This window comes from Plasmodium brasilianum, chromosome 10 (assembly GCF_023973825.1).
Source record: "Plasmodium brasilianum strain Bolivian I chromosome 10, whole genome shotgun sequence".
Taxonomy (NCBI): Eukaryota; Apicomplexa; class Aconoidasida; order Haemosporida; family Plasmodiidae; genus Plasmodium; species Plasmodium brasilianum.
Genome location: NC_090123.1, coordinates 1 through 58,265, shown reverse-complemented (window position 1 = coordinate 58,265; position 58,265 = coordinate 1). Strand labels below are relative to the sequence as shown.

Sequence of the window (58,265 nt, the reverse complement as noted above, 5' to 3'; positions counted from 1 at the left end):
TTTTCATTAACTTAATTGTAGTATATAACCGTAAATAATATTTTATTAATAGCTAACACATTTATATTACATCAAGTTATTTTATTACATATATTCTTTACCCTAACCACAAATTAACAAAACATTGTATTAATGTTAATATAAAATATATAAATAAAAAATAAAATTTTTGAAATAAATTATTTAAAGATGATCTGGTTGTAATTATTTTATAATAAATATATGTCTTTTAATTATTTTTCTACAAGCTATTATATTCATTTTATTTTAATTAATAAATTTGGATGAAAAATTACTTAATATTTTAGTTTAATAAATTTTTTCCCTTTTTACATTTTAATATATGATACATTTATCATTAAATAACGAAAGCTAAACATTTTAAAATTATAAAATGACAGAAAACTGTGAAGGAAAATTATAATAAATATTCCATTCAATATTACCAAGAAAACGATATTACTAAAAACTATATTATTACAAAAGATTTAGAATTCATAAAACAATTCTACAAGATGTTACAAAAAATAAATAATTTTTCATTAAAATATTCGCATTTTCTCTTTAATATTGTTATGTTAGCATTCCTATGAGGTATGATTATTATTATATTCAATAATTTTTATACGTTTTATGTAATTTTTTTTTTCATATTAATATGAATGTTTTATTATTATGAAAGTGCGGATAATTTTTTAAATATTATATGTTTACCATAATGTTTAGTCAACTACCTTTGAAAAAACATAGTGTGGGAAAGTAAACCTAAATAATAAATTAGATGTAGGTGTAAGAAGGTTATTATATGAAGAAAGAAATATAAATTCCCAAAGTATGGGCTTAACTTCAAAAGAAAATCCTCAAGGGAAATTTTAAAAACCATCTGTTTCATTAAAAAATGATGATTATCATAAATGAATATTTGGTAAATTAAAAAAAAATTCGTTTCAAAAGGGAAAAAATATCCCAGCAAAAAAAAATATATTATCATACATATTTGAACCTTTAAATAAATTATATGCAATATACGAAGGAGAAGTAATAATATTATTTGTTTCTATATATAAAGGATTAACGAATTTTAAGGGTACACATAAAGAAAAATTTCTAAGTTTCCTTTCGATCTTTAATCTAATTATAACTTGTATTTTTAGTGCATATATTTTTGGAATTCTATGTTATATCATCACCCTGAAAGATGATGATTTATATGCATAAATTTTGCCATTTTTTCTAATATTTATATTAACAGTATTTTTTATTTTCTATAAATTATGGAATAATAGGAAGATGAGTAATCAAACAGTTAAAATAAGTAAAAAGAAATTTATGAACTCTTATTAGATTAATACGAAAAAAGTATTCTTGGAAATCTTTAAATTGATTTCTGATTTTTTAATACACAACATATTTTGTATATTTAAAAATATTTGTGCATACCAATTCACTTTATGCATGTGATGCATACACTATTTTCTTTTCAAATTTTATAGTAATAAATTTTTATACTGTAGTTCTTATTTTCAACAATGTAAATAGATAATTTTTGTTTTTGTTATCAATATAATTATATTTTTTTTTTCTATGAGAATATCTACATTTTTATATTATTTATTTTTTTTATTTATATATGTAGAAAAACCACTAAAGACCTGTGTTTTAATTATAATAGGATAGTTATATAATGTCTTTTTGTTTTAATGAGTTAGTAATTTATCCAATTGTTTTTCATTTTTTCATTCGTATTTCAATATATATGTAAATTTATAAATATATATTATTACGAAGTTTTATAATTTTCCTTTTAATGTAAATATATTTAGTGGATATTTATAGTTGTTCATTATATTTTAATTAGAACATTATTATTTGAAAGAAATAATAGCTTAACAACTGAAGTGTTTAAATTAAACATAAATCAACTTCGTAATATTTTTTTTACTAAAAAGAACTGCTATTAATATGTAAAGTTTTATTGTTTCAAATGATGTAATTTCATTATGTTAAAAATGAATATATTACAGAATTACTTCTTTTATACTATGAAAAAAATCCGTTCTTAACGTTTATTTATTCTGCAGATATATTTAAATGAAGTTAATAGTTATTTTATTTTTACTTTCTATATTGTGCAACTAAAGTAGTAATTTGTTGTTTTTTATATTTTGTTATATATGAATGTTTATGTTACATATTTTTTATATGTTCCACTCAATACATAATACTAATATAGTGCAAATTAATTGAACAAATTATATAAATTTTGCGTATAATATTTTTCTTTTTATTCTTGTTAATATTAACCCAATTTTTCTATTATAAGTCAAAATCTATTAGCAGGTTATTTATTTTATAATAGTTAAAAGAAAATATAAAGTGTCTATAACAATTTTGATAAATAAATTATGTTCACGTTTATATAATGCATAGAAATTTCTCTCAACTTTTTCATTATGAATATAGACATTGTCAGCATAACTATTTGTATGCGAAAATATAGTACACAAAAAAGACATATTCATAATGTATACCATTACCTTTATTAAGTTTTACATAATAATGTACAAAATAAATTATTAAAAATTTCTTACAAAAGTTAAAAGGAAGAAAAAATACTATGTTTTTCCATATAATTAAGTGTATAGTAAAATAATATGAATGCAAAAAATTATAACAATCATTAAGAATAATTCTTTAAAAGTTGTACTTAACAGAATATAATATTGACTCCAATATCAAAATATAATTTTATTAGGGGAAAATTTTAATTTACAGACGATTATATTAAAAATATAATACATCTAATAAATAAAGGTAAATAATAAATATAACATAAAAATTATTATACAAAAGAGTTATTTTATTATAATGCTTGATGATTCATTTTTTTTTTCTAAATAAGTAATATAAATTCTATTAATTTATTAAATATTATGTTAATATATGGTTTTGAATCCTTTATATATGTATTTTCTTATGAAGTAAAATAAGATAATACATTCTCATTATAATACATAATTAATGCGAATTGATTATATAAGTACCATTTTGTTAGTAATATTAAAATTATATATTTCTTTTCTTATAATAATTATTTTATTTTTTTAGATTTTTAATTAATAATTTTTTTAAAAAATATAAAATATAATATCCTCACAAACTGAAAAACTTTTTATGTTAATATACGTTTTCTATATACTATCTTAATGCATCTTAGTTAATAAAAATAACTACATTTTGTATATTAATTATTTTCCTTGATTTTTTAGTATAATAAAAAAAAGGAGTAATATATCATATGGTATTGTATAATACTTAATGCACAACAATTTTTATTATAAAAAGAATTATGAATCTTTATTTATTGTTAAGATGAATAAAAGTATTTAATGAACTTTATTAATTATATTTTCTCTTTTTGCATTTCGTGTAGACCAAAAGATAAAAAAAAAAGTCTTTGTATTAAGAATATCAAATACACAATTTTCGCTTAATATGTAATGAATATTAATAGAAGGAATTTAGTTTTACATGTAATTCCATATATAATGTTATAAAATATATGTATACATATTATCTTAATGTGAAATATGTAACATTACTGTTATGTTTAAATTAATATCATTTAAACCTATTGGATTATGCATGATTTTTCTCTGTATAATCTATTTAACATCAAATTTCGTTGTTCTAGTACTTATATTTCAAAAAAATGAGTTCCATAATTCATTGTGTTTCTGAAAATTTATTTATCATAGAATAAAAATCATTATTAATGTAATAAAACTACATTAATATATGTAATATCTTTATTGAAACAAGTTTTTGGGAAATATAAAGAAAACTCTATTTTTGCAGTATAAATAATGGTAGTTTTATGGAAAATTATTTTTCGAGTTATCCTCATAATGCATAATATGTATTTATTTTTCTTAATAAATTATATATACCCTAAATAATAATTGAATAACAATACTAATATTAATTATTCAATTAATGTGAAAGTAGTTTTGTATCTTCTCTATCTATTCTTTTTAACATATAAAATTTCATAGAATATTTATCTTTTAATTTCATATTATTTCTTTACCTTATTAAAATACTTCAGGTGTGGCTTTATATAAGAAATTTTTATAGTTCTGTTAGAATCGTATTCATATACTTTTAATTTTGCATTATTATCATTAAAATAATATATTCTGAAAACTTTTTTTGGATTTTTTTTAAAATATTTCAAATAAATTGTTTAGGAATTTATATTATATGTAGAATTATTATTATTATTATTGAAAATATATAAGTTATAATTTTGTATGCTATGTAATGCATTCATTCTGCCGAATATATACGACAAATTTAAAAATTATTTGGTGATATTTGTTCATTTTGTTTATTTAAATATGTCAATATATTTTTATTTATTCTTATTGAAGGTATTAGGGTAGTACAAATGAAGTAAAGTTGTATTATTAAAAATTACATATATTTAATTGCTATCCTATAACAGCAGTGATTTTTTGTAATAGATTAAAGTAGATGAAAAATGATATCTTAACTTTTAGCTGGAATTATTTATGGTTTTAAGGAAGAGAAAAAACATGAAAAATAATAGATTTAGTGTTAATATAATAATTGGAAAATAAGAAATAATTTCTTAACTAGTAGTAACGGCTTGAGATTCTTCTTGAGTGTATGACTGTTGAAGGGAAAAATACGCTGGAACTGTTATTATTTTTTTTTTAGTACATACACTTAAAATATTGAAAAATTTTAAGAATGGTACAATTATGCACTTAATAATATAATTTTTATGAATACCTTATTAATTTTTAAAATTTTATACTTGGATAAAAACATTATATCTTATTTGTATAATACATCTATTTATATGGTTAATATATAAACCCTAATATTTTTAAGGATGCATGTTAGGAATACATTTATTATTTGAGGTATTGAATCTTTTTAGACTTAGTAGAATACATAATTTTTATTTAAATTTATAAAACAGAAAACATTTAAAACAATTTTATTTTATATAAATGAAAAAACTAACGCTTCTCTACGTGAATTATGATGAAACCAATAAACAATGTATCAAATTCGATAATTATTGAACATTTAAATGATATTATATTATTTGTACGTATTGTATTATATATCTAGTACAGGAATGCAAATAATATGTTAAAATTTTATATTATTATATATTTAACTTGTTTATTTGTATGTATAAAACATTAATTGAATTAATTATTAAATGTAAAAAAGATATAATATGAAAACTACGCTAATTTTATTGAGTAATATATATATATAATATAACAATACACCCATGATATACATAATTAATAAGGAGAAAAATAAATATTTTACAAGAAAATTGTACTATTGGTATATAATTTCTTAACTTAAGACAGGTATGAATAATATGGAAAAATAAAGATTTATTTTTTAAGAAGACTCAGAAACACGTTTAGAAATCATCAATATATATAAAACAGAAAAATACTACTTTTAAGTAATTTCATGAAGGAATGTAGCTATATACTATCCTTATTTTTCGAAATTCATTATATAATATATAGATATGGATTATTATATATTTTCAAAATGGATTAAATTATATTACATAAAGAGATATTAAATGAGAATAAAGAAGTGAGACAATAAAATTGAGCAAAAACCTAAAAGAAACTAAATAAAAGAATTAATTAGTGTGGTTAAGATAATAATATATACACCAAATCAATAAACATAAAATAACGTTAATTGTTGTAATTTAAAAATAGCGTTTTAATTTTAGGTAATTTTTTCTATCTTTTAATTATTAAATTATTATATTGCAGGTTAAAACTTTTTAATAAGAATAATATAAAATTATATATTAGATTATTAAAATAAATTTTTATGAAAATGATATTTTTATAAGTATCTTCTTCTCTTTAGCTCTTAAGAAAATAATCTATTTGTGAAAAATGGGCTTTTTCCATTAAAAGTATTTTTTAAAAAATGTTATATTTTTATATATGCATATTGTTTTATTAAGATATACCTCTAAAATGCATTTCAAGCATTACGTATTTTAAATGAATAAACAAAAAATAATAAATTTATTTGAAAATTGTAAATTGAAAAATTATTAAACCACACTTTTTAGTAAATTACATTTTTGTGCTTTATCATTTGTTACAAGTCACTTGTGCTCTGCATATTATTTGTAAATTTATTTCTTATGATATATTTCTAAATTGATCAAATTATTTTTACTGTATCTGTGCTAATTATACATTTAATATCCTTTCTCTTTTTTATATTTTTTGACTATATAATTATTTCTACTAAATGTATACAGTTAATTAAAAAAAAAAAAAATTATGTAGTTCATTATAAATATTCGTCATTTAGAAATAATGGTATATATTAAATTTAATTAAACCTATATCTTTCAAAAAATTTCGCAAAAAAAGAAAAATTAGGTCTTACATAAGGTTATATATTTTTTCAGAGATTAGATATTTCGATAATATTATATTCTTTATGCATAGTATAGACTAAAAAAGTTTGTATGTTCTTTATACGTAAATAAAACATGTCGACATATTAATATATAACAAAATATTCCATAAAACATAGTTATCTTCATTTATTATTACTATTATTATTTTCTTATAATTAACACTTTTTTAGAAAGAAGTTCTTCCAAAATATCATACTGATAAAATTATAATACTTAATGACATTATATTCTTTAGTTATCCTTTTGGAATATGCAGCATTGTATTTTATATATATACTATACGTTCCATATGGTGTATAAACTCCATATTTCCTTATAATATGAAAACATTATTTTTTTCATAGTTTATTTTTAAAAAAATTAATAAAAAAATTATTTAATTAGTGGATTACATTGAATAATTAAATTACATATTTCGAATATTTTTGCATGAATTAAAATTATTTTATTTAATTGAAAGTTATTTTTTTTAATAAACACTATTACGTTAAAGATCATATAATACCTTTTTAATATTATTTTCGTATATCAGTGTTATATTCTGTATTTATATAAATTCTATTAAGTACGTATCAAAAAAAAAAAAATTAATTTTAAATAAATATCATATCGTTTGTCTTTAGAAGGATATTGCATAGCTGTTAATATATTTTTTACTAAATATATTAATATATTAAAAAAACATACCATGGAAAAAAGCATTATGATTTTCTTATTTATTAAAATAGTTGTATTTAACTTTTTAACGTGGATACCCCTTTTAAGCAATAATGTAGTACGATAAAATTATTAAAGAATATTTGTATAATTCATATTTTTCGTTTTATATTTTAATGAATCATGTTTTCACAATTGTATTATTTATTCTTTTAATAATAATTATTTATTTTGGGTATTTAGAGTATGTTTAGCAAATACCAAAATAAGCACTACAACATTGGTAGAAAATTAGATTCCAGTACTTATGGATTACTAGAAAAATATAAGCAGGATAAGGATTCAAATGTTGCAATGTTAAGAGATGGTATATATAATAATGGAGTGAACAAAAAAAAGGATATATATAATAATGAAAAGGAATGCACTGAAAAAAAGAAACAATTATATAGAGGTTCATTAAATAATTATGATGGCCATAAACAAGATATGGACAATAAATGTTCTACATTTGAAACAAAAAAGTACTCTCGCCTTGAAAAAAAAATATTCAAAGAACTTGATTATATAGATTTTCTTAAAGGCAACAAGAATATTAGTGATAAGACTTACAAAAAAATAATGCTTGAAAAATTATCATTAAGATTAGCTTTGCCTATATTATTTTTTTTGTTGTTATCAACTGTACTTATAGTAGATATATCTCTGCGTTTACCATCTGACGGAAAAGGATTTTGGAATCTATCAGGATTGGGAACGATTTTAAAAGAATATGAGGACAAATTAAAGCCTTATCTTGAATGGTTAACGAAACCCTTATGGACTTCGGCAGGGAGCTCTTCCGCTAGTGTACTAGGAGCATTATTTAGTGTTATATTATATGTTATACCCTTTTTAATATTAGGTGTCACACTTATATCGTACATTTTTTATTATCATAGAAAAGCTAAAAAATTTGAAAAAATTAAGTTCAGTAAAAAGTGAAATGAATAATAAAAAATATGTACGTTTTAGGTCGCAAATCTTTCAATTTGACGTGATATCTATAATATCATTAGTCATATGTATAATAAACATATATTTAATTGAAGAATCTTTATGCAAGGAATTACACATTAATGCCTTTTCTAATTCCTAAAAATAATAATATATGTTCTTAGTTATTTTATGAATGTGAACGTTTTATTTTTTTTAAATTTGTATTTTAAATTAATATGTAAACTTAATTATATATTAATGCATATAACATAAATTTGTACATTTAAATATATTCTTTTGAAGGATATTTTCATGTGCTTTAAAATGAAAACATAAAAGTATAATTTACATAATTTTTTAGAGTATTTTGTTTAATTATATTTGAAATAATAAAAAATTTGCTTACTATTTTTTACCCTTTCCTAAACGAATATTACTATTTGTTTAAATAATTAGAAATTATCAGATTAGTTTTAATTTAGCAATAAATGTGTCTTTTTTTGTATTTAATGAAAAGAAGTATATATTATTGCACTGATAAGTATACATATATTTACTAAAGGAAAAACTTAATATATATTTTGTAAAATATCTCTGTTGAGATATGTACTATACATATTTGCTGTAAAAATTTACTAAAACACATTTACTTTTATTTTTTGAAAGATATAAAATGGGGAATTATTAATATATAACAAGGCGAAGTTCATTTTATATAAAGATTATTTATAATAGTTCACTAATTTAGGAATTCTAAATTCTTACAGTTTAATGAGAAGTTAAGAATATTTATAATTTTATTATTCTACATAATTGCAGTGTTATTTCGTTTATGAAAAAATTAATTAAAACTAATTACATTGCATATTTATAGATAAATGTAATGTATAGGACTCTTATTTTGTTATCATTCAAACATTTAATTAACGAATTAAATTTAATCACATATTAATAGATAATATGTACAAAGGATATTTATTCTTCCCAGAAATATATGTAATATTCTATAAATGTTTTATATGTCTAAAAAAACATAAATTATCATTTCATTAATTAAAATTAATATGTATTTTCTACAACCATTTCATTATCTGTAAGAATTTATTTTTATATTTATCCAATTTTTTATGGTAATACACAGATAAATTATGTAAATATTAATATTATTTTATGGTTTTATGCACATATATAGTTTACTTTTACCATAAATAATATGCGAATATTTATAACTGTTATTTTTTTAATAAGGTAAGGTAACAATATCGAATTATATTTTTTTTCATATAATTCATTAATATAGATTTGGAATTCAGGCTATATCTAAAATATAGTCTAGGTTTATTAATGGAATTTTAGTTTTAGTAGAAACTGCATGTAAGGGATTATTAGATTTATGCGAATTATAATGTTCCAGAAAATCAAAGTATTTCTGCATTTATTATTTAATTATTTCAATTAAGTAATTGTTGATTTAGTTATGTTTTAAATATATTACATAAAAATTTTTGATATAATAAATTTGCACATTATTATTATTATCATTTTTAAATAAGTAAAAGGAAAAAATAAAAAAAATCATGATAAATAAATATACCAATGAATTTTTGAGGGTGTAAAAAAAATTAAAGTATTCTCTTAATTGTATTAAATGGAACTTACATTTTATTATAATTTATTTGATAGTACAATTTTTCTACTGTTTACTTTATCAGTTTTTATGCTTTAACTTATTTATACGTAAAAAATTCTTTTTAATTAGGTAACATTTTTGCTGTTGAAATGATAAATGTTTGTAAGAAATACAAGAGGTTGTCATTAAGAATGTAAACATATGAACATATACATTAGTGGAATAAAAATATATTTATTTCATTATACGAAAATTGATTTAGCAATTCAAAAAAACCATTTTAATTGTAATAATTTACTTTTTGTTTTTTTTTTTTAAGTAATTATAATTTTTTGCTTATAATGGATTTTTAATTTTTAATTGTGTAAAAATTTAGAAAGTGTAACAATAACACGTTACAGAATAATTTTCTTGTCATAAGAAATTTTTATGTTATGTAAAAATATTAATTGTTTATGTTTCTCCTTAAGAATATGTTTTCAATAGTATTTATTTAAACAGAATAGTATATTATGAATTCATTTATAATTTTTCCAATAGGAAAAATAGTATATTATTCGTACTCTAAAATTTTCTTTTAACAAACTTTTATATAACTTAAATTTGTATTTAACATGGCTATATTTATTTATAATATTATATGATTATTTTTATTTGCACATATTATTATTTAGTATCATAGAATATAATATTCTTTTTATTTATTATATTAAAAAGAAGTAAATGTAATTAATATACATAATGCACTTATTTTTTATTATCTATGATTCATAAAAATAATACACAAAAATTATGTATTAATTTAAGGCTATTTTTAATCTATAATAATACTATATTTTAAAGGAAAATTATACTTGGAAATATAAAGAATAAAAGGGTAATTTATGAAATAAATAAAAAATGTAATAAAAAATTAAAAAACACGGGGAAATGTATTTACAATTTTTATTTTTGGAAAGCAAAAATATATATTATTGTACAAAAAAAAAATAATAATAAAAACTTAATATACATATATGGTATAAATGCAAATGAATATTTTTTTATTTAACATTTCACTCAATTACATTATATTTTTATTTAATATTATAATATAAAAATATATTTCGTTTTTTTTATAATTATGAATGTTTATTGTGTTCTCAATTAATAGCGTTAATATATTCTAAGCTCAGAAGCTAAAAGAAGAACAACTATTACTAATATACATTTATGCAAATTTAAAAATTTATTTCAGAGTTTACAAAACAAATATAATATATGTTGCTATATATTTTTAATTTTTATATATTTATATTCAAATTTTTTTTTACTTTATTTAATAAATATATATTAAAACTTAATGGGTAAATAATATAAATATGAATGTTTATATATCATTTTATTATGATAATTGTTATTAATACAGCTTTATAAAAATTTTATTCTTATGAAGGTGTATTATATTATTACTTAATATAAAAAATTAGACATCAATTTATATTGTAATCACTCTTAGAAAAGTATTTTAAATTATTTGAATTCATATAAACATATAGCGGATACCATATAGAGAATAATGTTAACGATTTTGATAACTTATTAAGATTGTTGTTTTGGGGATGAATGATACTTTAATAAACTATATAAAATGATTACAAAAATTTTAAGGAAATACATAATACGAATAATAAAGATCATAAATATACTTATTTTCCTTTAAAAATAATATTGAATTCATGAAAATGAAGAATATAATTATATATAATTGAAAAATCATTTAATATATGTTTTCATAATTATTAAGAATTTACGTAATTTTGAAATAACTGTTACATATATATTTATATTATATAATATATATTATCAAGATTATGCACTTATTTACATCTGAAATTGTATCTTTTTATTTTGAAAATATATATTAGTCATTGTATTTTGTTTTTAAAATGAACTTATTTAGCTTTTATTTATGTAATTCTTTACTCAGTATAATTCATAATATCATTGTACAATCGTATATATATTGATATAAATTGTGCAAATAAATAATATTATGTAAATACAATTGTAATATACAACAACGTAATATTTTAAGTTTCCAATATTTAAAAGAAGTAAAACGATGTGTGTAATTTTATAATTATAGTGTATAACAATCCTTTCAGGTATTTTAGATATAATTAATAAAATTATTCCCTAAGAAGCACTTTATATATAATTTAAATCATTTATTAAATATACATTTATTAAAGAATAATATTTTTTCTCGATATATTAAAATTTTTATATTTGTATAAAAAGTTAGCTTAATATTATAAGGAGATTATGCATTAGAATAACCTACTAACTTGGATAAATACGTTAGTTAGTATATTAATTTTCATCCTGAAATGTAATCAGTGTTTGTAAAAAATATTTATTATTTAAAGAAACAAAATACCAATGTATAACAATTTCTTTAATATGTAATATAAAATTGCTAGGAATATATTGCTATAAAAACAAGTATTTATGTTTATGCAATCGTAATATTAACTTCTTTATTATACATTAACACATAATCTTATAACATTTATAAATATCAATATTGTACAAAACAATAATATATTATAGTATAATTTATTCGATAATTATTCACCTAAGAATTTTTTTATTTTTTCAAAATTAAATTGTCGCATTTATATGACATATATAACAGTTTTATATATAATATCCATATATATATCAAAAAGGAGTTATTACTAATAAATATAAATTCATTTTTTAAAATAAATATAAAGTTATACGTATTATAATAAAAGATTATGTGCTATTGTTTTTTATATATAGAAAGTTATATTAATTAACAATGTCATTTTAGTAAGTTCAGATAAGCTATAATAAAATGCAATCTATAATGGAGGTCATATGACACATACGCGGTTTATAGTAAATGAAAATATTGAAATATTATTATTTTAATAATCCATTTCTTTAGAAGAACAATGAATTTTTGTTTATAGAAAATATTTTAGCACTTATATAACTCATATTTTTTCCTTTATTTTTAGAATGATCTTAAAAGAGATTTACCGGAATTTAAATTGTAAGAAATATTTAATAATGAAACGACTTTTTATTGTTTTGATGAAGAATGTAAAGAATTTCAAAAATTTAAGGGGAAATATCAAGGAATTAGTGAACTCTGTATTAAAATTGAGAGAAATTTTAAGAACTATTCTACAATACTTAACTCAGAGTACAGTAATAATCGTTGGTCATAATTCACGTACGTGTAATATTATGAAATATGAAAAATGTTTTATAAATATCCAAAAAAGTATTATGATTCATATTTTAGTAAAATTTGCTATGTTAAAAATAAATATTACTATGAATCTAAAAGTTATTTTCACATCCATTACGATCCAAATGACATTTTGAACGAATGAAAAGAAAAAAATGTATTTGTATAATTATTTTAAAAATCATAGCACTGCTAATTCTTGTGTTAATAGTTATGATGATTTTATATATATCTAATATGATAAATACTTTAGTTAAATTAAATCGCTATATAAAATTTACAGAGTGGATTGTTATAATGCATTTGGAAAGGATACTTGTTAAGATTATTTTACATTCGAAGAAGGTTATAATCCCAATTATTTATTACATATGTTTTAATTTAACTGAGGAAAAGGAGATTTCATATTCTCAAAATATGCTGTTAAATATAAATCAAATGGTAGATAAAAGGAAAATGCGTATTCTCAAGCAGAAAAAACGATCACTTTTAGATTAATTAGATGTTGTCAGGTGAGTAATCCTCATGGTAAGACAGTATGGTTATATAAAAGCATCCCTACAACACTAGAAGCTTCTAAAAAATATGTAGATGAGAAAATATTTAATGATAGCTTAAATTACATGTTTCTGAATTTTCACATAAGTGTTAGTGCTTAGTGGTGAAAAGGGAGAAGTAAATATTGGAAGTGATATCTCAGATAGACAAAGTAATGTGTAGAAACCTGAAAGGAAGTGAGTATCTAAAAGATCCTCATCAAATAATAGATAGAAAGTTTATTCCTTTTCGTCAAAAAATGTTGTATTATAAGTTTTACTTAATTCCCCCTGTCCAGTACAAGGCTGAGAATTAAGAAAAATGGATGCCCAATAAGCGAGATCTAATAAATTAAGGTCGAATTATATATAATAAGTATCAAAAGTTAATATACTTTTGCGTACTATTGTTTATAATGCTAGTGCATAAGTGTGTTTATATAATACTTCTGATTCTCTTTTGTTCTGTCTAGGATTATTTGTTGCTCTATAATCACAGTAATTATAATTTTTTTTTTTTTTTTTACAAAGTACATACGCATTTTACATTAAAATATATATATTTTATATTACTGTTTATAATTAAATGTACTTTAAAATTTACAACAATAATATAATACTATATTATATTTTTTTTATATTTTACATTTTTATGTTAGTTCACTTCCCTTTTGTCATAGTTATATAAGCAGACAAAAAAAAGAAACGTGAAGGGTTGTTTATACAGCAATATAGGGAAATAATAATATATTTATATTTCAAGTCGTCAGAGTAGAAATACTAAAAGATATTGAGTACTTACTATTTATGTTTGTAGTTAATTTTCCCTTTATTGTATCAACTTGGATAACGAACTAGAATAAACATATTTAAAATATAATAAATTATAATCTATATGTAATACTATTTAATAAGGACAAGATAATAGAAGAAAAAATAAAAGTTGAAATTAAAAGAATAAGGATACTAGTTTAAATAGAAGACAACCACTAAAATATGAAAGATATAATGAATTATTCAAATAGCGACGTTATAATGAAATTAAAAAATCCTTAAATAAGAAAATAAACAAACATAAAAAATTTATATGAAATTATAAACTATATAACATAAAACTGTATTAAATGTGTTATCCTTAAATGTATAATACAAAATGATACATATTTTATGTATGATAAGGTTAACAATAAATTGTTATGAACAATTATCTAGCACGATATTGATAACTAATAGATATATAGTAAAAACATTAGAAGTTTTAACATATTCTGTTATAAATATAATTACAAAACTAAAGGAAAGTAGAAATATTTTTTTATTATTTGTATTCTAAGGAATTATATATAATGTACTTAATCTAAAATGTGATAAAAAGGCTTTGAAAGGAATCATATAAAAAAAATCGAATAACCCAATATTATGTACAATAATATATTTGTTTAACAAAATTGCGTGTTAGAATAACTATAAATGAACTTAAATAATAAGAAAAATATTATTATAATATTTAGACATATAATTTATACAATTGGTTTTTTTAATTCTGTAAAATAATAGTTCGTATTTATTTATATTTTTTGGTCGCATTCTTTCTTTATTTTTATTTTTTTGTGGTGCCCTTTATTTAATATATTATTATATTTAATGTGTTGTATTTTTATACAACATGAAATGAAAAACTTTTGTAAAAATTCAATAGACTTTATGATTATATTTAATTTTTATAAAATTCTTTAATGTAAAAGAATTCATAACAATATACTGATCATATTTTTATTAACATATAAAATATACTAATAATACAAGAAATTTTTTTATTTTTATATAGCGCTCGTAATTATTAAGGAAAATTAAATAAAAATAAAATTTATAACAGAATTTACAATAAATAATATATGGAAAATAGTAAATGAATTTATATAAACATTTAATATTTGATTTTATAAGATTTAGTAACCTATTAAATAGATTATAAAATAAATATAATTACGACTATGCTATAAATATAGATATATATTGAATGCAGGTGAGTATTTTTCTGCGCGTGTCATATTTTTTCATAATATTTTTATTTATTCTGAGAGTATTAAGTAATTAGTTTTTATAATTATATTAAAAAAAAATAAATAAATATATAGATATATATATAATAAAATGCATTTTTTACTTTATATAAATTATATATTCAAAAAGAAAATATTTGACAAGCAACTTCTAATTGTATTGGAATGCAATTATGAAAATTTTGTATTATTATTAAAATACAAAATATTTGCTTGTTATAAAAAATGATATAATAATATTTATTTTATTATTATTATTTTTTTTTTTTGCGTATTTTAACAACAAACTATGTAAAAATGAAATATTGCAATATTATTTTTTGTACATTTTTTTACGTATATCATTATATAAACCATACTTTTTTTAGAAATAAATATAATAAAGTTTTACTCTTATTTTTATTGTGTGTGTGAAAATTTGTATAATTCTTCAATAATTTCAGAAAACATGTCATATATTATGCATGAAATTAAAAAAGAAGAAAATTATACTTAAATATAAGTTTATATTTACTGTTGAAGAAATCAAGGAGCAAAGATTTCATAAGATAAGCATAAATAAGAAAAAAATGTAAGCGTCTAATAAAATAAAGCTCCTATTAAGTAAATGATTAATGAATGAAATTTTTTACAGATATGATATTAAGTTTTAGGATATTTTTATTCCTATTAATGTAATTATATCCATAACGCGGTTAGCTACTAGTCATTAATTTTTTTAAAATAAATTATTTTTTTATAAATTAAGCATTTTTAAGAATATTTACATTTATGTGAAAATTATTTATTCTTTTTTATAACTATGGATTAAAAGTAATAAAAAACCTAAGTAAAATTATAATAGAAAAGAGGAATCTATATACTTATATAAAAATGTTTAAAAAACTGAATAAAATATAATTATACGTGTTTAGAGATTTATCATAGAGATACATAATAATAAAATGGATTTCTAAATATTTATTTAAAAATATTAACTTTATGGATAACTAATTATTTTAGTGATGAATTATGAAAATATTGTCTACTTAATCTAATATGTATATAAAAAATAAAATCACAAAATATAAAACTAATAAAAAATAAGATATTAATGTTTCCAAAAAATAATATATTCATTTCAATACAAATGTTAGTCAAAATTATTGCAGTGCTCCTTTTTTAGTAGTACGATACAAAACATAAAGAACTATTTAATGAATATATTAATAACTCCATAAATTTAATAATGTCAAAAAGCAGTAATAAAAACTCTTCATAATAAAAGGAGATAATAATTTGGTAATATATTGTTAATAAAAATGTATTTAAGGAATTTATTTTATTGTGTGCTTTTTCTTGAGAAATACGAACTATGCAAAACAAATTTTAGCCTCATTTTAAGTTAAACATTTTTTATCAATTTATTTAAATGTAATATAATAATGAAGAGTTAAGGCTAATATAAATAAATATATATTAAAATAATAAATTATATGTAAAACAGGTTATCATTTTCATCAAATTGATAAATATATTTATAATATTATAATCTCTGTTATTTATTGTATCTATATAAAAATATTAATAAATAACCTTTAATATAAATAATAATATGATTGTATATATATTAATATTTTTAGTTAAAAATATGCAAAGAAAATTTGAAGCATTAAATTTTACAAGTAATAAAAATATAATATTAATATAATGTAATATATAGAGATATTCAAGATAAATTGTATATATCAGAGAATTAAATATTTATATATTGAGTTAAATGCACATTAGATAACTTTATATTAATTTTTGCTACTAATTTATTGAAATTTTTATTATTATCTATTCTAATAATATTTAAATGAATAGAACGTTCTGAAAAATATAATGTGAATTTTCAATTAATTCATATATTCCTAATTTAAAAATTTACAATGAACTTAAATGTAATTAAAATATAGGAATGCATCACTAAGAAAATGCAATTATATATATGTGTACATAGCTGTTGTATATGTTAGATAATAATTTCTTATATTAACAATGAAAAAAAAAATTAACCAAAAAAATATTTTTAAGAATATTAAATGATAAAATTGTTTTCATACCTGCATGTAATATCGCAGGTATAGGTATATTCGAAGAAACCTTAAATTTATGATAAGTAGTTATAATTTTTAACATTTGAATATGTGACAAAATTTTAAAATAATATTATAACTTTTTTATTTGTGTATGATATTATGTATTGTTCTGGTTATATTATATATTTAAATGTTACATTTACATAAGTATAATTTCATTATTATAATTTATACCTTATAAATATTTGAAAACAATTCCTGGTAGATAATATATTTTTTCATTTTTATATGTTTAATAAAATTTATGAAAATTACGAATACATTGTGTATTCTTATATATAATATATAAATGCATTTTAAAAATGTTTTTTATTCTCCTATTTCGAATGTTCTAAGATTCAAGACATACAAAAATGCCCGGTATCCTGCAGGTTCATATCATCTTAAATTGTAATTTATATATATTCATTGGAATATTCTTTTTCTTATGAACTACATTAATAAAATAATTCTGAAGATTTGGCTTTTCTATATACATAAATTTTTTTTTTTTTTTTTTATTTTATTAACTCTAAGGAAAGTTTTATACAATCACTACCATCTAAAATTTATTATAGAAAAAAATTTGAGTCAACTTATAATTATTGCTTTGCGTTTGAAGATAATAGTGAATTTCCAGAAAAAAAGGCTCAATTAAATAATTATGAAAAAATTAAAAGTGTTCAAGATAAGCTTTTAAGTGCTTTATGTTATGTAGCTCTTACTTTAGATGACAAGGATTGTAAAGGACAGTGTCATAATTTGTACTATTGGTTAGGCAATGAATTATTATTAAGTAAATTAGAGGAGGATTCATTTTCTAAAGTTATTGGAATACTTAATGATATTTCAAATATTCTTTATGAGCGTGGTAAATGCAAATGTACTTTTTTTAAAGATACTAATAAGGAGACGTTTGAAAAAATGAAGATTGCTTATGATTATTGCAAAGATCACGTTTCCATTAAGAGTACACTGGAAAAACATAATAATATGTGTAACAATAAATTTAGTGCCTATCTTGTTAATGCTGATAATACTTATAATGAACTGTATGACTGTGCAAAAACAAGATTTGATCCGTATATTATGCAACTAAAAAATCATATTCCCAGTTGTTTTAATGAAAAGTTATCTCGTTTGACATGCATAATTAATGAAGTTTCCGCAGAAAAACAAGTTTCAAGTCCATATAATACTGCTCATATTGACCAAGAATTTGTAATTAATCCATCAACCTTTGGTTCTTCTCAAATTCTTCCGTACATTGTTATACCTTTTATTGTAATATTCTTCCTTGGCTTCCTCTTGTATAAAGTAACTATTAATATAATTTATAAATTTAAATATTCTAATTTACTGCTATATATATTGTTTAATAGATAAATAAATAAAAAGTAAATATGAAATAATTATTATATAACCATATTATATTTATCATTTGAATAATAGTTTACTCCAATTTGGTCGTGGATGCATACTCGAATATTAAAGAAAAAATCAAGTAGACGTAATTTGGAAGATACAGATACACTAGAATTAACAGAATACATGTATGAACAAAGAAAATCAAATTTGGATAGAAGACAGTTAAATGTAGCGTATTATGCTACATGAGTAATCTTTTAAGAAAGGGAAAGAAAATATTGAATTTATACTATGAATAATAATTTTAACAAGAATATTTTTCAATATAATCATCTAATGAAAAAGTAAAAAATAAAAAAAAAAAGAAAACAAATACATAAATTAGAACATATATACCAGTAGACAGTAAACTCTGATATAGCAAACGATATATTAATTTATCTTATTTAAGAATGCTTTATTGATATATTATCTTTGTAAAAAAGATTAACAATTAAAATATATAGAGAATTACAAGAAATCAAAAGTATGGAGTGTTAGATCAGAAAATTCCATATATTTTGTTTTTCTAGTGTATATATAATTACACTAAATGATATTAAAAATGTATTAAAATATTTGCATTTATTGAGTTTACTAAAATTAAATATTTTATATATATAATAGCACGCACATAACTCATAATTTAAAGTAGTACAAAGAATAAAAAAGATATTTTATTCTTTGCAACAGTGCATTGTAAATAATTGTTATTATAAGATAAGAAATGTGCACGTGTGAAACAGTTTATATATTATACACTAATAGTAGAACGTATAATAAACAATAAAATAAGTTTTTATATATATTATAAATTCTACTATATAAAGGCGTATATTGGAAATAGCACATGTTATTAAATTAAATGAAACAACTTTTTATATAAATATGTAAATATAAATTTTTCACTATCTCTTAATATATATAACAAAAAGTTACAGGGGAAAAATGACAAATGTAATTTTAGTTTTTGACATGAATACTTCTATACATACATACTACATCTACATTGTATTCTTTAAGTTTTTGTGTTAAAGAAAAATGTTATATAAACATAGAAGTAATCAAGTAATTAAAAAAAATTTGAATAGACACCGTAGAAAAATGAGATTTTAGTATTTTCTATGATAAATAAGTTTATGGTAATTATTATGCTATAAAAAATCTAATGCATATAATTAGCTGTAATAGGTGAATTTTTATTTTTATAGGAAATATAAAAGTAATGTTGCACAAAAATCAAACTCATATTAAATAAAAAAGATTAAAAATTAAGTATTGTTCTTGTAATTTTACATTATATATTATTTTTTAAAAACATATAATATGCAGTCAAAATATAAATAAAATAAATTATGTTTAATATAAATACTGTAGTAAAAATAGTATGAAAATGTTACAAGAGAAATAAAAATATAGAAATGAAAAAAAAAAATACAATATCTGAACATCTTTGACCTACCATTTTTTTTTCTTTTTAATTATTTATTTTTTATAAAAGTAATTTTCTTAGGAAAACTTCTGTAAATTATTATTATATAATTAAAATGATATATTTAATATATAATATTTTTATAATTACCCCTGGCGCTAAATGCAACAAAGAGTATGGGATAAAAACGTACACGTATAAATATTTCTGCTCTGACAGTTATATTTTATAAAACATCAAATTTATTTCATTTATATTAGTTGTATAAGAGTTACAATTTAATATATTATTTCGGAGTATTTATGTATAAATCGTAAAAGCCTTATATTAATGTAAACATTTTAAAGAAAAATATCCATAGAAAAAATAATTTCCTAAGTTTTACTAAATTTTTTGTTCAATAAATTTTGTTTTTTTGAACTATATTATTTTTTATTGTAAGTTATTCTATATGAAATTATGTATTTATTAATGCTATTAACTCCAGTATATTCTAATTAAAATATTATATTGTATTTTGGGTAGAGGATTCAATTATGTGAGTATAATATATATTATTTTTGATTAAATTTATATACGAGCCTTTTAGATGATACTTTATTTTCTTAAAAGTGCTATCTTGTAAACTAAAATTGACATGCAAAATTAATTTTAATATTATTTTTCTAATTGTACTATATGCATATATAAGAGTGCATTGCTTAGAATATAAAATAGCATATATATATTTTATTTTTTTTTTTGCAAAAATATAGTTCTATCTAGAAATATTAAGGTAAATATATGGAAAAATGTATGTAAAAAACTTCACTACTTTGCAAAGAAACATTTTAATATATTCCTTAATACTTTTTCATTTTTTTTGGTATTATTAAATGTTATAATACTTTACGTAATTTATATTCCTTTCCGTAAATGTTATACATGTGCGTATAAAATAATTTTATTTTATGCTTCAAAATATTCGTAAAAAATTTCAGATATATTAGCCTATAGATAATATTTAGTAATAATATATGTAAGAGATCATTAATTTTGTCTAATAAAATATATCACAAATAAATTACATGTTGCCTATATTAATGATAATATTAGTGAAGTTAAGCAATTGTTGATTTAGTTTACTTTTATAAAAATGTTTTGAATTTTTATAAAAAAAAAATTAAGAAGAAAAAGGATTTTTATTTTTATTCAAGATAGGGTTAAAAAAATGCACTACTGAAACAAAATTATTCTGATTTTTACACAATTTATGTGGGTATTATACCATGTTTTTTTTTCTTACATTTTTTATAAATATATTTGTTTAATTAAAAAAATAAAATAATTCGTAAGTATAAAAATATGTTATTTACAAATAAGCATATAAACAAAACAAAAAATAATAATTTTCAATGATTATTATACAAAAATAAAAAAAATTTATAATTCCTTTTTTAAATGTATATATCTTAATATATTATGAATTGTATAACAAATATGACTTTTTAAAGATATTATGAACCATAAAAAAAAGCACGCGTTATAATCAGTAAAATACGGAAATTTTCACAAAATCTAGATATTTTGAACTTATTGTTACTTTTGCTTCATTGTTGTAAAAACTAATACTTTTTTTATCATTATTAACTACTTTTTCCGAAATATAATATTTATAAGATTAGAATATTTAGTAGAAAAGCTTAAAAATAATAATTATTCTAGAAATATCTAGAACAGTAGTATATACCTATATTATATACATTGTATATTGTAAATAAATTCAATAATTTCTAATAATTAAAAATCACAAAAAGAAATAGTTTAATCACTGTAATATGTAATTAAGTTATATTTTGTGAATATATGCGAATGAATTGAAGTTAAATAATTTTGTTTAAAGTTAATTTTTTATAAATAATATTAATTATAAAATTTTTTAGCATCCTTTTTTTGGTATTTTTTTTTTAGATTAAGTAATGAAATATGCTCTATATGTTAATTTTTTAAAAAAAAGCATTAAAATAAAAGATTTATTTTTTTATTGTTGGAAGTGTATAACTTGATGTTAAATTTTTTTTTTTATTGCATATATTTCAATATAAGTCATCTATAGCATGGAACAAAATATTATGTTTATTTTTTTTATCAAAATTTTTTTGTTTATCCTCTTAATTTGGATGTGTCATTTTTACAGTTACATGGTATGGTAAAATTTTTTGAGGGCATTTGTATTATTTATAATTTTACTGTTTATTTTTATTAATTATTTATTTTTAAATGGGAATATTTATCCATTCATATATGAAATATTTACGTTTTTTTTTAGAGCAGGTTTAACAAAATTTTGGATGAGAATTATGGTTCTGATAAAAAATTAGATACTCGAATTTATCGATTATTAGGAAATTGTGTAAAAGGTATTTTTGCAAATGTTGGTGATTTAGAATTAAAGATATCATATAATAAAAAAAAAAATAAAAAACAATTATTTACAACTGATAATGAAAAATGGAACAAAGAAAATAAAGAAAAATTATATAGAAGTGCATTAATTAAGGAAAAATTGATTAAGCAACTTATGAAAAATAAATCAACCATGTTGCATAAATCATATAATTATTATGAAAAAAAAATAATGAATGGACTTAATGATAAAGCTTTTTTTAAAAAAATGATGTTAATTAATGATAAGAATTACAAAAAATTAAAGCGTAAAAAATACGGATTACGACTTTTTTTACTTTTACTATTATTCGTGGTGGTGTTAATGATACCTATATTAGATTTATCATTAAGTAATTCTAATAATTCAATTTATTTATTGACATTATTATGTCAGATATTAGGATATAGTTCTACGTCTGATTCTCAGTCTCTTCAAGCTGGCTCTGGAGGCGTAGATACCCCTTCATTGAGCTCTTTTTGTTCAAAGAATTCAACTACAGCATTAAAAGTATCTAGTATTCTAATATATTGTGTACCTATTTTAATATTGGCTATTATGCTTATTCTAGGAATTTTTTGTTATTATAGAAAAATCATAAAACATAAACAAATTAAGTCCTTGGAAACGTTCTATGAGTGGTAAAGTATATGTTTATTTAAATAAGGAAACGTGTAATGGTATATACTGCATGTAATATCTTTATTGACATATTAAATATAGGAACAATTGCATATATTTTATATACGATGCTACATATATGCAGTAGTATTTGTATGCAAATTAAAAAAAAATATGTTTTTATTTTTTTTGTAAATATGAATGTTTGAATGTTTTTTATATGTAATATAATTTTATTCTTTCACCTGAATTAATTATTATAGCTTAATATATATATTTCTGTTTATATAAAATTTTCAATGAAAAATATATATTTATGCATTAAAATTAATATGTAACATTACAATTAATGATATTTTATTGAATTCATTTGTTAATTTATATTTTAACTGTAAATATTGCTGCTTTATATTTTTTACTATTTTCTAGTATAATATTACTATTTATTCCGGTCATTAGGAAAGTGATTTATTATTTTAAAATTTATGATAAACTTGCCTTATTTTATACATAATGAAAGGAAGGGAAGATTTTTATTGTATGTGTATATTTATTTATTTTTTGAACTTTAAAATGCTATTTTAATTTTCATGGTTTTTCTTTGTTCTTAATTTTTTAATTTATTCGCTGGAAAATTAATATTTATTTAAAAGAAAAATAAAATAAATTTTTATTTAGGATTTTTTCAGAAATATTTTTGGAATACCATGATTTTATGATTATCATTATCTTCTCAACATCAATTATGTAGCAGTAATAATTGAATAAATCATTTTTGTGGTTATAAATATTATTAAAAAGAAGCATTTTTATTTAATTGTATTTATTGTTTAATATTTATGTGTATTATTATTTTTCTGGCAATATATGTTTGTAAGTGGTGAAACAAAAACTACTCTAATAGCTCTAAATTTATCAGGATAATAGTTAAAAATATATATTGGTAAATAATATGGTTAAACGTCCTTATTTCTAATGTACATATAGTAACTTGTATATTAATCTCATAAATAAATTTTAAAAATTTGGTATATTTTAAAATTATGATAGTTCTCTGAAGCATTCAACTGCTAATTTTAGAGTGTCCTTTTTTTTTTTTTTTTTTTTTTCTAATGTATTAATATTCTTCATATATATATATTGGTGAAAATGTAAAAATATTAAGGAAATTCATTTAAAACATTTCCATTTAGAATTTATGCTACATATTAAATTAAATTATAAATTAAGCGTTCTAAAATATAACATAAATATGAAAAATAAGTATTTATTTACATCTTAAATATATATATTTTTTTATAGATTTAATAAAACATTATAAATTGAATTTTGTAAATATATTGTAAACCTTGACCTAAAGTACCTGTTTATGTAGCAAGTAAAAAATGTGTTATACTTCACAAAACAAAAAAAGTTGTATAAATTATTGACTACTTCATTAATTATTAGAATTATTGTATAATTGTAATAACTAATATTTTATAAAATAGATAACATGTTATTTCAAAGTGTAATAACATAAGAAATAGAATTAACAATGGGAAAACGTCAATAAAATTAGAAATTATTTTCCTAATATGTAAAATGTTGCAAATAGATCTATATTCTATACGTTTTATGCTGTAAATGAAATAATCATTTATAAACATTATTATATCATATATATTTTTACTTTGAAAAGATACTATAAGAAAATTTTCTAATTGTTGGACTATATTAAATATCAAACTTATATATTTTGAATAATTATGAATGAATTAAAATTATAGTATTTTATTTAAAATTATTTTGTTATTCATAACATAAATATTAAAATTTTATAATATATTATATGGTATTTTATTCTGCTGCGTATTGCAAAATGCATTGTAGATATACATATGTAATTATATATGTATCAAGAAATAATAAACAAAAATTGAAAATATATATGTAGTATTATTTTTGATTGAATATATAATACATTATCATATATATAATTCTTTTTAAATATATTAAAACTTTAGATATATATATGATGGAACAAAAAATTACGTTACTGTTTATTAAAATTTCAACGTTTATACTTTTAATTTGGATATGTCATTTTTACAATGACACGGTATGTTAACACTATTCATATACATTTGCATTACTTATATTGTTATTGTTTGTTTTTCTTAATGTTTTTTGTAGGATGAGAATATTTTTGCATTTGAATAAGAAATATTTACTTTTTTCTTTTTTTTTAGAGCCTTTTTATTAAAAGTTTGGATGAAAAATGTAATATTCATCGAATATTAAATAAAGAAAATTATCGATTATTAGGAGAATATAAACGGAATAAGGGTTCATGTCTTGCATATATTAACGAAGAAATACCAAATAATGTAGTGAGAAAAAAAAAATATATATCTAAAAATAAAAAAGGAACAAAGGGAAAACGCAAACAATTATTTAGGAGTTCGTTATATATGGAGGAATTAGGTAAAACTGTTAAGAAGAATAAATGTGTTATACCTAAAACAAAAAAATATTTTGATTTTGAAAAAAAAATATTTAAAAAACTTGAATATAAAGATTACATTAAAAACATAAATCCATTTGAAAATAAGGAATATAAAAAATTAGCACGTAAAAAACGCAGAATAAGAATTGCTTTACTTTTGTTATTTTTCTTGGTATTGATTGTGCCCGTATTAGATATTTCATTAGAGACATTTACAGGTGGTGGTTTGTTGGGTTTATTAAGCCTGGTATACCCAAAGACAATTACAGGAGGTCAAAGTGATCAGGTAGAGGGAATTTTGGCTACATTTTTAAGAACAGGTGGATGGAGTTCAATAGAAATAATATTTAAATCACCTATTTTGATTTATTGCGTACCCTTCCTTATATTTGTTGTTGTATTTATATTAGGGATGGTTTATTACTATAATAAAGTTATAAAATATGAGAACATTAAGTTCATAAAAAGATTAAATAAGAGGTAATATGTGTTTTTCTGTAAGGATGAACATAACATATATAGTCATATAGTCAGTGATATACTAAACAACCATAAAAATACTACTTATATTTAATAAGTACAGCTAAATATATCGGGTTTTTATTGAGAAGCAATAAATAATTATTTTCTTAGTTTTTGTGTTAATTTTAACTTTTGACTGTTTGAATATTCTTCAATTTTTATTTTAAGGAACGACTTAAGCTTAATCAAATATCTTGTCTCCATATACACATCTATGTGTCAAAATAGATTTCGTGAATAATATCTATATATTTGCGTTAAAATTAATATATAATAGAATAATTCATGTAATTTAATTGGAATGTAACACATTTTATTTGACTAATTTTTATTTTTTTCTGATCAATACTAAAAAGATTATTTGTTTAGGTTCTTTAAAAAAAAGTATTATTATAGTAATGTTAGCAATAAATGTGATGTTTTTGCATTCATTGTGTGTATATAAATGATCTGGATTATATTAATACATATAAAAAAATTTTTTTACCCAAAAAGAATGTTAATATTTATTCTATTAAATATATTTTATGTGTAATATTTTATATAATTTACCAAATGTAAAAGTCTTTTTAAAGGACGTAATTTTTTGCATAGTCTAAATATGTAATTATAGATATATCATGAATTATTGTACTTTTTAATTATGGATTATTTATAAATGCTTACAAACTTTGAGATTCTAAATCAGTACAATTAAAGGAAATTTTTAAGCTAACTATTAAATTATTTGTTTACATAATAGTATTGCTTACTCAATGTTTCACAATTTACATGAGTATATATTATATTGAAAATTCATTTAAATAATCTATATATTTTATATATTATTTATATCATTAAAAGATTATATTATTGTGCATAAATTAAGTAAATATTAATGTATAATTTGTTGGATTTTTTTCTAAATAAAATTTATTTTGGATTAAATAATGGAATGTTTATATATCCTTTCCTGATAAGATAAGTGCTATTATTTTCGTATTTTACTAATATTTACATTAGATATAATGAATTATTTAAATCATGGATTTTGACAAAATTATCGAATTGAAAACACTAGAAGTCTTATTTTATGAATTATATATATTACTTGTTTTGTTTTATACAATTTTTTTTATTATAAATTTGGGTTCTACTACTTTATAACCTAATTATAATAGTTGTTGGACACTTACTTTATTATATAATAAACAAAGATATTAGCTAATAGGAATTAAAAGAAATATTTAAATGTGATTATTAATTTAACTATTTTTAAGATGTTTTAATTTTTTATTAATTTTTATTTATATGCTAAATTTTTATATGTCCTGATACTATATATTAAATGAATTAGCTAATTGATAACTATCTTGGAATATTTTCCTTCGTTTAATTATAATTTCGTTTATTTTGTAATATAATGAATGCGAAACTTGATATATGAATATATTTTAAATGTAATTAGTATTAGGATAAATATTTAGTGAAATATTTTTGGATGACTATTACTGGCTATATATACTTTTAAAGTATTAGTAGAAACATATGTATATTAAGGATATTCTAGAAAATAATATATTAATAAATGTTATATAGTGATAGATTTTATGCTTTATGTTTATACAGTATGTATCTGTACAAATTAATTTATTTTAACACAGCTAATAATTATAATATGCTAGCTTTATTATTATGATTATAATGTGTAAAAATATATATTAAACCTCTAATGAGGGACTTACAATATCACAATAACTAACAGAATACTATAGAAAATATATTTTGTGATATAGGATTATAATGACTATATAAATATAATATATTTATTAAAAGGTGTTAAATCTTTATGTTTCAATGTTATTTTATTTGTTTATCTATTCAACTAATTAAAAGCATGTGATCATAATTTCATGTTCACATCTATTGAATTATATAGTATAATTTTAACAATAAGTGTTGTATTTAATTATTTTCAACATATCAATATATATAGACAAGTAGGTTATACAAAGAATAAATATATATTTAGAAAGAGGAATGGAACTGTTTTATGTGATAAATATATTTCTTTAATAAATTTCACTTATTTCATTAATAAAATTTTTACATGAAACACATTTTAGCATTTATTTAACACATAAATAACTTTTAATTTTTATATATTTTTTAAATTAATATTCCATGAATATACATTCAAACATTATAATTATATATTTAATTATTTATTAAATATAAACGTTATTAAAAATATTACATATAAATTTGTTATTCTTATAAAGAATATCTCATTATATATACTTAAAATAAAAAAAGTCTATTTAATTAATATAGATATCTATTTCTATTATATATATAATTTTTAAAGTAATTAAACTATCAGTAATATTATATTATGTGTTATCAAATTTTATCGACACTTTCGAAAATATTATAAATTTTTGGATTTTTTATAGTTATAGTTTTCATATAGTATATTACAGCTTATTATATAAAAAAATGTAATTTGATTACTAAATATAAAAAGAATATATTTTAAAAATAATCCAAAATATTACAACTTTCATTGAAAAAATAAAATTTTTTTTTATCATTGTCCCCTGGAGCTTACTCCCAATTGGAACATGCAAGACATTGTATAAAGAACATTTTTTAACTAGTATATATTAATAAATTAATTAGTTTAGGGAGAATAATTTATTTATGTATAACACGTTTTACTTAATAAATACAAATATATGAATATTATAAAAAACATTATATATGTAATAATAGTTATATTATGTATCTGAATAATGATTATTAGTAGTATACGTTACATAACAAAGGTTATAAATTTCCTATATTCTAAAAAAAATAGTCTAAAATGTTTCGCGAAAAAATTTTTAAAATAAAACTTAAGGAGAATATCTAACAGTTAAAATAAATAAAATATTTTATTAACATGATGTGACGTTAAAAATATTATTATTCGTTAATTCTGAATAAGTTTATGAATAACTTTACTAAGCAGATTAATCAGAAGAATTGTTAAAAACCCTGTTTAAATTAAATATTTAAGATAAATAAATAAATAAATAAATATATGTAAATTAAATGAAATTCTATTTATAAAAAATATTTAAAATTATTATTTTTTTTCGAGGTACAATTTTATAATTATAATTATATATTTATATTTATTGCAATTTCGTTAAAAAGGGAAAATTAATTTATACATGTATATACTATGAAGGAAATCTATAATAGATAATAAAAAATAAAAATATTACATTTTCGCGGTAAATAAAAGATTAATTTATGTAAAAATAAAATGAGAAAAAAATAAATTAAAATAAAAAAAAGTAAAATATTTCTTTTTAATTTCGAATATTTCAGAATGAAAAGAAAACTGCTTTGTATATATATGAACTATAATAATTATTTATTTATTTTAATGCGTTATATTTTTATTTAACTTGATATTAGCATGCTAAAATTTTCATATTTAATAGAAAGAATTTTTATAATGTTATATTGCAAAGAAACATACTCAAAAACGTAAAAAAATAATCTTTAACATTTTCTTTATTTATAATATAAATTATATTTTAGTACATTTATCATTAAAAAGAAAAAAATTCATGGGAAATTTTAAAGAAAACCTGTTAATTATGTAATATGGTGAGGTTAATTTCATCATTACTTTAGTAACTATATAATATTAAATAGATATTGAAAGATATTTTTCCATATTTAACATTTATTATTCAGATTAATTTAATTTTTTGTTCAGTTAAATATGAAATAATAATTTCATTATAATTAAAAAATTAGAATATTTTTGTCCTTATATTTAAGAAAATTAACAGATATTTTTTTTAATTAGAAATTATTTTAAAAATAATTCATCTCATTGTTTTATTTAAATGTTAATACTTTAGCGTGTGAGAAGAAATGCAGAATGGAAACAGTGAAATGAAAAAAAAAATTAAAATTTGATTTTTTACCTAATATAGACTCTAAAGAAATCAAAAAAATTTTAGTTTTTTACATAGTATACCTACAGAAAAAATAAATTATAATTAAAATAAATATATGCATTTTATATTAATAAATTAAAAATAATTTTTTTTATTTGTTTCCTTTTTTTATTTTTGTAATATTACACTTTCATTAATATATATTTAATAATTTAATATACATTTGGTTAAGGATAATAATGCATGTATGATTTCATTTATCTAACTATAATAAAAGATATAGTTTCAGTGGAAATAGTTTATTCTTGGTAATGGAATAATTACTATAACAAAAAAAAAAAACATTTTGTAATTTCGTTAGATAATTATAGTAGGCTGCAAAAAATTATTTAAAAGTACAAAAGTGCTTGAACAGAAATAAAATAATTCCCCGTTAAATTTTTATATTAAACAAATTATTTCCTACTAAAGAAATATGTTAATTTTAATTTAATATATATATAATGAAGTTGTTTTACATCGCATATTAATTATTTTTCACCACTTATTGTTACATTGCGTCAACACTTAATTTATTTAGGTTCAATTAATTATAATAATGTAATAAAAACGATAAAATTATAATTTACATTATAAAATAAATTAGGTGACATATTTAATTAAGAAATATTGAGATAGATAAAAATACTAAAAAAAGAAAAAAGAGCACTAAACACTTCATTATAATATATATTGTGTTATTTATACATACATTATTATATATGTATAATTTAAATTTTTTAATTTAGGACATCGTAAAATTGAAAGAGAATCATAGAAATGGAAAAAACTACTTATGTATAACTTCATTTTTCATAGAAATAATAATTTTCGCTACTTAATTTATATTCTACTTTTAGCGTAGAAGAATGTGAATATATTCATTCTTTATAATAATTATTTAAGTTATTTGTATAATTAATTTTTCTAAATTCAATTTTCAGGATGAAATATTACAGAAGTTACCTTCAAATGATATATATATAAAATTAATATCTGAGAACAATAAATTAAATAATAATTTCAATTATAATATATTTGATTCGGTAAGAACTAAATATAAAGGTAATTATATTAATCGTGAAAATGTTGCAAGAAATTTAAAAAAAATACCTGAAAAAAATAAATTATGGAACTATAATTGGCGTTGTTTATATTATATATACTGTGTATATGAAGAAATAAGCAAATTCTTTGAAAACAATTCATCAAATACTGATGTAACAGATGTTGTTACTAACATTTTTAATACTCAAACTTCTGTTATCGAGGATTATAGGATATTAAATTGTAGTTATAATTTTGATGACGAAATTTTAAAGGAATTGTATAATAGAAAAAGTGAGAGATATTTGTATGAATATTTTGCATATTATGAGAGTATTAAAAGTAAACATTTTTGTATTTCTGGTGTGATTGATAAATATAAGAAATACTTTAATGCTATTAAAAGTTTCTATAATGGAAAAAGGAGGGAATATTGTGAGAAAAATATATCAAAGTTTCCTAATTATTTTTTGAACTGTGGTAATGAGTTTGATCTAGGAAAAATATTATCTAAATTCGATTTTGAAAATAAGCAAGGTTGTAATGGACTAAAAAGTATTATATATAAAACGACTGAAGATAATCCTGATTCTACGCCAATAAATGAAGAATTCTTGAAGTCAATTTATTTAACTGCATGTTCTACTGTGAGTAATGGGGCATCTTCACCAAATAATGATGGTATGTCATGTAATTTATTCGGAGAAAATGTCAAACAAAGTTTTAGTACGACTGCAGCTGGAAGTGCTGCACTACAAGATATCCATGGAAATGTTTCTTCAGATGTTCAAGTAGCAATATCCAGTACGTATTTAGCAGAAGTTCTATCTGAAAAAAATAGGAAAGAAGTGGGTGATAATAATCAAGGAGAAAAAAATAAAATATCATTTGACGAAATCAAATATAATGAATTTAGATGGAATTTTGGAAGCGGAGCAATGTATTGTCTACGTAACACACGAGAGAATGATAAGAACGGAAAATGTGTATGTTTAGAAGAATTGATAGACGATGGTTTTTTTATAAAAGAAAAAGTTTATACAGGTTACAAATTTACAGCAGGTAAAAAATGTGATCTCCAATATTTAGCAAGAGCAGTTAACACGAAAATAGAATGGAAATCACTGAAATCAATGTCACCAATATTTAAAGATTCAAGAAATTTCCAAGTTGTATATCCTAATAAAGCTACGAATACAGATATTTGTAATACATATGGACAGATATTTTCTAGAAAAGATGAAGAATATAATACATTAAACAACACATTTTTTCGTATGTCTATAGTAGTTGTTTTAGTAATGGGATTAATTTTTGTGTTTTTCCTTTATTACAAAGTAAATAACAAATTGCATTATGTAAAATGAATAAATTATATGTTATCATTTATAAAATATTTTTCTAAAAGTGTGATAAATAAAAAATAATCATATTATAAATGTTTTACGTTTTTCTTTTGTAAATTAGTTTACTCCTTTTGGATCATATGTGGGTAAAATTAGAAAAAGGAAAAAAAGAGATTGAATTAATTACTCTAAATTAAATACGAAAGGATTATCTAGGAGATTCATTAAATATACCTATATTCATTCTGGCGGGAGGCGATTTGCAGGGTAAATCCAGTATATGGAGCTTCATTTAATTAGTGTTATACAGATTATCAAATGATTTAGATTAAAGAAATTAAAAAGCATGCAAAATTGCGATAAATGTACATTTCTATTAAATAGCCATAATTAAGACAAAAAGAAATAATGCGACATAATTAAATTATAGTCATTTTCCTTTTTAACTTTTAATACTTGTTTTTATTTATTTTTTTTATATTTTTTAACAGTATTATTAGATGAATTTATTTATAATTATTTTTTTTTTTAAATTACTATAGTTTTAGCTGACATTGTTATTATTTCTCATATGTAAAAAAATATGTTTTATTTTGTTATTTAGTAATAATTTAAGGCTCTATTATACCATGAATTGTAGTATTATATTTGTAAAATATTTTTATTTATTTTAATTTTACTCATGATATAGTCGAATAAGTTCATTCAATAGTATGTTAAAGCTTCAAATATAAGAAACGTATTGAATTTATATTTAATATAAATATAAATTTGAATTAATAGATATAATGAATAAATTTAGAACAAGTAAATTAGAAAATAAAATAGTACACTTATAAAAATCTCAATATGTAAGCTTGACGTATCTCTTAAAATGATAATTCTTAGATTAATTCATACTTATAAAAAAGGATAAATAGAAGGTTAAAATTAAAGATTAAATTTTCATCCATGTACAAATGCTTTGAATGTCTAACAATATTTATGTATACTTATTTTGTATTATTCTTTTAAGTAAAATAATATTCCATATGGTGAACATTGTTTTTATATATAAAAGATAAAGTTAACGAACATGCTGAACTCTATAAGAAACAAGAATTTTATTAAATATATCCTTAATTAAAGTTGAATATTAAAGATGTTCAAGAAAGGATTAACATTATATATATTAAATATTATATTAATATATTATAAATATAAATAGCAAAATGAACTAAAAAAACTGCTTTATTAAAAATGTTACTATGATTAGTTGTATCAAAAAAAAAAAAAAAAGCAACAAGTAATAAGTATTTTATGTGAAAATTAAATCAAGTATTCTAAAAATTTATATATTACTACTGTTCGTTGCTACCATTGTAAACAGAAATTTAATTAAATTTCCATTGTAAAATATTATATAAATACATTTTTATTATTAAAAAGAAAACTTAATTATATTTTTACATAAAAAATATATATGAAATAAAAAGCCGCGAAAAATAAATATTCCATAGAACGTTTGAGAATTTGAGGGAAATAACATATTATTTTCATTGCAAAATATATAACGTACACTTTTATAATTTATTTCATAATAAAAGTTGTATTCTGCTTTCTTTTGCACATGTTACGTATTAAAATTTTTTTCATGTAAAAAGGTTTGTATAACTCTTTAAAATATATATGCATTAAATATTAAATGCGTTCAAAAAATAATGAACAAATGTTTTTTATAATGTTAACATTTGTACAAAAGTTAAGTGAAAGGATAGTGTACGTATATCACTATTCTCTATTTGATTATATAATTCAAAAGAAATATATTAAATATAATAATTATATATATTTTCATTTTTTTTATAAATTGATTAATTTCTCTCAATTATGAACATATTTAATCAGACGTACGATGATTTACAGTTTTTTTTTTTTTTCTTTTTTTTGATTAGTAATAGCATTTTTATGAGTACTATAAATATGTAATTATTGTCCCCTGTATTACTTATTAATAAAGAGTAAAATCAATAGAATATGAAATAAATTTCTTGCTATAAGTATTTTTTATATTATATGATAATAATTACTATATATATTTAATCCTAAATATACGATTTTATTAGTTTGCGTTTGTATATTATAGTGCATTATGAATATTTTGTAAATTCTTTAATCAGAAAAATTAGTAAATCTTCTATATTTCTAAATTTTTATTACCATCCTTTTATATTTTACATATATGTTCCGTTTTATACTTTTATTTGTACTATTATATAACTATTAATATTTCAGGAAATTTAAGATTCCATTCAACGGTTTTGTGCTTAATTTTTTTTTGCCTTTGCTTTTTGAATTATATTAATATTTCTTAAACTTATGTATTTTTGTCTTTTTAAAAGAAACAAAAATATGGAAATTAAAAGATTTAATACTTTTTATTAAATAACAGTAAATACTGTTTGAATTTATATAAAAGTTATAATATTTTAAAAAATATTGCGCACAAATGCAGTGCTTATTTTAGAAAATCTTTAAAAATATACATAATCTTAGATTTTTTCTAACCATGAATTTTATTAATTTATAACAGTTTATAAAAGTTGTTTTTTTTTTTTAGATATACGCTAATTTACATTATATATGATAAAAAAAATTTTTTTATAGCTATATATCCTTTATAATTTGTTTTTACTTTGATAATAATTAATGCTAACCGTAAAGAGAAACTATGAAAAAAATATCAAAAAAATTATAATTATTATTTGAAACAAATTGAAAGTCTGTATCTAGCTTCTACATATATATTAATATGAATTTTTTAATTTTTAAGATTTCTTTTAGATAAATGAACAAATTTTATTGCTTATAAAATAGATTTTGATTTGATTTAATCCTATGTTATCTTGTTATTCATATAAGCTTTTTCTTTTTCTTTATTTTGAAAACTATTAATAAAAAAGAAAAAGTGACATACCTTTTTTATTAAATAAAGATTTTAAATGTTTTAAACATTTGTATTTTAGTTTTATTCTTATTTTTTTTATATAATAAACCTATTTAGTAATATACTAAGTAAATTTTATGCTTAATTTGAACTTTTAAAAATTTATATGATCTATATTTATAAAAAATCATTTTATCATATTTAATATAAATATATATATCACTACTAGTTATAAAAAGGATTCTATATACATATTTCATATTATAAAATATAGTTAATATTTTTATTAACTAATAAACAACACAATTAAGTATTTATAAAATGAAAGAGAATTTTATGTATCTCGTTAACATTAAAATCCTTGCATTTACCTTTTTAATTTTTATATATATCTATAAAAACAATCTAGTATTATAATAATATTTTAGGTTTTTTTCATTTCTTTTTTTTTTAATATCTTATTTTTAAATATTATATTTTTTTAGTGTTGAAATATATTTCATTGTATATAAAATTTTTTTATAATTTTTTTTTAGGTTAACACTGGTAAAACTTTTTGTAAAAATGATAATATGCATGGATATATACCTTAAAGATCTCATCAATCACTAGAAGAAAAGATAATGGATATTAATTCTACTGAATATATATCAGATAACTGGTGAAATAATAAATTACTATATGAACAGGAAGATATATGTAAAAGTGGCAAAAAAACAGTATCTCAAAAAGAGAAGAATTAAAAGACACTTTATTAAATATGAAGGGAGTGAATAATGGACTTAAGAAAAAGTTCCCTTTTCTTAAAAGAATAGATAAATTCTGTGAAAAACAAATATTCGATTAATTATATTCCATAAATATAATTACGAATTACATAAAAAATAGTAAAAGTAATGCATTTAGAACATGAAGAAAAGTATTTGCAACTTTTACTACACTAATTATAGTTTTATTTACAGAAATATAAGCAGTTTTTATATTATTTGATGTATCTACCTCGGGCGCAGTATTGTGCATCTTAGGTACACATTCTCTTCGAGGACTAATTTCAAAATTAGGAACTGAAAATACAAATAATTTATCAGAGTTAAAAAATGCAACTTTAGGTTCAATATCTGAACCAGCAATAAAAATATGTTCATTATTTTTATTTTTTTGGTCATCATAATTGTATTAGTTATTATTTATACTTTAATGAAAATTGCAAAATATAAAATAATAAAGGAAAATAATTCAAAAATTTATTTTAATTTGTTAATTACTTTTTTAAGAATGACCTTTTATATGTAATAAGGAATTATGTAGTATCTTTAAAATATTATTTGTATAACAAATATACATACTATTAACTAATTCATAAATATCATATTACATATAAACAGTTATTCTGATAAAAAATATAAAAATATTCATGCTATGTCATTAGTTAAATTAATTGTTTTATTTTTAATATTTGTATTTTAATAAATGGTTTGAACATAATGTGATATATTGGTATGATATATATATTCCTTTTAAAATATATTTGTGCGTAAAATATATATCTATTTTATAAAATTCATAATAAAATGTGAAGTTAGTATTAGTTCGTTAATTTAATTAGAAAATAGATGTCATTAATATAAAAAAGTGAACAGATGTTATTTTTATTTAATTTATATCTTTTGTTATATATTTACATACTTATTTTCTTTTTCTTATTCAACCTTATCATTTGAATAATAGAGGAAGTATATATAGAAGAATTCGAATCGTAATAATTTATAATTTATTTATTGTTGAAAAAAAAATTATATATTTTTCAAATATGTGTAATAATAGCAATTGAAAAAGAATACACATTTTAACTTTTGTGTATTATTCCTGTATATTATAATTTTTTAAAATTAATAAATTTTTTTTTTTCTGGAATCATATATTTTTTATGAACGTAATTAATTTTTCAAAAAAGAAAAAATTATGATAAAGATATATTCTTGTGAATATTTAAATTTTATGATGCATTATTTGCCATGAAGTAATTACTTTTGACTGATATTAAAAAAACGAGACATTTGAAATAATAGCTATTATCATTAACTTTTTTGTAATCTTGTTGATACAATAAAAGTAATTAAAAATAAATATAAATTTTTTTAAAGAAATACTTCGTACTATTAATTATAAAATTAATATTTTTTTTAATATTAAGAATAAAAGAAAATTAATAAATGTTGTAAATATCTAAAAATATTAATAATATAATGTGATTACAAGCAGATAATTAATGTACTATCAATATTTTTAATATAAAATGGAACATAATATTAAGATAAGGATATATTAAGTTAAACATCATATAAAAATATTCCGTAAAATTCATGATAATGTTATCATAATAGATTTTAAGAAAAAGAAACGGAAATATTAATGCCAATAAAATTACTTTCAATAAAGACTATTATGATTTTACTAATTAACCTTAAAGGAATTCAAAACACCCTCTGTAATATATATAGAATTAACATATATATATGAATGCTCAATTTAAATATATTTAAGCTCTTTTGTATGATATAATTTATTTAAATATATGCGCGCTTTAAGAAATATTTCATTATGACTTTAATTTATATATTATATCCATCTCTCTAAAGCTTATGTAATTAAAAAAAAAAAATGCTACTTAAAGAGAATATAAATAATAAATTATTTTAAAGTATAATTAAGTAAATTTCATGTTAGAACTTAGAATTCGACAAATATTATAACTAAATTAATAGTTAAAATTCGGATCTACCGTACAATCAAAGATCATACATATTCATGTGGAATAATTAAAATAAGTTTATATTCTGAAATTTCGATTTAACAAATTAGAAAAGAAACTGAAAGTTTTACATGAAAAAAAATGTGAGCTACCATTTCTAGAATAGCATATGCATAAAAAGGTTTATATTTTGTGTTTTATAGTGACTATAAAGAAAAATTATATCAGAATTTGAAGAAAAGTATTATCGTTCAATATTTATAATTCTTTACATATTATTATGCTTCTTGCTATTCCATTTATCGGAATATTTTCATAATATTCCTTTTATATAAAGTAAATAAAAATGAAATATAAAAATGTAAATACTATTTTTTAGTCTTATAATTTATATTATTGAAAAATTTATAATTATATAGTAATTTCATGTGTTCTTTATCTGTCGTATATAGATTTGTTTATCCCCTTTGGATATTGTGTATACAAATAAGTATTAAAAGAGAAAAAATAATTAACAATAGTGTTTGAAAAGAGAATATTCATGAATTATTAAATAATGCTTAGAAATTTTTCCATTTCAATTGTAGGAACAGTAAAATTTATTTTACTTATTTTCGTATATAAATATCCTAAGTACATTGTCACCTAAAATAATTTCCACATAAAGACAACAATGTTAAAGTTGTTGTGTATTAGGTTATATTTTACATTCTATTTATTTAAATGAAAAAAAATAGTAAAAACAATTTTAAATAATATTAGTTATAAAGGAATAAAAAAATATATTTTTTTTTTAAGAAAATTGGTTTTATTTTAAGTTAATTTTTTTTTTACTTATATTGTAATAATAATGACATTATTTTCAATATGTTTATCTTTATATTAACTTTATTTTTTAATAATTAGGTACAAAAGTTACTTCATATTATTGCGCAAGAAAATCAATTGTTACTTCATAATCTTGTATTATATATTTTAGTTTCTTAATTATTTGTTTTGCGTTCTAAAGGAACTCTTATATACAATCGTATTTCTTATATATATAAATATAGTATAAAACTAAATAATACCAACATGAATGATAAAAGTGAATCTATTATTATAGATAAGACTCTGATATTTATTTTTTTTATTTGGATTTGTTTTTGTATCAACAATAGGATACTATGTTGGCATACAAGAAAATTTGCAATATATAATTTGCTACTTCGTGTTATGTATATATGTAATAGTGATAAGTGTGTTAATGAATAAATAATTATATCATATAAAAAATAATTAAATTATATTTTTTCCTTTTTAGGGTCCTTTGATAAATCATTAGATAATAGGAACAGTAAATGTAGAATTTAGGATTGAAGAACTGATATATTATTATCAGAAAATGATAATGAAATAATAAATATAGTATAGGAAAATATGTTTTCTCCAAAGAGAATTGATTATTCACATGGTGGTGAGAATAATTATGAAAGAGAATATAATAAAAAAGGAGAATCTAAAGGAAAAAATAATTCAAGAGCTGCAGCGTAAAAATTATCCAAAAAATACACATTTGTTATACATAATCCATTTACAGTAATAGATAATGTCTTTGAAAAATCATTATATAGGAGATTTAATACTATAAAAAAATACAAAAAATTAGAAGATCGTGCCCAGAAAAATGTTTAAAACATTAAGTATATAAGAGTGTTGCTTCACTATTTGCTCTATTGGTAATAATTTTTTTATGAGGATTTCTAATATATGTTTTTGCAAAATTCTGTGAATAATGTTGGATAGGACTTTGAAATAAAGATGAATTATTACAAAAGCTTAATAAAAAATTTATTTTATTATTATTAATCGTATTAAGTATTTCAGTGGTTATTTATATATTCATAATTCTTAAAGTAAGGAACTTCTCTAGGAAGAAAATAATTTAAAGCATACTTATAAATAATATATTAAATTAAGAAAAAAATTTTCTATGTACCTAAGGAAAAAATATTTTATTTGTAGTAAATTGTTATGATTAAAAAGATATTTTGTAGTATATTTATTTTATTGTGCAACCTAGATTATATACAAATATATATTGATAAAAAAGAGTAAAAAATAAGAAAAAAATATATTAGATATTTATATCATTTTACTTGTTTCTATATTTGTTTTCAAATAATAATGTGCTGTTTAGGGGTAATTTTGTATCCACTTTGCGCATATATATATATGCATTTATATATTTTGTGTTTCATAAAAATGTGTAATAGTCATTGCTTTATATTCAGAATTAACATATATGCGTTATATGAAAAAATGAAATACGTAAACTTTTAATGAAAATTTATGTTGTAATTGATATATTCTTACTTAAGTTATATAATAACAACTAATAGTTCAATTAGATAGTGATGTAATTTATATTTTTATTCAACATACTTTCTATTTGTTTTTATTTTCGACGTTTATAAGTAATCATTTGTAATATTTTTTAAAATAGTTTATTACATATTAGTTTTTATATTAATATATCGTGTTTTTCCTTATTTAATATAACGAGACACGTGTTATTTTATTTTATTTTTTTTTGTTCCTACCTATTTTTTATTAAGTTGTATTCTTAACAATTCATGTTTAAAAAAAAAATATTTTATGAAAATTATATTCCGAAATGTATTTAATATAAAAAAATTTTCCATTAATTTTTGGATTTCATGAATATTTCATATACGAAATTATTCATATTTAATAATATAATTTGCATATTAACAATAAATTATTATTAGAAACTTGAAAATTTTAGAATTCATAAGGCTTTATAAATGGATGATTTTTTTAACGTTTATTTATAGTTTTATATTTTATTTTATATAGTAACTGGATATTGAGCGGTTTTATTAAAATTAATTATAGTTCTACGAAAAAAAAATATAAATAATAAAAAAAATTAACATACTTGTTTGTTTTTTACAATATTAGGAGAACACATATGTGAATCAGTATTAGTCTGATAATAGGGAGGTCTTGTAAAAAAATTACTCATTTTATTTTATCTTTAAGAATTACTAATTATTAAAAATGCATAATTTATATATGATATAATTACAACTATAATATAGAATGTATATATATTTTAGGAATTAATATATTTTTTCTATAAATTTACATATAAAATATAATTTATACATTTAAGCTATATTAAATTTTTGCTCTCGACATCAGCTTTCCAAAAAATTAATAGAATTTTAAATGAGCAAAATTATAAAGACGCTATATTAATATCTAGGCATTTTCTTTCAGAAGTGTTATACCCATTTTAAGCGTATAAATATAGAACATATTACATGTTATACATATGAGTTAGTTAATACAAACATTATTATTCTTTAATAATATTATCTTTATTATATTTAAAATAAATTATTAAATTATATTTCGCTTAAAAAATTTATTTATATAAAAATATAATATACGATTTTTGGAGAAATTTAATTACAAGTTTTTCAGATGATTAAACTCTAAATTTTTTTAGAAAATATTATTCTAAGTTTAAATTTAATTCCAACATTAAGATTATTATTTGATTCATTAATAACAAGGTATATATATTCTGAAATATATTCCTTATCCCTTGAAATCTATCAAGTACTTTTTTCGATAAACAATATAACTGGAACTAAATATCTTGAGTTTAATGTTTGGAAATATGTACATAAAAAAAAGTAACCTCATTACTAATAATTTTTTTGCTTTTTAATTTTGTTATTTTCTTTTATTAATGCTAATAGTCATAGTATTTATGAAATAACATTTTTTCAGGTATATAATATACATATATATGTGGCACTTTGGGCTTGGTGTTCGGATAATTCGTAGGATAAAATCAAAAATTTAATAGAAGATATTATTTTTTTTTATAAGATATCTATTCATTAAATTATTAATTTGACTATTACTATGTTTTACAAATAAATGAAAGATTAGTTACATTTATTTTTTTAATATTATATTTGTTTAATTATAATTTTATTTGTTTGTTATAAAAATTAAATATTTATGATAAAATAGATTGATATAAAACAAAATATAAATGTTTTCATTCGTTGGGTAATTAAACAAATAGATTATTAAAGGAAGATTATTTGGATATTATTGTGTTTTACTCAAGAAATACTATATATATTTTCCCTTTTATTTTTTTATTAATTATTTTTAAAAATATATATATAATTAAAAAATATAATAATAATAAAATATTTAGTAAAAATTGCAAATTTTTAATTTAGAAGTAATAGTTTAAATTACAAATAATTATAAATTATAACATTTATAAATAATATAACAAAAATAGCACTTTATACTTTATTCTTAAAATAAATAATTTTTGATTTGTTATGTTATATAATATAAATTGTATTATTTATGAATAACATAAATAATAAAAATAAGAAAGTTTTATTGTTAATAAATCAAAGTTAAATTGTACAAAATTCTGTAATTTTTATTTATTAGTACTCTTCCTACAATGTTAGGATAGTAAACATTTTATTGTCAATAATCTGTTTTTGCAAAATATTAATTTTTTAAAATGAAATTATTAGTAGTTATATATAAATGAATTTAATAATAATTCTTTTAATATAAAAAAGAATGTATTACCTGTATTCTCTACTTTCTATTTTTTATATAAACTGAATATTCAGAAAAATTACAAAATCGTATATATTTTCTTTTTTCTTTTTTATTCTGAAAAGATTTAAAGAAAGAAATGTCTAATTACTCTGGTACATTAAATTATGTATTTTTATTATATATGAAGTAGTTCAATTTATTTTACTTTAATGAAAAGTAATTTACTATGATTTAAATTAAGATACAAAATTCATAATATATTTATAATATTATTTATCTATGCCAATTTTATGTAAATAGTTATGTATGTCTTAATATTTTCTTATGAAAAACTAAAAAATAATAAGAAAAACTATATATGAAATAATTATATCATATTATATATTTAGAGGAATATTATGTTATTGTTAATTTTGTCTTATCTGAATATATTATAATATTGAATATTTATATAATGAAACAAAACATTAAGTTACTCTTATTTATTAAAATTATTACATTTATCCTTTTAAGTTGGATATGTCATTTTTGCAATGTTTTAGTACGATATTTCTGTTTATCAACATGTTCTTTATTTATATTGTTCGTGTTTCATCTATATTAGTGCTGTTTTTTAGCCTTAGATTATTAACAAGATTAAATGATAACTGTTTTTATGTTTTCTCAGCGTACGCACAACAACTATTTTGTTAAATGCTACAATAATCTACGAAAATTATATACAAGAAACTATCGTATATTGTCAAAATATAAGCAGCATATGAATTCAAATGTTGTATGTTTAAAGGACATTCCGATTGTATTGAAGGATAAAAAGGATATATCTAATAATGCAAAATGGACTGTAACAAAAAAGGAACAATCAAATGGAAGTTTACTAAGAAATGCTAGAAGCCATAAAAAAGATATGAAAAATAAAACTTGCATATATGAAACAAAAGTCTACTCTCATTTAGAAAAGAGAATATTCAAAGAACTAGATTATGTAGATTTTCTTAATAAAGACATAGCAATTACTGATAAGCTTTACAAGAAAATAATACGTAAAAAATACGCATTAAGGTTGTTTTTTCCTGTGATATTATTGTTGTTGTTAACCATAGCATTCCTAGTAGAATTTTTTTTTGGTTATGGAGTTGTAAACGTGCTATATAATAATAGTATATTGTATGAAATCCTTAATTTGAAGATGTTAAAGTCATTACAGAGTAGTTTTCAGGTTACCAATTCAGGGAAATTATTTTGTATAGCTGTTGAAGCAACTAAAGAGGAAAACAAAGCTGGAATTATTAAAAATTTTTATGGTAGTCTAATATATATTTTACCTTTTTTTATATTAGGCATTGCAATTATATTAGGAATATTTTATTACCATAAAAAAGTTAAAAAGTTTAATAAAATTAAATTCGGCAAAAGGTAAAATATATAATATGGAATATAACTTTTGTTTAAGGAAGCCATTATAATAAAATAATATATTTAATATACTTAGTCATATGTTTAATATACATATACATAATTTTACAAAAACAATTATATATACTTTCTCCTTTTTGATATACGATAGTATAAATATACTTGTAGGTTTTTTGGAAAATTTATATATTTTAATGATGTCTTATTAGAATTTAAAAATTTTTTTTCAGAATAAAAGTTATGACTTAATATATATTTATATATGTTATTATTTCTGTTATTTGTTATGTATAATATATTTTTATTTGTTAAATTTAATGTATCATAGGAAAATTAATATAATTTTTTTCAAGTTATGTATTAATATATATTTAAAAAATATAAGTGATATATAATATTTTTTTTGTTTTACCATTATAAAATTATTATTTGTAATGCGAATAAAAATATTACTGATTAGTTCTGAATAAAAGATTATTATATATTGTTTTGTGTCTAATAAAACAAAGTGAATAGTTTTAGTTTAATATATATGTATATATATATTCTATATAATAGTAGATTAATCTTTATTCTATAAAATAAATATTATGAAAAACGTGATATAAAACATATTGATTGTAAATATATTTTTAACAAAAGTTCAGTTGTTATTATTTGGTTTACCGTGTAAAATACGGATATACAATAAAATATTATCTTTATAAATTATTGGTTATTTACAATTGTTTAAAAACATAGGAATTATAACATTTTCATAATTAAAAGATGAACTAAAGAAATTTCTTGTAAATGTTTGTGCTTAATTTTTTTGTTATCTCAATTTTGCAAAATAACTTAAAAAATATGTTATATTGAAAACTTTTAAATAAATAAATATATATATATATGTTTTAACTCGCTAGGGAAAACAGTTAATGTATTGAACGGAAACATATATCAATATATAATATGGTGATATTCTTTTCTTTTAAATTTTCTTTTTTTTTTATAAATGTGGGCTTATGAAAATGTGTTATTCATATTTATAAAAATATTAATTTAGTGTAATGAAAATAAATATATTCTTTTTTGCAACAATGTAATTATATGTAGATTTTTAGGTATATATATTTATCCTATTTTTTAAAATTTTATGTAAATATATTAAGTAAATAGTCAATATTATTTTTAAAATTTATAATAGTATGTAAGGTATATAAGTACATTTAGTAATATCTTCAAATTAATAATGAGTTTAAAAAAAAAAAACTGCAAAAATCAAATAATAGAAAGAAATATTTTTTTATAGATAATTTTTAAATAGTAATATTTTTCTTATTCTTTTAAATAGTATTAATAATTAATACCTAAATGATTATTTTATTTTTTTAGAAATATTCAATTAAATAAATATAGTATATAATGTTCCCCATGAAACGGTTAAACGAGTAAATTTTATGATTATGTATCATTTATTAAATACGATTTTTTATAGATTAAAATTAAAATAATAATATAATATAATATTAATATGGATTTTAATTATCGGCATTACTTAAAATTTCAAAATTATGATTTGGAAAATTAGGAAACTCATTGATATTCCTTTTTTGTAAAGTTATATTTAGGATCTATAGAAAGTTAAGCTAGCATATATGAGAATAGTCTGGGTTAAAATTGAAAATATTGATAATATAAGTTTTAATAATATGTATATATTTATTTTTCATATAAAATATTACTATAATTTATTAAAACATTCTAGTTCATTTAAATAATATGTACTTTAATGCCCAAAATTAATAATTCTACTTAGACCATGTTTTTTTTCTCCCCTTTTATTAATAATTTTTATTTATATTTATAATTAATTCAAAATAATATAAAATAAAATAATTATATCAATATAAATATCCTCTATTTAGAAATAGTGGTATACATTAAACATAATTAAAAATTATGATATTCTAGAATTATACAATAAAAATAAAAAATCAATTCTTATTTGCTTTTAAAATATATATTCCTACTTATATCAAGTATTATTATACTTAGCCAATTTATTAAATAAATTACATAGCATAAAATATTTTATGGGCTTAGGAATTAACTAAATCATCTGTTATGATTAATTTAACACAAAATATTATTTGTTTAATATATTAATATATTCATATAATAATAATGGATATTTATGAGTAATATAGGTTTCTTTTCAAATATAACGTATGGATCTTTAGTATTATTAGTACAATAACATCCTTATTATTCGGAATTATTACATTAATGTATATAACAATGTATTAAATATATTCTCTACGTTCTATATTATATATAAACTCTATGTTTCGAAATTCTATTAAAGATATATTATTTTTTATTCTATTTTATTTTGAAAAGAATTATTAAGAAAATTATTTAATTAGTGTACTTCATTAAATAATTAAATAATATATTTTGAAAATTTATGAGAAGATTTAAATTATTTTATTTCAATGAAAATTAATTTTATATAAATAATATTAAAGTAAAAATTTTATAATATATTTTTAAATTTACATTTATTTGTAGGTTTTTAAAAAGTTTTTATTGTTATAAAAATTTGATTATGTATTTAACAAGCAATAGTAAGAGGATAGTTTTTATATAAGCGTAGTATCCTTTATAATTAGGAGTATATTATAATACTATTAATTTTTTCATTAATTCGTATATTAGATTATTAAAGATATATATCATGCAACAAAAAACTGTTTTAATATTACTTACAAAAATTTCTGCATTTATCCTTTTAACATGGATATGTTATTTTATGAAGATGTGATAAGATTATAAAATTTAAGGCTATTTGCATTGTACATATTTTCTATGTTTCATTTTTTTTAGTACACATTTTTAGAATGAATTATGTATTTTTTTAAATAATAAATAACTATGTTCTTTTTTTTTTTTTAGATAACATTTAACAAACCAGGTGATAATTAAAATCTTGACAGAAAATTATATACACGATTTTTTCGATTGCTAACAAAATATAAACAAGGTAAGTATTCAAATATTGCGGAGTTAAAAGAAAATATACCATATATTGATGTGATCGAAAAAAGAGATATATCACATAAAGAAAAGGGTTTCATAAGAAAAACAAAATATTCAAATGGAAGTTCATTATATAAAGCACAATACTATACAGAAGTTATAGATTATAATAATGGAATGTTTGATGGGAAATATTTTCATTTTGAAAAGAAATGCATGAAAAAAAAAGATTATGATCATTTTTTTGAAAAAAAAAGAATAGGAAATATAGCTTTAAAAAAAATAAAATTTAGAAATTACGGATTTGGAGTTGCTGTATTTGTTATATATTTCTTGTTGGGAATAGGAATACCCTCACTATATGGAATAGACTCTTTGAATATTAAATGGGACGATATTGGAACAGTTCCATTGTGGAAATATTTCAAAGTTCCTATATAATATATGGTGCCAAAAGTTTTGCGAACCTATATTCGTATAATATCATTTATCATCCTTATAGTTATAATATAAGTTATAATTATAGTAGCGATTTATAAGATCTTAAGAAATAATGAAAAATATCAAAAATTTAAGTTAATGGTAAAGTAAAATAAACAATAATAAATTTGTATTTTCATATAAACTAATTATTAGTAAGAAGTATTATATGTGATATCATTATTGTTATATACATTACAGTCATACATATTATTGATATAATTTTATATATATACCTATGTATAAGCCATTATTTTTATACGAACAGTAATAAATTATTTTTTTCGCTTTTTTGTGTATTTGAATGTTTTAGTGGTTTTCATTTTGTATTATAACTTATTGTAGCAGAGTAATTAAATATTATTGTATTATATATATATTTGTGTGTTAAAATGGGTTGTTATTGAAATTGTATGTATTGAATTAAAATTAATATATAATATTAAAATTAATTTAATTTTGTTTATTTTATATTAGAATTTATACTTTAAAGGAAAAATACCTATATTATATTATTTACCTTATTCAGTTCTAAAATGACTATTGGTAGATGCAATAAGAAAAGTAAATGGTTGTTATTATATTTAAAATAAAAATGTTTTTTTTTATATTTTATCAAACGAAGTGTATGCATTATATTATATTACATATACTCTACTCATACAAAAAAAAATATAATTTATTATATAAAATAATGTTTATTAGAAAAATATTATAAAATATATTTATAACTAAATATTTTTTTATAAAATGTCTTTTTTATTTACTGTATAATTGGGGAATTATAAATATATAATGAGATAATATCGTTTCTAAATAAAATTCTGAGTATGATATGTAATGTAGTACATGCCACTGCAATAATACATCTTATCTTTTTCAGAACTATTTGTCGTTAAGCGGTTATTGTATTTATCTATACATTTCCATGAATTTACTTTTCTTCTTAATGAATACGTCATAATTTTCCAGATAAGTTCAAGCAGTTTACAAAAGAATTACTTATTGGCAAATACAACACTACTACAGTAGTAATTTTATATCCTAGTAAATTAGAGAGATTATGGAAGTTAATTCATTATTTTAATTAGAATAATATATAGTGTTAGCAAAACAAAAAATAAGAAAAATGCTGTAATAGTTGTTAATATAATTATTGGAAATTAATAAATAATTTTATATCTTATAGAACAAGTAGTTTTTTATCTCATGATGGTGATAACTTATGAAGCTCTTACAAAAACTTGGATTAGTTTAAATTTAAAGGTCTCATGTTCATCATTAACAAATTGTTAAAATGGTATACTTTTTCCATTAGTCATAAGTATTTTATAAGTAACATATTCAATTTTAATGTTTTGAATATGCATAAAAATATAATTGCCATTTTTCAAAACTCATTTATATATATGGCTGTTTTATAAACAATAATATGTTTTATCATAAGTGAGAAGATATCATGTGTAAATTGTATTAGTGTAGGTTTTTCGAAATTGCAAAACATATAGTATATATGACAAATTATAAAAAAGGAGATCATTTTAAGTATTTTTTGTTTTATTGTAGAAGAGAAAAACGCATGTTTCACTATATGAATTATACTGAAATATAAAATGCATTAGGTTCTATAAAAATTGAATATTTTACTTAATATGTTGTGCCTATAACAGTATATAGCTAGTATAAATATGAAAATAATTTTTGAAAATTGAAATTTTTAATTGATTTATATTTAACATGATTTTTTATTATGCAAAAAATTTTTTATTAAATATAAAGAAGTTATAATAGTAAATATATGTGTACTTTATTGAGTTATATATTGCATGTACATATATATATATATATAAAAACAATTTTCTACTAGTATGTTTAATTAATAAGGAAAAAATTCATTATATTACTAGGAAGTTGGAGTGTTTGTTATTATTTTTTAATTTAGGAAGAACATAAATAATTTATACAAATAAATAGTTATTTTTTAAGAAAAAAACTTAAAAAAATATTTAAAAACTTTGAATGTTACTATGAGGAAAAAGTTGTGTTTATATGAAAATGATTACCATGATTTTATAAAATATGCACTTATTTTTCATAAATTATTAAATAATTTTACAATATAGGTTATTAAAAAATTTTAATTGGTTTATCTTATACTATATATTGAATTATTAACTGTGTAAAAATGTGGCATACCGCATGTATACGAAAACCTAAAAGAAACTAAATAAGATATTTCACAAATGTCCGTCTGACAATGAATTTAACTGAAAACAATATATATAAAATAATTTTAATTTAAGTATATATTTTTTTTTTGTAAATTTTTAAGTTTTTCCTTAGATGAGAAACATTTTAAGAGAAAAAAATTGAGTTCTATATTAAATAATCTATATTAAATTATTAATTATATAATATATTTGTAATTTATAATTTTATTTGTCTGTTATAATATATAGAAAAATAAATTTGTTAATAGAACACAATTTTGCTATTAAAGACATTTTTATGAAAATATAGTTAAATGTTCATTAATTTGTATATCTAATAAATGTTTTTTATATAATGTATTTGTAAATGAATTAACTAAAAATTATTTATTTGTTCAAATATTATTAGAAGTAAAGTAAAATTTCGAAATAATGTATTTTAAAAAATTACTTTGTTATTTCTTTATTTATTATATACATTTAATACCGCATATATAATATTATTATGGCAAATATATTTCGTTAGAAATATCTATTACTTTTTTATATTATATTCACGATTTTTACACCAATTTTAATTTCAATCACAGTTTTTTTTTTTTTTTCTTTAATTTTTATTAATATATCTTCTGAAAGTACACATTTTATTGAAAAAAAAATATATATATAAAGAGGAAAAATTAAAAATTTTTCATTTAGTAGTAATGGAATAAATTAAATTTAGTTATAAATTATAATTTATAAAATCTATGATACAAATATAAGTACTGTTTTTTTTATTAGATTTTAAAATTGATATATTTTTAATACATAATATCATATAATTTTCATTTTTTAAATATAAAGTAAATCATAAATGTACAATTTTTAAAATTAAATTTATATAAACTATGTAAAAATGTTCCTATTTTAGTTCATTTTTACAATTATAATATTGTTGTGAAAATTAATATTTTTTAAATATAATAATCATTTTTTTCAAAATATAATGTTTATTAAAAAGTAATTATTAATAAGGAAATATAAATAAAATTAGCATTTATTCTCATAATATACGGAACATTGTATTATCTATATTTTATACATTATATATTTTATATTTTATTTAAAATGAATGTTTTCAAGTATTGAGTAATCATAATTTTTCTTTTTTTTTTATTTTGAAAGGATTAATGTAATAATTATTTAATTATTTTATTATATTAAATAACTAAATTAGGAATTTTAAATGATTGTTTATACATTAAAATTATATTATTAAATTAATGTTTGATTTTTGTGAATAATATTAAGGTTAAATATAGTAGTAAAATTGTAGAGTTTTGTTACGTTTTCCATGTTGTAAAATGTATTATATTTATTATATGCATATTATTAATTTAAAAAAAAAAAAAGATAGTGCCCATTGTCAGTGAAAAAATATTTGTTGTCAATAATTTGTTATTAACAAGACATAATACGATATTAAAAATATGCAGTTTGAAAGAGAAATCTAAGTTATCCTTACTTATTAAAATCGGGACATTTATCATTTTAACATGGATATACCGTTTTAATAGTGAATTGCTATGATATATTTTAATTAAATATACCTTTGTTGTTCATTTTTGTGTTTTTTATATTTCTTTTGATATTTCATATTACGATTTATTTATTTTTCCAAATTTTAAATATTTCTTTTGCTATTTTAGAGTAATTTTTGTAAATATTTGGATGACATGGACTTTATTGATGAAAAATTATGTACAAAAAATTATCGCTTACTAGCAAGGTATAAAAAGGAAAAGTGTTCTAATATTGTATGGGAAAAAAAAAGATATTCTAAATAATGAAGAATACGAAAAGAAACATATATCTAGGAATAGAAGTGTATCCAAAGGAAAAAATAAATTTCTAAAAGTGTATACATCAAATAGTTTAGGAAACTATAAACAAACAAGGAAAAATAAATATTCTGAATATAATAAGGTAAATATCTATTCTGGGAAAAGAATGTTAGACAAAATATATTATAAAAATGTAGTTAGGTATAGTAAAAATGCTGATTTTAAGTTTAAGAAAAAATGTATACAACAAAAAGATAGGGCATTTTTTGCTTTATTTATCTTCCATTTAGTAGTTGGAGTAGCATTCGCTATCTTAATATATTTGTTGTATGATAGACTAAACTCTACAACTACTAGAGATTTATTAAAGTATTGTGGATCGTTATATATATTATGGATTATAGTTTTAGTGAGGCTTTTTTATATCCTAAGAAAAACTGCCAAACATAAAGAATTATTACATTTAAAAAGTAAAATAAATTACACAGAATAACATTTTTTACATAAATTAGTATTTTATAACGATAAAAATATATAATTTCCTAATTGATAAACACAATTAACCAACATATCTATAATTTTAGAGATACAATAGGTAGACCTGCAGATGACGGGTTTTTTTGATCAAGAGTAAAAAGTTACATTTTTAATTTTTTTTTTAAATGTGAATATTTTAAACTTATTCACATTTTATTTTAAATTATCTTTTCATTTTACAACAATATTATCATTTATATATATAATTTTGTATACAACAAGATTTTATTGAAAAACGTAACTTGATATAAATATATAAAACCAGAGTTTATATATTTTCATTGATATATGCGTCAATTTATATTTGTAATTGTAAAAAAAACAGAAAGGACACTGTTTTATCTTATATTAGCCTTATTTACTATTTTTTGAAGTAATTAAAAAATGCATGATTAGTCTTTATTATTAAAAATATACGTAACTTGTTTTTTGTTTGAAGTAAGGAAGTGAATGAATGTACTAATATTGTTATATATATGCTTTCATTTTTTTCCTTTTTATGTTTGTATATATATAGCAGATTAACAACAAATTGAATCGATCTTATCACAATACATTTTTGTTTTTTACTTAAAACATAGATCTGCTTTATAAGAGCTAAGTTTAAATTTAAAAAAAAGAAAGCCAACGAAACATAATATACTAGATAATATATGTTATTTCAGATCATATATATTATAACCAATTTCTATTTATTTTGCTTTCTTATATTTTCGTTATTATAAAATAATTTGTTCAATCAATAATAAAAATTTTTTATAAGCCACAAAAAGGCATAGATTATTTATAACATTTTAAATAGAAGATGAAAGATAAACAAGATTTTCTTTTATTTTAATAATTTTATTTTAATATATACTCTTATTGAATTAAAAATATTATTATATTTAAGTATTATTATACATTACAATTTCTGGTCATAGTAGGTTCCACTATTTAATGTAAAAAAAAATATCAATTTTATTTCTTTTTTAGTTATTTTTGTATGAGCTCCCTCACTAATATTTTTATATACGAAAAGGAATAAATATTCAATTAATAAAATTGGTTAATTTATTTATGTTTGTTCTATATTTTACTCCTTATATTTATTGATCTATATATTTTATAATATATTTATTAATTAATTTAACTTTATTTATATATATATTTTTTTATTAGCCTTATATTCTTTAAATATATGAAAACTTATATACAGTATAAATGTGCTAAATAAGTTTTGAATATTGTAGATTTATTAAAAGAAATTAATATTAATAAAGTACTAAATTAAAATAAGAAAAATATCGTTGCAAAAATATATTAGTTGAAAATCGAAATTTCACTTATTTCCTTGATTAATTTATATATTTTTGTCCTAATATATTTTAGTAATCCAATTATTAGTAATACAATATTTAAAAAGAATTAATATATTTATAGTAAATACTAATGTTAAATGTTCAATTAATGAAACAATAGTTCAATAAAATTTTGTTTGAACATATATATAGTATACAATAATATATTTTTAAATCACATACTGGAATAAAATATATTATATAACCTATAATTATATAATATTAATAACATCACTGATTAGAAGATACATAATCAATTATAATAGGATAAATATTCAAAAGAAATGTGTGATATACCTAGTATTATAACTAGAATAATTCAAAAAAATTAATATATATATAATAATACCTTACGTTTATATTATATACATTTAATAAAGAAAAATTATATATTTCAATATTTATGGTTAAAATTATTTCTATGAAATAATGAGTATTTATTTGTATTATATAATTTTTAGTTGAAAGCATTTATAGAGGATTATTAATTTTGCAGTTCTAACCCGTTCCAATGAATAAAAGTATTCCTATATTTATCATTTTATTATTATACATACATAATTTTAATTTAATTATATTTATAGAAATATATTTAAATATTTATGATAAAATAAATTGATTTCCAGAAATGATTACTCTTCTTATTTATAACATAATAAATCATCTGAATGAATAAATATTTCTATTAAATATATAGTAAAATGAAAAAAGTTTTAATAAAAATATTTATTCCTAAGTATTCTTGCGAATTTAAATTAATTCAATTATTATAATTAAAACTAGTCTTTACACTTTTGTAATTTGTTTCATAATATAACCTATAAAGTGCCTTTTTACAAATTTTTACGTATTACTCCCTTTTTTATTTGGAATAAATTAAAATTATTAAGATATATGTTTATAAAAAAATAAAAGATTATAAAGGGTATTATATAGGTATTATTATGGATATTATGATATGATTACAAATAATGTGATAGAATAAAAATATAATTATACTAATTATTTCAATTTCCCTTATTAATTTAATAAAATTATTTTAAATGTATTATTTTTTTTGTTTTTACAATTTTAATAAAATTTTTTTATATATAATAAATTTATAATTATTAGGCATTGTCTTATAAGAAAAAGTTATAATATATGGATACAATATAATTTTATTGTTATTGGAAGTTATTATGTAATATAAAAACATTAGTTGTTTATAGATTCTGTTAAAAATGTTTTTGTAACAGTATGTATATAAAAGAAATAGTATATTTTGAATTTTTTCAAAATTTTTCATTAGTAAATTATTTTTATTATACCTTTTTATATTTTAAATTTATATTTACTCTTTTATACTGTAATATATTATGCCTATAAATATTTTTGAATTTACTAAATTGTATACATGGTTTTATTCTAAGTTTTATTTTTCCTAATTTTTCTTTAATATATTAATATTTTTCCAAATATATGTTTATCTATATTTTTAAAAGGATTAAATAATATATGGAATTTATATTTATATATATATGCCATTAAATGAAAATAAATTATATTCAGATTTATATACAAATTATAATATTATAAAAACACTAAGTAAAAATATAACATTAATTATTATAGTACCCTTAAAAATATACGTTCATTACGGAATTCCTTGTGAAAATAAATTTTATTTATTTAATATATAATAGTTTATAAAAAAGCATGTTTTTCTTTTTGGATATGTACTAATCTGTATTTTAAATAATTAAAAATATTTTTCTTAACTTTATATATTTTTGCTACTATTCATACTGCTACAATAATTAGTATTATTTAAATGGAGGAAAGTCTACAAAAAAACTTATAAAATTAGAGTTATTTAGAAACAATGTAAAAGTTCATTGTTAGCTTCTAAATATATATGACTGTACATTTTCTACATTATATATGTTCTTTTAAATAAAAAAAAAAAAAATGTGCTCTGAATAAATAATCATTTATTTGTTTGTAGCTTATATAATACTCCTCTTTTTTATATTATTTTTTTTTTTTTTTTTTTAATACAATAAACCATTTCTTAAATTATTCTGTATCAATTTTAATGTTAATCTTAATTTGCGAAATTTAATATAAGCTATATCTATATAAGTTCAATGTATTCCTTTTAAAATAATATAAAAAAATCAAAAATAATATAAGATGTTTATTTTACTATTTGAAGGAATTAAAATATAATTTACATTTTTATTAGTCGATATATAATATCATTAAAGAAACTTACAATGAAATAAGTTTTTAAGCTCTTCTATTTTATTAAAATATTTACATTAACACTTTTTATTATGGCCTACAATTATAACGGTAATATAGTATTATTATAATATTTCTAATTTTTTATTTTTTTGGGTTTGAACTTTTGTTTTTAGAAAGTGAATATTTTTAGTATAGAAATATATATACTTATAAATTATAAATGTTAATATTCTTTTTTTTAGTATGACTATGGTAAATTTACAGATAAGAATTATAAACTAGATGATTGTTCATATTTATCAACAAATAGATTTTTATCATAGAGTTCGCTGAATATAAAGTTAGCTGGAGATTTATTGTATGACAGGGGTGACAATAAATTAATAAATGAAAAGAAGGATATAATTAAAAATGGAAAATTCCCTAAATCACGAAGAAAAATAATAAAAGAAATTTTATTAAAATAAGAGGAAAAATATATATTACGTATAAAATAAAAAAACATTACTTAATAGAATGGATACGTTTTTTGAAAAAAAGATATTCCATCAATTAGATTTTGTTGATAGATTTATGAATAACATGGAAATTAATAAAAAAACTGCAAGAAGAATGATAAATAAAAAGATTTTTTTTAGGAGTTACTGCACATTTTTCAGTTTTACAGACAAGTTTAATGGTTTTAATATTATACTTTTTATTTGTAAAATTAAAAATAGATGAAGTTAACGGTGAAATAGGAATTACTAATGTTATACCAAATGAAGTATTATTTGTTTTTTCAGCAATTTCAATATTTGTTACTGCCTTAATAATATTAGTTATTATTTATACTTCCATAAAATGTGAAAAATATAAAAGAATAAAGAAAAATAATACTAAAAATTGTAATAATATTGTTAATTCAGTTGACCATAAAAACATTTAATATGGAATAAAAATATATGCAGTATCCTTAATTATAATACATTCATAAGAAATGTACATATAGTTAATTTTTACAATACCAGTTACATACCCATAAATATTTTAGCATGAAGTATAAAAATATGTATTTGTAATTCCTAGAGAGTTTGATAGTTTTTATTTTTTAATTTGTATTTTAAGGAATCCTTTGATCTTAGTATATTGGCAAAATAGTTACATGTGTACGCAGGTGTATTTGTATACGAAGTATATGTATGTTCCATAGAATTCATATAAAAATGTGTATTTATTATATATTATTTAAATTAATTGGAAATTTTATGTTATTCTCAAGTAGTGAAAATAATATGTTTTCATTACTTTTTTGTTCATTTAGTCAAAAAAGTTTATTTGGTAAACTAATTAAAAAACATATATTATTTTGTTTAAATTAATATTAAATGTCTTTTTTGTATTTTATAAAACAAGTAGAATGCATATATTTTTTTTTTTTAATTTTGTCAAAATGATATTATGATAAAAGTATTATAATGTGTATATAATACAAAACCTTATTTACTATGTGCTTAAATTTATGAACAATTTAAGTATGAAATATATATATGTAAAAAATTTTATATTTTTTTTAATAATGAATTAATTATAGATGAATACTAATTTTGAAAATAATAATTTAATGCATCTAAATAAGACATATATACATGTAATGCAGTGCTTACTGAAAATGTAATTTCAATTATATTATATAAGTTTTATCGAAATTTATATTTGAATGAAATTTTATAAGTACATATATAACTTTTATTTTTTAGTTAATACTAAATATATAAGTATTTATTAAAATACTTAATTTTGTATAATATTTATGTTTATAAGAAATAATTAAATTATTATTATATACAGATAAATACATATATTTATGTTGCATATAATAACAAATAAAAATTACTGTTTATAATAAA

At 18.7% G+C, this 58,265-nt stretch overlaps 7 protein-coding genes across 7 annotated transcripts; all 7 read left to right on the top strand.

Annotated features, from left to right (window-relative positions):
• Positions 1-7,208: 7,208 nt before the first annotated feature.
• On the top strand, positions 7,209-8,161 carry MKS88_003076 (fam-l protein; the record flags this gene model as incomplete). The annotated part of the gene is made up of 2 exons (XM_067216137.1): positions 7,209-7,295; positions 7,421-8,161. The coding sequence occupies 2 exons, from the start codon at positions 7,209-7,211 to the stop codon at positions 8,159-8,161; spliced, it is 828 nt and encodes a 275-aa protein (XP_067072815.1).
• Positions 8,162-18,128: 9,967 nt separating this feature from the next.
• MKS88_003075 (PIR protein) lies at positions 18,129-19,371 on the top strand (the record flags this gene model as incomplete). Its single annotated transcript, XM_067216136.1, has 3 exons — positions 18,129-18,146; positions 18,292-19,071; positions 19,207-19,371. 3 exons carry the CDS (start codon positions 18,129-18,131, stop codon positions 19,369-19,371), a joined length of 963 nt encoding a protein of 320 aa, XP_067072814.1.
• Positions 19,372-22,689: 3,318 nt separating this feature from the next.
• On the top strand, positions 22,690-23,663 carry MKS88_003074 (uncharacterized protein; the record flags this gene model as incomplete). Its single annotated transcript, XM_067216135.1, has 2 exons — positions 22,690-22,776; positions 22,902-23,663. The coding sequence occupies 2 exons, from the start codon at positions 22,690-22,692 to the stop codon at positions 23,661-23,663; spliced, it is 849 nt and encodes a 282-aa protein (XP_067072813.1).
• A 1,990-nt stretch (positions 23,664-25,653) lies between these two features.
• Positions 25,654-26,611, top strand: MKS88_003073 (fam-l protein; the record flags this gene model as incomplete). Its single annotated transcript, XM_067216134.1, has 2 exons — positions 25,654-25,740; positions 25,871-26,611. 2 exons carry the CDS (start codon positions 25,654-25,656, stop codon positions 26,609-26,611), a joined length of 828 nt encoding a protein of 275 aa, XP_067072812.1.
• A 4,798-nt stretch (positions 26,612-31,409) lies between these two features.
• On the top strand, positions 31,410-33,200 carry MKS88_003072 (PIR protein; the record flags this gene model as incomplete). The annotated part of the gene is made up of 3 exons (XM_067216133.1): positions 31,410-31,427; positions 31,574-32,974; positions 33,144-33,200. 3 exons carry the CDS (start codon positions 31,410-31,412, stop codon positions 33,198-33,200), a joined length of 1,476 nt encoding a protein of 491 aa, XP_067072811.1.
• A 10,571-nt stretch (positions 33,201-43,771) lies between these two features.
• MKS88_003071 (uncharacterized protein) lies at positions 43,772-44,737 on the top strand (the record flags this gene model as incomplete). The annotated part of the gene is made up of 2 exons (XM_067216132.1): positions 43,772-43,858; positions 43,985-44,737. 2 exons carry the CDS (start codon positions 43,772-43,774, stop codon positions 44,735-44,737), a joined length of 840 nt encoding a protein of 279 aa, XP_067072810.1.
• Positions 44,738-47,452: 2,715 nt separating this feature from the next.
• Positions 47,453-48,195, top strand: MKS88_003070 (uncharacterized protein; the record flags this gene model as incomplete). Its single annotated transcript, XM_067216131.1, has 2 exons — positions 47,453-47,519; positions 47,759-48,195. The coding sequence occupies 2 exons, from the start codon at positions 47,453-47,455 to the stop codon at positions 48,193-48,195; spliced, it is 504 nt and encodes a 167-aa protein (XP_067072809.1).
• Positions 48,196-58,265: the final 10,070 nt, after the last annotated feature.